Below are 72,089 nucleotides of genomic sequence, written 5' to 3'. Positions count from 1 at the left end.
TTTACAAATTTATCAGAAATTTCTTGACTTGAAATTGAAAGAAGCTCTTCTTTAATGTCTGATGATGTATGTTTGTATCGTCCATTTTCATTGTTCAGATGATGGATTGAAGATGCATCAGCACCACACACGCAAAATAATGAAATTACTTTACCATACCATGTCCGTTCATGGCCTTTTTTTGTTAACAACAAAAAACCAGACTAAATATATATAATTATTTAACAATATGTTGACAAATAACGGGCATGTGTTCGTATTTCCAATTTATCAGTTCCGATTCTTTTGGAAAATGTTTGCAATGGTTGGAAGCGAAAATAATTATTTTGGTTCACAAGAACTGGTATGTTATTATCTTAATCCATTACTAAAACAAATGTATTCCATTTCCTCATGCTATTAACATATCTTGTTTTATTTCATTCATAAAAGAGGTGCTACTATGTACCTTGACTGCGTTCTGATCTTCTTTTGCCTTATTTCCTTTAAGTTATTAAACGCAACTACTGAATGTACGTTCACATAGATATACAATCATTTTTTTTATATATAAAAAGGCCGTTAGTTTTCTCGTTTGAATTGTTTTACATTGTCTTTTATAGCTGACTATGCGGCATAGGCTTTGCTCATTGTTGAAGGCCGTACGGTGACCTCTATTTGTTAATGTCTGTATCTCTTGTGGACAGTTGTCTCATTGGCAATCATACACATCTTCTTTAATATTGTCTTTACCCTCATATCTTTATTTTAATTAATTTGTACTTTATCGGGAACGTGTTTAAGCCAAAATGTTCCAATACATTGCATAATTTTCTCAAAAATAAAAGACTACGAAACACAAATAAAGTCTACAAATCACCACATAGAAAACTGAAGACTGTGACACGGGAATCCTACTTAATAAGTTTGTTAAAAAAAAACGTTTTAATAACTTAAATCAAGTTTTAAATTTAGATTTTGAAAAAATGCTGCAATTATTAAAATATACTTAAAAAAAGTCCATATATATTTTCTGAAGATTCTATGTAAGAGTTTCGCACTTCCCTGTTTTAAGATTTATTTTGATCGACCGTGTAATCCAATATACATTTGTTAATCAGACACGGAACAACTTGTTGCAGCTTCATTGTGTTTTGTCTACAAATAACATTTCCTATTACGAGCGAGTTTTCATTTGATTTGATACATCATTCTGATGCATACTTTGCATGTTATCTGAGGAGTGTCATTAATTTTATAATGCCTTTCTGCTTTCTTGGATCAAGCACTTGAGACTCTTAATAATGTGTTATGCATTGAATTAATCTCCAAGAACTCTTCGGCGAATGAAGAGTAATGAAGTGGTTGCATACTTGTGAAGTCTTTACTCGATCATTGAATTCTCTAAAGGATGAAGTTATCATTTTCTTTTTTGGCCTGTGCATTATATTCTGACATTTCCTTTTTGGCCTGTGCATTATATTCTGACAAACGTTTTTACTTCTTTCCTTTTAAAAGTGTCCACATAGCCAGCCACTACACACACTGTTAAACGCATTACACTACGTCTATAAATTTTGTAAACGTTCTCGGTAACTATGAATCACTCATGGTGTAAATATTGATCAATCTCAGAATAACAGTTTTATCCGTGCGGAGCAGGATCTCTTTCCAGAGTACCTGAGACCTGCCACAGTTTATGGTGGAGTTCGTGTTGCTTTGTTTTTATTTTTCCATTTTTGTCTTTTGTGTACAATAGTTAGTGTGTTTTTTAGTCATGGAATTGTCAGTACTTGAAAGGTGTACTAATCCACCATTTTCTATATAAGAAAATGCCTGTATCAAGTCATGAATATGACACAGTTCTTATCAATTCGTTTGATGTGTTTAAGCTTTTGATTTTGCCATTTGGTAAGGGACTGTTCTTTCTGAATTTTCTTCGGTGTTCAGTATCTTTCGGAGCTGGTAAAATCAGTGAGGTTATTGATTCAGATAAGTAAGCCTAAAGGGTCAATGAGCACCAAATGTCCTTCCATCTTTAAAGACCCTCATGTCCCCACTGGGTACCAATTGAGCTGCTCGACTTGCAGATTTATTTTTATATTCCTATGAGGCAGAATTTATCCAAGGGCTTGTACAGAAAGGAGAAAAGAAATTAGCCCAAGTTTTAATTTCACCTACTGGTATATTGATGATGTGCCTTATGGAGTATATGTGTCTCAATTGATACGTTACTCTAGAGCTAGCTCAAAGTACGTTGATTTTTTTGAACGAGGAAAACTGCTTTCTTAAAAGTTGTTAAGAAAGGGCTATGAATCAATCAAATAAAGGTCATTACTCAAGTTTTATCGTCGGAATCATGAGCTGATTGGCAATTTTGACAAAAGTGTGTCAAAAATCATACCGGATATTCTTCCTCAGTCATAATAACCTTCCATCATTACCGAACTCAACAAAAAAATAACACGACGGGTGCCGTATACGGTGCAGGAAATGCTTACCCTTCCTGAGCTCCTGATTTCACTCCCGGTTTTTAGTGGAGTTCATGTTGTTTCTTAATTATTATTTATGACTGTTGATGTAAATGTCCTTTGATTTTGTGAGTCTTTGGTTTCTCCTTAGTTTTGGTTGTTCTTGTCTTAATGCAATGACAATTGAGCAATTATATACTCCCAGGTATACCTAATATTCAAGAATTCGACATGCACAGTCATCTCAGTACAAGAATCTATGACAAACGAGACGATTTTAATTTTGAAATGATCAATTCCCCTACACACACATCTTAGTAACAATATACCTACTCCACCTGCACATAGGATATATATTCCCAAACTTGTTCGGTACTCAAGAGCTTGCAGCTGCTACTAAGACTTTGTAAAATGTCAACAGTGTCTGAGCAGTAGGTTTATGAACTAGGGTGTGTCAAAGAACGTCTCATCCTTTTTCAAAAAAAGTTCATCTGATATAGAGACCTTGTTGGTAGATATTCCGTATCAACTTCCATATAACACCCGATGGTCTTGAAGTATATATCATGTCTTCTGACATTGTTCATCTTCTTCATAAATGTTATAGTATACTTTTGTTTGTCTTTTTTAATTATTTCATGTTACTGTTTAGTTTATTTTTGATTTTATCTATTTGACGTGGCTCTGCACTTATATACTCCGTCATTGTGGTATTCTCCTGTGGTAATCTTTGGTGTTCTTGTTGGGGTTTTATTTTTGTTGGCTTATGTGCTATATCTATATGCCTTTCTGTGTTTGTTTGTGTGTTTGTCTTTTGGTTAGGGACCGTCCGTTTTGAATAATCTACCAAAAAAAAGTTAAATCACTAAAATAACAAATCCTTGTGAGTATACTTTTTCGGTAGGCTTTTTAATTCATTTTGGCTTTGTTATAAACATAAGCATTTGTGTTAATTGCTCAACACCCCCTTTCCATACCACCAACACTAGCAAACAATCGGAAATCAAACTTCAGGAAAGCCCTTCACAAACGTCATCTATAATTTCACTATATCTATTTATTCAAACAAGAAATATTTTAAAATAAAGCATTTTATCACGAGACGAGAGTAACCGATTTTTTAAAGAAATATTTAGTACGAATGCGTAAAATAAGGGTGCATAAACAAGTCAGAATTCTATTTTCACTTCCTTTATCTTTACAATGCAGGTTGGTGGGGTTAATTATTAGAAATTATGTCCATGGATGTAATCTCCTGAAATGACAATGATTTCCGCAAATCATTTCCCCAGAAGCAAAAAGATAATTCTGGAACAAAATAGTTTGTCAAATGCGACTGCTAAATTATATATAATTTTTTTTTAATTCTCTATGGGTTTTTTATGAATGAAAGGAAGTGTAATGAAATACACCAATGAGGCACACATACCAAAAAACACCACTCTGCAAAGGGGGAGACATACAGTTTTTCACCACGGGTGCAATGAGAATACATCGAATAAAGACAACAACGAATAGAATAGAGAAACCAACAATTGTCAACTGGGAAAACAAAAAAAATATGAATCATGAACTAAAACGATAACCGTTGATGGTGCTCATGAGGTGTATGCAATGTCTGCGTCTAGTGGCACCCCTCATGCGAGTAATTAAACGTCGGATAATGAGAAAAACGACAAAACTACAGGATTGTTACTTTGTCATCTGTGACACATAAAGTCAATAACGGTTAACCAAAGCATAGTGGTACCCGTAAAAGCTTCCAAGAAAGTTTTCAAAATGACATTTTAAATCCAGTTAAGTTAGCAATTATCTTCTTATAGAGGAAATCACGATAGAAAATGAAGCTCTAAAATATTGTATAAACTGAAAGACATTTATGTAATACATATGCAGGTGCTGCTAATTTGATGCAATTATTATATAAGAATTGAAAGTTCGTGATAGGGAAATTGATAACTTTCTTTTGTCTTTAATTAAGTTCACCAATGTCAAATTATAGATATAGGTCAATATAGGAAGCAGACGTATTTCTGTATCGGCGGTATTCTCTTTCAAATTTAATGGGATAAAAGGTACATATAGGTCAATAAAAACGCTTCTGATGCACCTTATATAAAGTGTTATTTTAAAATGCTATCGTCTTAGTTTTCTATATCCAAATCATACTATGTCTGAGCAGATAACAAAGCATTTTTTTTAGAACGAATTGATAAGAGAGTAGACAAAAATAAATCAATATGTCCAATTTGTTAACAAGTAAAAAGAACATTAGCCATGACATCTTATTTTATAAATATTCCGTCATTATGTAAAACCAGATGAGTACTTCCTTGTTTTGTCAGTTTAACACGGTACATCACAAGAAGCTTTGACTCTTTGAGTTTAGTTCATGTGATATTTGAAAATACATGATTTTCTTTTTTTTAATTAAAAGGAATCTTTATGAAGTCAGTTTTAGAAAATATTTGTATTTGTAGGGTGTGTGTATCATAATCTATGTAAGCGGCTAAGAGTGAAATTATGCATGTCTTGAGGCTTAAATCCTATTTAACCTGTTGAAGGTTGATAAAGGTAGTTCAAGGTACACTGGTTTAGCGTACATGATGAAAGTAGCAAGAGGAACATGTGCCTAGCGTACCCAATAAAGGTAGTTCCAGGAACACGTGTCGTGCTTACATGATAAAAGGACACTTCCTTAACATACTCGATGAAGGAAAAATTTCAGGAACATGTGTTAAGCGTATCTGTTGAAGGATGTTTTAAAAACAAATTGTCATGCGTACTTCAAGGCTCATTTCTGGTGTGCTGTTAGATAAGTATGTCCCTATGCAGTCAACGATGACATCCTTACTTATCAGAAACTATTATCCTTGATCTGGTTTTTTTATTATGTTAGTTTTTGATTTGTTCATGTCCCATGTTCTAAATATGCATACATTTATTTGACTCCGAACGTTAAGAAACAATCAATCATTTAGCATGATATGAAATGCCATACAAGTTATAACACATATTTCTGATAGATTTCAACACATGTGCAATAAGATTTGGATCTTGGCTTCTTTCCAAAGTTAGTTTCTACATTTCATGACATAAACAGCAAAATAAGAAAACCGAACAATTCTTTATAATGGTAGGACAGCCTGAAATGTAAAAAAAAGGAAACACTTTTCTTTCATTGTCATTCCATTCGCTGTTATAATTACGTTATACCTTGCTGAAGCTGTACTAATAATGACCATTATAGACGAAATTACCAATACAAAGTCCGGTAAAATCACTAGTATTTCTAAATCAGCTAGACTTGGCGTCGCAAAGATGCCACCACAATGGAAAGGAAATTGGACGAAAGACATCGACAAAACACGCATTTTGGTCAGAAAAATCTACGCAGTACGTGTAACATATTAACGTCAATAGAATCAATCATGTTTTGAAATAAGTTATTGTACAATATAAATTTGAAATAGTTCCCAATAGAAAACGCAATGAAAGCTAGGACAATTACTTGTCATTCTAGACTTATATACTTTCTGCAATAACAATTTTAAAAGATGAAAAGCTAAGATAGCTTAATTTCGGTTCCTCTTCAATTGAATGCATAAAAAAATATCAGTTTTATACCTTTTACCGCTGCCAATATGTTATCGATAGTTTTAATAAATTTTAACTTTCAATTTGTTTTCAGCACCCTGGATTGATTCATAGCGGTAAGAAATAATTTGCCACCTGCACTTTTCCAAGCAAGCAATGAAAAAAATGCCAAAGAAATGTTGCTTTTTTACAGTAAGGAATGTTTTCAAAAATACAGTCACGTCCTGTCTAAATGATGACGTTTAATTCGATGCCTCGTGTTGGTGGTCTGTTTCTGGCCTAAATATCGTCCCCATCTACCTCGCTCTAATTCTCTGCCTGGTTTACCACTATGGCAGACCCTACCTGTTAAATATACCGTTCATTTTATGAAGAACTGGAACAAGTGATCAGTATGCCTGAGATTCTTATCGACAATATATTTGTTGAATTTGGAGGTAGATTTTTTTCAACAAATTCTTGGCATTCCTATGGAAACAAAATTTGCGCCTCTCCATAGTGACCTCTTCTTATTTTCATATGATTCGGCGTTCCTTTAGAAATTTTTCAAATACAAGAAAATTAAAGAAGCGAGGTTAATTAAGTTCACTTTCAGATATATTGATGATGTTCTTTCCATTAACAATCCGAACTTTTCCGATCGGGTTTCATTAATATATCCCTAAAAGTAGAAATTAAAGAAACAACATACACAGCTTCTTCTGCGCTATTTTTAGACTTACACCTCGAATTTGAAGTACACCGTCTTCTCAGTAACAGAATAATTGATATACGAGACGAAACCAATTTTGAACTGATCAATTTCCCCTACTTTAGTAACAACATACCAACTTCACCTGCATAAGATACATATTTCCCAATTTATTCGGCATTCAAGAGCTTGCAAATCCTACTCAGACTTTGTAAAACGTCACCAGTGTCTGCGCATAAAGATGATGAAACAGGAATATGTTAAAGAACGTCTCGTCTTTTATTCTAAAAAAGTTCATCCAAAGATACCAAAATAGTTATCAAAGGTACCAGGATTATAATTTAGTACGCCATACGCGCGTTTCGTCTACATAAGACTCATCAGTGACGCTCAAATCAAAAATATGTATAAACCCAAACAAGTACAGAGTTGAAGAGCATTGAGGATCCAAAATTCCAAAAAGTTGTGCCAAATACGGCTAAGGTAATCTTTGCCTGGGATAAGAAAATCCTTAGTTTTTCAAAAAGTTCAAATTTTTGTATACAGGAAATTTATAAAAATGAACACATTATTGATATTCATGTCAACACCAAAGTGTTGACTACTGGGCTGGTGATACCCTCGGGGGCGAAACGTCCACCAGCAGTGGCATCGACCCAGTGGTGTGAATAGTTATCAAAGGTACCAGGATTATAATTTAGTACGCCAGACGCGCGTTTCGTCTACATAAGACTCATCAGTGACGCTCAAAAAAAAATATTCATAAACCTAAACAAGTACAAAGTTGAAGAGCATTGAGGATCCAAAATTCCAAAAAGTTGTGCCAAATACGACTAAGGAAATCTTTGCCTGGGATAAGAAAATCCTTAGTTTTTCTCAAAAAGTTCAAATTTTTGTATACAGGAAATTTATAAAAATGAACACATTATTGATATTCATGTCAACACCGAAGTGTTGACTACTGGGCTGGTGATACCCTCGGGGACGAAACGTCCACCATCAGTGGCATCGACCCAGTGGTGTAAATAGTTATCAAAGGTACCAGGATTATAATTTAGTACGCCAGACGCGCGTTTCGTCCACATAAGACTCATCAGTTACGCTCAAATCAAAAATATTTATAAACCAAAAACTTGTTGATTAATATTCCGTATTAACTTCAAAAATAATACACGATGGTATTGAAGAATAGATTCTGCGTACTGACGTTGTTTATCATATCAATAAAGTGTTGTAGTGTTCTTTAATTTGTCTTTATTAATATTACTTTTACTGTGTTTTTGTGATATACATTTGACGTGGCTTTGTACTTTAACATCCTGCCATTATGTTATTGTTCTATTAAAAATTGTATATCTTGTCTTTCGTATTTCCTAATAATATGTCTATATACCCTTTTGTGTTCTTTTATACATAATGATTTTTGGAAAAAATTAACAATAAGCATATAGATAAGCGACAAGAAGGATAAGGTAAACTTTTGGTTTACATTCTGCAGAGGATATACATAAAAGAACTATATTAGATTATATTCTTTTCATACTTTGAACGGCAAAATGATGTTATATCTCTTCCTGTGTGACGTTTACATTCTATCGTCAAACGCACGATTCTACGTCAGACTTTATGTAAATATAACCATCCGATCCCAGTACTTTAACTCTTTCAATCTTTATTGGTGGATTAAGCATACATAAATAAAATACAAAATTAAGAAAGCAATGGACGAGGTTGTTAAATTTAATATATGCCTGTTTGTGCTTCTTTGTTAAACATTTGTTGATTTTTTTTTTTTTACCTATTACAGTGTTTGTCTTTGTTTTGTTGACGCATTGTTGTCAATGCAATGGAATTTAATGCGACTGTCATACAAGTGAGAAGATAAGCTAGCTTTAGAACCAGGTTCAATCCGGAATTTTCTACATACCTGTTCCCAGTCAGGAATATGACAGTTGTTATCCATTCTTTTGATTTGTTCAAGAGTATTTATCTAACAGGATATGGAACTGGTTGTCAATTACCAAACAATTAACAAGTAGTTTTCAACTGGTTTCCTCGAACACACGTAATTACAAAACCTGAAAGCAAATTCTGTATGAAAATGTAAGCTTTCAGAATTGTCAATGAAGCAGTAAATTTTATATGCCAAACGTTATTTCCTCCAAGATGTTCTCACGTGTAGATCTACAGACCAGAAATGTAATTTTGTCAACGTTTGTGTGAACAAGATCGCAGAGAACTAACAACTTAACTTATAAGTTCACAAATAATGGAATGGGTATATTGTTTTGGAATTTCGTTTGCGTTATTTTTACCAATGCTGTTTGAATGATCCTTTGAGCTTTAAAATAATATAATTGGTTTCATTTAAAATAGTCATTGCAGAAAGCTTTGATAATTTTATCTAACTGCACAGTCATGTAGTTTCGATGAAAGCAAAATTATTAGTAAGTTTAAATTTTAAGTTATATTTATTATGGTTTGACTTTTAGTTGTTAAACGTTGTATCAATAATTTCCTCAGACGGATATCTGTGTTTGATACATAAGATCTAAGCATTGTCCTAATAATTATTTCAGCTGCCAGGAAAGAATTTTTTACTTGTTCATTTTCATCAAAACATTGTGCACTCATTTTAATCAGCTGTTGTATTTTTATAAAACAATCTTAGGACGTCTGTGACTTAGAACGATTGTACTGTCGTCTGCAGAAGCAGCATTGTATCGTTTGAACTATTCTATGTAATAAAGATTGACGAGTCACTTACATAACCTTCATTTTCAGTTGAAATCTTTTGAGTTTCTGAACAAATGACTAGACATGTTGTCTGTAGATACAAAAGTGCATGTATTGTTGTCATACATTGTATATGGGTAATGATAAACAGTGGGGATCATTTGGTTTTCATAGTTAATATTAGCATAGCTTGTTAACAGAGGTTTTGCTGACTCTATCTTAACTTGACCTGCAACTTTTCCTGTTGTGTAATGTGTTTCAACTAGTCACGTGAATGTTCTTTAGATGTATGTATGACAGAAGAATAAAAACATTTCCATAAGGATAACAAAAATTAACACAAGTGTACATGATCTTATATTCAAGAACAACAGTTGACACGGTGCATTCATTCCTTAACTTTTATTGCCTAGACAGAACGCCGTTAAAATTGTTACAGATTTTTTTAAAGTAAGATTGAGAGTGCATATATGTTTTAAAATGTCTATCTATGAATTTTCCTAATTATAATATACCTTCTGTCTGTATGGACTCTTTTCATACATTTATAATGAAGAGGTTCTTTCAAAAACTGAAATTTATAAATACAGGTGTGGATAAAATAACCATTTCAGACATTTATAGCAACTATAACGTTCACAAATTGTTACCACTACATTGAAGGGATTAACATATCATCCCCATCTGAACTCATCGAAATAATATCTCGATTATTTTAGGTTATGTAATGTTGCAGACAAAACTTTACGACAAAAGAGATGATTTCAGCTTTCCAATTGTGAACTTTCCATTTCTTAGTAGCAACATTACAGCAGCACCTGCATACGGGGTATATATCTCTCAATTGATACCATATTCCCGTGCTTGCATTTCCTATCATGATTTTCTTGATAGAGGGTTACTGCTCACAAGGAAGCTATTAAATCAAGAGTTCAAAATGGTGAAGTTGAAATCATCCCTTCGTAAATTTTACGGACGCCATCACGAGTTGGTTGACCGTTATGGAATAACCATTTCATAAATGATATCGGATATGTTCCTCACGTCGTAACTACAATCCCCTTCCCTTTCATGAATTTGACCTACCGAATTAGACTATTTACCGGATTTGTAATCACATAAGCAACACCACGGGTGCCGCACGTGGAGTAGGATATGCTTACCCTTCCGGAGCACCTGAGATCACCCCTAGTTTTTGGTGGGGTTCGTGTTGTTTATTCTTTAGTTTTCTATGTTGTGTCATGTGTACTATTGTTTTTCTGTTTGTCTTTTTCATTTTTAGCAATGGCGTTGTCAGTTTGTTTTAGATTTATGAGTTTGACTGTCCCTTTGGTATCTTTCGTCCCTCTTGCATTTGTAAGATAAAAGTAATGTCATACGGGAAAATTCTAGATTCAAAAAATTGTGTTCTGAAAAATTCCTCAGAAAATGATGTTATAGTAAATGTGGGCTATTTGTGGGATATCTCTGAAACCTTAACCGTTGTTCAACCTATTCACATTTAGAATTGCTCTAAGACACGAACATATTTCATTGAAATATTCACAAAGGAAATCCTATAATTACTTTATATTGCATAATTTTACTGCAAAAAAAATTACGAGACCTAATAACGAATTTGTACTTTGAAGCTTTACATGAACCTCTACGTTTCCCATTTTTTTTTCAGAAAATACTCAACTTTACCAGACTTGTATTCGTGACTAAACATGTGTACTGTGAACAATACCAAATGCCAGTAACTGCATTCTTTTCATAGATACAAAGATTTGGTTTAGAAGGAGACATCTTACTACAAATAGGCTATCACATTTTAATGTTGACGCTGATGTTTTATATATAGTTCATAAATTAAGATACGATTCATATAAATGTACAAAAATGTTCTTTATGAATTCAATTCATTCTTAAAGTTTACAAATAAACTCATCATAGATACCAGGATTGTAATTTGGACACCAGGCGCATGTTTCGTCAACAAAAGTCTCATCAGTGAAAGATACCAAAGGGACATTTAAAACTCATTTCTCAGAAAAACTGACAACGTCATGGCATAAAAAACGACAAAGAGACAAAACAATCCACGAAACACTACATAAAAGAATATAGTCCGAGAAATATGAACTAGACAAAAAAAAAACAGTAGAGGATATCGGCTGCTCAGGAAAGGTTAACAGACCCTACTCCATATGTTATATTTGCTGTCTTACTCTTATAAAATACGTTGATAAACTGTATAAAATAAATAGGCATCAAATTAAGACAAAACAAATTTTTAAAACCATGATCACTCATAAAATTTTCTTACCATAAAATGAGTAATAATATATAATAACATGAATTGTTTTACAGATATAAACACTTGTATGGTCCTACATCCTGTCGATACTGATGTTTAGGTATTTTACATGTTCGTGTTTTTGATAACTCCTATAACGTCTTTACACTCAATCCATCGCGGTGTACTGATCGGCATTTAAGTTTGTGGCATCATGGTTTATTAATTAGTTGAAACTGGGCTTTGAAATAGCTTTAAGCTACTGCGAACACTTGTAGATCGATACTTTGTGTTTTTCATTATGTGTTTTTCATCATGTGATTTACATTATGTGTTTTTCTGCTATGTATGAAATGAGATTAACCAAACTCTTTCAAACTAAATTTTACAATTCGTTCTTTTATTGTGGTATTACAACCCTGTTTAGGTTATAAGAGGGTTTAGCGATCGCAAACAGGTTAATCCACGCCACTATCTTTATGTGCAGGTCCCAAGCGAGCTACCTGCAACCCAGGGGTTACCCATTAGGTCTATGAATAGTTTTGTCAGTGACACCACTCCCCTAGTTATATTCAAGGACGATCAACGCCATCACATTCTGTAGGTTATCATCCGTTATGGATTGAAATATTGTTTTTGTTTTCAGAAGCAAGCCATGATTTTATGAAGCGTAGTATAAAGAAAATTTATCTTTAGATTTATGTCTCGTTACCGTGTATTGGACTGCTTCTATTAATATCAATTTGAGTTTCTAAATTGGACAAATCACCAAGGCAATATGTAATAGGAATGTGTCGCATAAATTCTTTAACAACAAAAACCAAAGCCATAAAGTTACTGGTCATTACTGATATAGAAAATTGTAAACAAGTTAATAGTTGTTTTCTTTGTTTCATCGTTTGGTTTTGTGTATGTGTTATCACTAGCTTGAAACTTTCAGTAGCCACACTTTTATGTAAATTATAATAATCCTTTATATGTTTTGCTGTATGTTACTGGAAAGCTACCCAATTTTTTTTTTAAATCATTTCGTTATATATACCAAGGAATTATATATTTAAAAAGACAAATTCTAGCATATGGATAATTGCACTAGGTGTTATAAAATCATAAAGATGGATCGCTGTTTGAACAATTTTGAACAAATCCTCTTTGAAAATAAGAGGACTTGTTTAAAATTGTTCAAATAGAAGATCTCGTGTATTCACTGGTGACTGTCCGCCCTGATTTACACTCCTTGGTGGTTGAAGAAAGGTACAACAGTTCTTGGCAGCCATTGTGAATCCTTATTGTTTGGAAGCACAATAACATTTGTTACGTCACTGTTATTTCTATCTGTCACTGTTTTATCAGATAACTTGTGCTATCATGATCTTTGTATCTTATTAACTGTATTAGTTTCATTGTTGAATAGGTCACAACTATCTCCATTGTAATAAATAAATATAAACAGAATAACGAGCTTGATAATACAGAACAAGTCCTATAACGTTAATAGTAGTGCTTTCTTGTAATCTGATTACCATTGTTTCATACTTTAAGCTATATGAATTGCCTAGCACTTAAGAAAGTGTTAAATTTTAATTGTTGGAACGTTAAAGAATTGTTATGGGATTTATTTGATTTAATGAAAACAGATAGCATAAAGTTTAACCATTCATTTGTAACAATCAAGTTAAAACGCGAGCAAACATGATGTAATGTTTAACTACCTTCAATTATTCTTGTTTCTGATGATATTGAGTTGAAGAACATTTAATATAATTAAAAGTGCACTGTAATATCCATGAAGCATTGACTATCGGGATCACTTTCAACAGAAACTAAAATATATGAAATGAACTGCAAAATATTTCTAGTTAAGAAGTATGTAGAAATTTTGAAATGACAAAAAAATCTCTAATGAGACCCTTCGAAACAAAACAACATCGATGTAGGCGAGATAACCAGTATTTTAAAAAGCACCAATCTTACAGTTGCGAACATGCATTTGGACACTGGTCCATCTAATCACGTTTAACCAAAGATTTGCAATATCAGAAACATTACTTCATCCGGCCATAAATGACTATATATATGCATAATTTCGTATCTGTTACGGACGAATTTGTTTACATATTTGTGGTAAATTAATTGAAAACTATTAAAAAAAGACTGTAACTGTTAGTTCGGAAAGGACGGATAACTTTGATTCCATTGAAGCATTTGCAAATTATCTGAAAACTGGAAGATAAACAGAAACAGTAGAACTCCAACAGCCAACTTCTTTTCCACAAAATTGAAACGGCTGTTGTTTTGTCTAACATCAAACCTATTACCTGTCATCTGTAAAAATTTCGATGACTACTGCGTATATGATACGATGTTAACTAAGACTAATCAACATATAAAAGATTTCTGTTAGTAGCGATTCTTTTGTTTTGAATGCTGTGGGGAAAACTGACTAATGAATCTATCGAGATTTCGCAGACTACCATTTCTTCACTTCCTAACATCTACTTATTGTCTGATTGTTTTTAATTTTTAATTTGTCTTACAAATATCTGTTGAGAAAACGTTAACAAAGAAAATTATGTCTTTACAAAACTCGGTAACTTTTGTGTAAAGACAATCACTGCTTTGAGGGACATAGTTGTCTCAGTAAAACACAATTACAAGGTAATCAAATCGATTGTGTTAAAACTGTTCACAAAAATAATAAGGTTATTACTGTGTAATTTAATTGTACTTAAAAACCCACTAACATCGTATGCAATCAATTGGTCAATATTAAAGACACAATAACTGTAAGACTTTATATTAAAAGAAATAGGAGGCGTATATATGTACCGTTCGTTGAAATATATCAGGAATTGTTCCGTAGTACAATGACTTGGACAAGGAAAAACGCTGATGTATATTCACGAAAAAACATTCAAAATGACAACTTGTCAACTAATACCACAACTTTTCAAAATTTGTGGTATTTAAAGCTCCACAGCTACGTGTTTGATTTAACCTAATAATTTTGTTTTAATCGGGTCTGAAGTATGAATCTGACGATCCTTATGCAGACCCAACAATGATTACTATAGTAAAGCAATATGCTTACCACTGGTGTTCACCCGTAGAACCCTCACCTAAGTAGGGCGTCCATTTGACTTTGTGGGATGTATCAAATACGCCACCACGTCCGGTCAGAATGTCTCGTGTACAGTGGGTGATACGCTCTTTGCACGTTAAGAACCCTTGCAACAACTGTGTGAGGGGTGGTTATTTAGCCTTTTGCAAAGGCTACATTATGTCCCTATCCAACTTACCCCTATTAGCCCGACATTTGAAATTTCCCTAACTGTATTCTGTATAGCGTCTATTGTAAGATCTTTATATTGTATTTATTGTTAACTTGTTCTCTTCCTGGAAATACATGAACTATTTGCCACTGGACGTTAAGCAACCAACAATCAATAATCTTGTGTAAACATATATGTGCATATAACGCGCGTCTGATATAATAACTAAAAACAACCATGGTATTTAATTAATACAAGTTTTTAAATATATTTGTCTAGCGATCCTAAAACAAATTTAGACATTTTCTCATACATTGTTAAAATGTAGATGACGCAGTCATTTCAACCATAAATTGTCATGATTGGTCAATCGTTGCTAAAACAAACAAATATGTTAGTACCCTGGGTCTTTTGTTCAGTCATCCTTGTTTACCGTCTTATTTCCGTGTTAACACATATCATTACATTTGATACTTGAAATGCATTTAAATTTCATCATCGAAAACTTTAGTTTTAAACAAGCAAGTGTTACAAAGTATAGTTTTATGACCAAAATAAAAATAGAGATTATTGAAAAAATAGTTGTTCGTTACTAATATTAACAATTTAAACAAAAAGCCGGAAACTATAAAATCATATTACATAAGGTATATTTATTCCCAGTGATGCTCATTTGCCCTAGGACTTAACGACTTATAAATACGTATGTTTACGGTTATCAGATCATTATAAGTTATCTACTAAAGAGAGGTAAGATGTAAACACGAAGTATTGATAAAATTTAAATATTTTGTTTTTTATATATTCACATTAAATAATTGTTCATCTATATGATTTTTGTCCTTCATTAACGGTGCACTAAATACTAAATCTAATAATTTTACTTTATGAATGTATTTATTTTAGCGTATCCACCTGATTCGACATTGAATATATATTTTAAGTGAGAGAATTTCAATTTTTAAATTTCATATACATTTTTCTTCATAAGTGTTCGATATTAATAAACACTTGATTTTTTTCTTACAAATAACATTTGTTTTTTATTCGTAATACATCTTGTGATTTGTTTTTTGTATTTACAACTTTTTCACAATGTAAGTTTACAGTACCTCTTAAGTCCGGAATGCTTACATTCGGTCTAAGTGATTTGGAAAGATGTTTTTAGAGCACTTGCCAGACTAACAAATACTATTGTACTGAGATCACCCCTAGTTTTTGGTGGGGTTCGTGTTGTTTATTCTTTAGTTTTCTATGTTGTGTAATGTGTACTATTGTTTTTCTGTTTGTCTTTTTCATTTTTAGCCATGGCTTTGTCAGTTTGTTTTAGATTTATGAGTTTGACTGTCCCTTTGGTATCTTTCGTCCCTCCTTTAACGTAATTGAGATGATGAAGCAGTTTGTTTTCAACTTATGAGTTTGTTAGTCCTTATTTGTACCTTTTACACTTATGTTATATGAGAATTGATGATACAGTTTTTCATATTTTCAAATATACATAGTAATAAGCTTCAAAGTCAAATGGCAGAACATAATGTATTCACCACAGGGTTTCAACACGAAACAATATTAGTATGATAATGTATGCTGTGACAATATATTTTTTATAGATGTTTTAGCAGTGTTTCACAACCTTCATATCTTGCAAGAATAGATGCGACACGAGTTCATACAAATTTTGAAATTCTAAGGCTTTTCTAACTAAGGCATATATTACCTTAGCTGTATTTAGGAATTTTGGTCCTAAAATGCTCTTCAAGTTCGTACTTTATTTGGTCTTTTTAACTTTTTGGATTCGAGCGTCACTGGTGAGTCTTTTGTAGACGGAACGCGAGTCTGGCGTAAATACGAAATTCAGTCCTGGTATCTATGATGAGTTTATTTATGCACATACAACTCTTAATGTTTTAAGAACAGAATTGTTAGGTGTTTTTTTTTTTGTTAGGTGCAAAACTATTTGAAAATTGAAATTTTTAATAAAAAGAGGGATAAAATATACTTTGGTACATTAATTTCTTTTTTTTAAATCCAAATTTGGTAAAAACTGCTGGTGTAAAAAGACTTTTCAAACTAGTCGAAACCTCAGATGTAGCCCTTTTCTATCTGTAATACATTTTTTAAGATTTAAAGAAAGAAACATTACAAAATAATTTCTTAAATTAAATTTCAAACTTTAATCATATAAGGAAGTACACCACTAATTAATGGTCCCATTGCTTTCTATGTTAAATTCCTCAACTTCGAGTGATCACAGCTCTTTTATCTTAAGTTCAAATAAAGTGACAATCATTGCATGTCAAAGCAACACCTTCTGGTGTCCTGTACTGAAAAAATCAACATACCTTACATGGCATATAAGAAAGAACTGGTTCCCCGAACTTCGGATGTACCAAAACAGGTACTTCCGATCTGACAAAAAGGCAAAATGTACCCTCCTTTTTAAATTTCATGCCATTTTTTTATTATTCAAATTTATCAGTCAAAAATTGTTCTACAATGATCACCAGTCATGGAGCTTTAATTTGATACCAAAATTAATAAAATACTCTAAACATTTTGAAAGTTATGTCCATGCGTAGGAACTATTTTGTGTTAAATATGTACTACTTTCTGGTATGTGCTTTCTGGCCGGGCCCGAATTAGTGGTGTTACACCATAATGTAGATGTGTCGTTTAAAGATGTTGATACTATATCTACAGGTACACTAGAATCAATTCATTTTCAGACTTTTCAAAAGTTGTGTTTACCTTCAAATATTTAGTTCGTGCAAGGGGCGTTTATATTTATAAAAAAATCATTCAACTTACTGGCACTCTTGTATGCATTGATCATATAGCAATTTAAAAACAAATTTCATTTTGAGATTAAGATAAATATTTTATCATGGTAACTGTAACATACATAAATTTGGAATGTGTCGCGTCAATTCATGTTAATTCAGTCATTTGAGGTATGTCGTCTAATTCTACGTATTCAAAAGATAGCATCTTCATATGCTGAAATATTTTTTTTATTTTATAAATATAAACGGAGTATACAATTTTGGACGTTTCTGTAAAACAAAATTAAAAGTATTCCATAATCAATAACGATTAATCGAATTATGACTACTGAACAGCGGCATACTACTGTTGCCCTTTTTATAAATACGATCAAGAATGTTTAATAAGTCAATGAAACGCATGTCTTAAGATTTCGTGCAATATAAAAGACAAACCTCAAATTTATCATTTTTCACTAAAATCAAATTTGATTTTTCCTAAATACGACAGATTTCCTTACAAGGATATTACTGTTTAATGAAACTGATAGATATTAAAGATAATCAATGCACTGTCAGATATTAAATTTCATAATTTTTTATTTATCCATTGTGTTCACAACCTGATTCAAATGCGTGACTACATGTACCACACCCACTCCGTAACTTATACAATTCACAAATGTGTACATTGAATTAATATGCTTTCTCCTTTCATTTGGACATACACGTGAATATGCTGACTTTGTTCAAATAGCGATACAGGTTGGATAAACAACGAATATTAGTCATTTTAGTACGTCATTATTTATACTATGGTATGGAATATTAATTTATATAATATTTCAAAATACATATTTAATTATTACTATTATGTCTTATTTTCATTGCCGTTTCAATTTATTTATGATTTGCATACGCATATTTTCAGCTACTTAAGGAAAAAACAGAACTATGTTTAAAGTCAGAATAGTGCTGTGGTCAGCAATGTTACTTTGTACAAACAGTATGAGCAAAGAGTCAAAGAGATGGTTGTCTAAAAACAAACATGTGTTTAAAAAGATGGCATTTACCGAAAATCAAATAATGAATTTTAAGAATAGCGAAAATAATTATTCTGCAGCACACATCAAGCCAGAAGCAGTAAAAGTATTCTGGACTAAATATACCCAACCACCAGTGTGTTTAAAGCGATCAAAACGTTGGTTTGACAACATTCGTGTTAAAAGATCTGAATGTTCGGCATGTTGTTCAACGTGAGTAAATCTTAATCGATTGTTTATAAAAAAAAATGTTAAGAAATTATCATGTCTGTTCTACAACATATAGAATGAGTCAGGACTACAGGATATGGAATAAGTCTGTACTTCATCATAGGAAATAAATCTGTACTACAGCATATGGAATAAGTATGTACTTCATCAAGGGAACAAGTCTGTACTTCATCAAGGGAACAAATATGAACTACAGCAAATTGAATTTTGTAATGTCGGTAAACTTAATTTAGTTACTTTCTAATGTAGACTCGTCGTATTTTTTCTCATTAATGCTTTAACAATTGCTTTCTGATTATTTTTACTTAAAGTTAGAACCTTTGTGATAATCAATCACATATAGCGTCAACTGAAGAAATAAATATGACTAATTTTCAAATAAGAAAATTTACGTAGTGTTAATATATTTAATTTTCATTGTAGTGTCTTATTGACTCTTATTTTCCTTTAATCAGTATGTATATCTAACTTTAATAACCTATTCATAAGTATAGAATACCGTGTAATGTTATATTCTCACTTTTACTACAGTGCGTTTTCTGCAGTGGCTCCATTGAAAGTGGATTACAACAGCAAGGAATATGAAGTATATCACCCAATGGGTGGATGGCAATTTTTGTTCGTTGGAGATTGTCCGTAAGTAACACAATCAAACTAAGATCACCGTAATGTTTCGTGTAATCAGGAATTGACGTTTTACTTTATGTTGTTATGTACAAGACGTTTTCCAATTCAAGTTAGAGAATCTATCATTTTGAAATTTAAATGAAACGTACCCAAACAAATATTGTCGATCAATGCAATGGTTCGTTTTTCTCTTTTGACTGTTTTGCTCACAAACTATGCCACCCCTGTATAGAACTAATTTGGAAAATACACTTAATTGTTAATTTTACTTTTTTTATCCTTGGCACCATCTTACGGTGTTTATATAACTTATTCGAGTGTTTATATAACTTATTTGCGTGTTTTCGCTTAGTCTTTTAGAATAACTACGGATAGAGGCTTCACTTCGATGTCCACTGGCTCGCATTATGTGCCTAGCTTCGTCCATTGCAGTAATGGAAGTTGCGCGTATAGAGTATTCCGTGTACCTTCTAGAAAGTTTAGCCTTGTCAGAATTTTCTTGCATCATTACTGCTAAACTGTCCCCCCCCCCCCCCAAAGGAGCTTTACAATACCATGTTGTGTCAGTTAAATTTAAATGATAATACTGGACACAGAGGATCACCTACTCTTGAGAACATTCTGGCTTCACCGACGGTATCATTAGGGGAAGCTTCAACACGATGATTTTTATTATATTCATCTATTTCTTGATACACATACTCTCTTCCACTTAAATCTGTAATAGCAAATGGTTTTTTTTCATAGATCTCAGGTTTTCATTGCCTCTCCTGCACAAATAGAATATTATGTCAAACCATACCTTCTTTTGTAATCCATAAGGTTTTTGTCGTATTTATTGCAATACTATTAGTGTAATAAAGCTTTTGCAGGTCCTCTTTAGAAATGGGGGTTTGTGGTCAGTAGGGGCATACCCTTTTTTCTTTAAGTTAACAACAACAGCCTTGAAGACATCCTTTGAATTATTAAGAAACTAAGGCTCCAATTCCCTCAGGCAAAGTTGGCTCTAGATGCATTTGGCTATTTATTTTAGGTGTTTTTTATATATAGCTCTTCAACGGTTTCGGTACTTATACATCTTTGGATTTCAAATGTTTGGCTTTGAGCGTTCCTGATGAAGGTAAATCCAGAAAAGCGCTTCGGACGCAAGAAATTAATAACGTGTTGTTTTCAATATTTAACCTGTGAATTGAACATCTTTTGTAATGTCTCTGGAACAATGTTCTTTCAAATATTGTCAAGCCGTACCTTTATTTAGTGATGGTAGACTTTTTAAAATAAATTCATCTATACCAGGACTAAATTTTGTATATACGCCAGACGCGCGTTTCGTCTACAAAAGACTCATTAATAATGCTCGAATCCAAAAAAGTTAAAAAGGCCAAATAAAGTACGAAGTTGAATAGCATTGAGTGATTCCCGTCAGTTTTTCGCAACGAAGCAAAAAACAATCTCAGTTTTTCATTCAATTTTGGTTTATCAAATGTTTCAAATTCATTGTCTTCCCCGAGGAAACCACAGAAACTCTTAAGACTATGTGGTATGCATCTTTTTGTTGACTTTGAGTCTTTTAATTCAAGTAAATCGGGTATATCATCCTCTGACACTTCAGCAAACATCGCCTGTTGGTTTTATTTAAAATCGGTGTCATTTAGGATCTTACAGTATTTGATTATCTTCGTTACTTTCAAGCGCACATGTGACAGTTATACATGCTGGTAACCATTTGAAGAAACCAATTGAGGCTCTGCATGAGAGGGTAACATTAAAAAAAAATCGTCACCCGCTTAGCTATTTGATAGAGTAAATTAACACCTTCGTATAAGCCAATCAAAATCTGGCATTTTTACATGAAGCATAATAAATCATTTTATTCCCCAGTTATAGTTTACTTTCTAATATTGTTTTAACATTTCACTCCTTATTTTATTATACCCCCGCTTTGAAAAAAGGGGGGTATACTGTTTTACCTCTGTCTGTCAGTCTGTCCGTCAGTCAGTCCGTCCCATGAAACTTTCGTCGCATTTTTCTCAGGAACTACAATACAAGGATTTCTGAAATTTGGTTTCCGGATTTTTACAAGTCAGCTATACCGTGTGATGCGTTTTCAGATTCATCACTCGACAACTTCCTGTTTACCGAACACTTGCATATTTTTACACTATTTATATTATCTACTTGCGGCGGGGGTATCATCAGTCAGCAGTAGCTCACAGTTTCACTTGTTGATTTTGTATTAACATTGTGTCATAGATAAAATTTAGTCGTCTAGTGTATGTTCACTAGAATGTATTCATTTCTTTTGATTAAGTTAAGCCATTTCAATTAATATTCTCTTTTATAATCTTGATTTATTTGCCACAAAGTCCTCTTTTTCTATTAAATGCAATGAATAGTAAAAAAATAATGCTTTGCATCAAGTTTCCCCTTGGAACATGTACAAAATGGTCTATCTCTATTATTTATTATATCTGTAGTTTTGATACAATTGAAGTTTGAAAAGTTCGTACAAAAATGGCTACAGAAGGGTATATAAACCTTAAAGCACATAGTAACGTTATAAAAACAAAAGAAATACAAAGAGTCGCATATACAAAACAAACCACCGAAAAATGAAGTCCAATACAAACACATTGACGAGATGTTTAAGTACCGAGCCACGTCAAACAGATATCACATAAAACCATTGAACAGTAAAAGTAATATTAATAATAGAACAAAGACAAATGAAAGAACAATAAAACATGTTGGTAATATGATACACATTATCAGTACGCAATCGACTGAGAGAAAATAAATCCGGATTACAAACTTAAATTGAGGAAATGCATTAACCACCAAAGGAACATCAGGAGCAGTGAAGTGCAAAAAAGCTAACGCCAACACACATAGAAACGAACAATCTGAAAACAACTGCCATACCGAGTCAGGATCCTGTAACTCAGTGGTTTACGTTTGTTGCTGTGTTAAATATTTGTTTTTCGTTCAATATTTTACTTAAATAAGGCTGTGATTTTTATCGTTTAAATATTTTTAATTTGTCATTTCGGGGACTTTTCTTTTAACAGACTATGTGGTATGGGTTTAACTCAGTTTTGAAGACCGTACGATGACCTATAGCCGTTAATTTCTGTGTCACTTGGTATCCTGCTCCGCTCGCACTTTGTTCAGTGAATCGTTAACTTAGGATTAAACCCTGATATGACATATGTTCAATGGTTTACACAATTAAGCCTGTACCAAGTCAGGAATATGGCAGTTGTTGTCTATTCGTATGATGTGTTTGAACTTTTAGTTTTGCCATTTGATAAAGTACTTTCCGGTTTGAATTTTCCTCAGAGTTCGGTATTTATTTGATTTTACTTTTTAGTTGATGTTACCACAAATTTGATATGATATAAATATAAGGAGATGTGGTATTATAATCAATGAGACTTTCAACTAAAAAGATCAATTCAAAGGAATGTAAGCAGTTATAGGCAGTCTTGTGGCCTTTTAACAATGAGAACAACCCCATACTGAATAGTCGACTCTAAAAGGCTCCGATATGAAACAATGTCATTAAGAAAACGTGATATAAGAAGGTGTGGTATGAGTGCCGAAGAGACAACTCTGCATCGAAGTCATAATATGCAAAAGTAAAACCATTATAGGTCTAAGTACGATCTTCAACACAGAGCCTTGTCTCACACCGATTAGAAAATTATAAAGCCCCCCGTCAGCTGACAGTGTTTTGTCTATCAGCTCAGAGACGGTATTTTATCATGACACCAACGTTCTTTTTTTATTTACTCCGTCTTTAAATGGAATTTAGAATTAAATTATAAGGAATGACTTATATTTTTTCTCTCTATTCAAAACAACATGTTATTTCTTCATAGACAGTAAAAAATATAACAGTCATTCCGTAAATAAAAAAAAACAATAACATATAACGCACAGTTAACAAATAAAAATCGCTTTAGGAATAACAAAATATGAATTAAAAGACATTTTCATAACAGCAAATGTTATAAGTTTAGTTGTTTATTTGAAACAATAGTTACCATAAATCCATATCTTTTTATTTTTTTCCTTGTAGCAGACAAACCCTAGCTAAAACACAATAAGCCAACCTTGATTGAAATGATTAAATGATATATAGAAACCGGCATAAACATTTGATGTCGTCTGATACGTGATTTAGTCAAGACATGGCTTTTCCAAATACTATGAATATAGAGATTTCAGAACACATTTGTCAAAAATAAGAAGGACAACCCTTGAAATTATGATTTTCAGTGGTATCTGTTATATTTTCAGAGCAAGTGCCAGTTGTACTTCGGGAACCTGTCAGAAGGAGGACGATTACCACACATGGATTCTTGTGGTTGATGAGGACATGTTATATATCCCTCAACTTAGATTCATTCCCATAAGTTATCCACGATACTGTAAATGTGTGAACAGTTCTTAAAAGAAAAATAAAGCATAGACTTTTTAATTTTATTTTTTCATTTTGGAATAGCTTTAAAGCCCCACACCTATAGGCGAAGGGAGCATTATGTTTTGCCCTGGACACCCCGCCCCTCTTCATGTCCATTTGTTGGTTCAACTTTGCGTCCATCCATTCTTTCGTCCTTCTGTCTCTAATTTTTTTCACATATTATCAGCAAGCTTGACTGGGGTTCTCAGACACATCCTTCTTTTATTTCAATTTGTTTTCTAACGCGAAACCACTTCAGATTGCCAAACTAAATCAAATGAATTGTATGATTTGAATGCGTTCAAATAACTAGTTAGTAAAAGACAATTATTGACAATACGGGTATCTGCGTTAAAATAATAAATTCAAGCTAATCCGATCACATACATCATCAACGATACCAGGGTAATAATTTGATATGCCAGACGGGCATTTCGTCTGTATAAGACTTATGGGGGCTCTGTGCAAACCAGTTGTCAATCAAAACCCAATACAAAGTTTTAGGACAGTCAAAATCCCAAACTTAGGCGTGATACGAAAAGACTGATATTTCTCAACATTTTATAAACGATTTACAGAAAATGAATAATATCAATAATATTTCATGTCAACACAGTAGTTAGTGATGACAATTAGGCTGGTGGTGCTATATGAGATGAAACGTGGTATCCCAGACGCGCGGCTTTATAAGGCTCATCATGAACAGAACATGATATTGTACATAGAATCGTATTCGTAACAGTGTGGCTGTGGACATTGATTGGTGCACTTTAATTTCCCATTGACTGGGACAGATTAGGTGAATGTTCGTCTATAACGCCCATAGATCACGACGTCCTTAGTATAGACATTTAAACCAAAGGTTCTCAACGCCTAAATAAAATAATTCGAATTTGTGTTTTGAAAAAAGAATGACTTACTGGCTTTAAAAATTGCAGTGCATATTTTGATTGATTATCTTTTTCGGACGTCAACGATATTTAACAATTGCGATTGTCGAATAATGTCATCTTTTAACTTTTTTATCTGGTCAGAAAATTTATTTTAGAACGAATGCATAATCCACTTTCAAAAGTTGTGCGAATACATAACATATAGACAAAATATACTTCTGCCCTGTCTTTTTCGTACTTGAAAGTTATTGGATAGTAAGAAAGCTATTTGGATTAAACCTTGTAAAATTTGCATGCATTTACGGTATTGTATTGGTAAAACTGTTCTGCTATACTGCTACTACTTTGTGAAAAACACTTGGCAACAGAAACGCATTCATCTTATTAATATTCAAATCGACCCAATTTACATAGAAATGGACGACTTCGTGCATTTTGTGATCGCAAATAAAATATTTTCCGGACCATACGCGTATGGTCCAAATACTCATACGGCCCAAACAGATACATGATATTTTCTGTGCGTTATAGGTTGTCTATTCATTTTTTTCTTTCTTTTGAAGATGGATTGGACGTCTTTCTGTGAGTGATTATTTGTTTTAAATACTTTAAACTTACTTGCAAATAATTTAAAACCAAGACTGGAATTAAATGTCTAAACAAACCATGATTTTTAAACATACATCACATCCATTTAAAAGGCTTAAATTCGCCAGGTCTTTCATTTCAACTTAGTGAGTTGACAAAAGTAATATTGCGGACCATTTTCTAATTTGTATGCGGTATCCTTATTGTTTTTCTCTCGCTTAACTTTCGTGTTTGTTTTTACATGCCAAGACCTCTTGGAGCTTTCATTCTATAATAAAATTAACGGTACTAATTTTCTTGCACCAGATGCGCATTTCGACAATACATGTCTCTTCAGTGATGCTCGTGGCCAAAATATTTGAAATCCAAAGCTTATATAAAAGATGAAGAGCTATAATCCAAAAGGTCCAAAAAGTATAGCCAAATCCATGAAAGGAATCAGAGCTTTGCATGAGGGAGATACATTCCTTAATTTATAATAATTTTAATATTTTATAACAGCAAATTTTAATAACACAAACATCCGTATTTTCATGCCAGTACCGAAGTACTGGCTACTGGGATGGTGATACCCTCGGGGACTAATAGTCGACCAGCAGAGGCATCGACCCAGTGGTAGTAATAAAATTAACGGTACTAATTTTCTTGCACCAGATGCGCATTTCGACAATACATGTCTCTTCAGTGATGCTCGTGGCCAAAATATTTGAAATCCAAAGCTTATATAAAAGATGAAGAGCTATAATCCAAAAGGTCCAAAAAGTAAAGCCAAATCCATGAAAGGAATCAGAGCTTTGCATGAGGGAGATACATTCCAGTGTGTATTTTGCTAACGCCTGTTGTTCACTGGAAAGAATTTGTATGATTGTCTATCACACCACACATTCTTTTTTTGTACATGCAGTTATATCTATGATAAGAATGAGAATTGAATTGTCATAGAGACAACAACCCAACCAAAGAGCAAAACAAGCCCAAGACAACATGTATTCGTATCAAGGGAATTGCTATAAAAATATCTATTTCAGGTTAATAGTATAAGACCATACTCAAGTTGAAAATAGATCTTGTCGTCAACTTTTGCAACCAGCTTCTATGTTTCTATAATGCACCGTTCATCTTTTTTTGGCCTCAACCTTTCCATTGGACAGACAATTTTGTTTTCGACTATTTTTAAAAGATGCATCTATTTACAAAATCATACAGGACGCATTTGTTCCTCCTGTCCCAAGTGTTGGACTTAAGAGCCAAGGTAAATTGACAAATATCTGAATGAACGGATCGATTTATGGTTTATAACAACAACAACAAAAAAATGATTTTTTTTGTCATCTGGAACTCTTCACAAAAGCCCAGATGGTTAGCATTAAATAAATAGAATGTCACTCTTAAATGATTTTGTTCCCTTAATCAATAAGATATTTTGTGAAATAACGCAGGTCCCCATTACTTAGAAGTTTGGTTTTTTTTTACATGAATAAACTTTTTTTATCGTTATTTATTGATATCAGCTCTGAACATTATCATTCTTTAAAGTGAAACTGTAGTATTAAGTGATGGTAAAAAAAATATTTAAAACAAATTGCTTAAATGATTTGTGAAAAGAAAGTTTCATTTTATGTACCAAAATGTGTTAACAAGTGATTATTTAAATCCCCACTTGAAGGCCTCTGATAGACTGGGTGAGCATAAAATCATCGCCAACGACAAACAAGTTATAGTATAAATACTAACAAACGTTTTACCGTCGACCACACTGATATAAATTTAATTCTATGACAGCTAGATTTAAAATCAATAGAATTTTTTATTTGTGGTTCCTTGGTTGTTTCTCTCAATTTTGTTAACAAAGAAACTGAAACAATCAGAGCTTTTTTCTGTAATTTTATTTTTATTTATTTTTTCAATTTACTAGACATATTTTTTTCAGTTTGTAGTATCATAAAAACTTATTTCTACATTGAATATTATTGATAGCCGAGTAAATTGAATTACTCGAACGCTTTATTTATTTTACTTTAAATAGTATATTGTTGTTTTATTTGTGAAAATAAGTTTCGTGTTGATTGTTTAAATTTCAAACTTTTCTTTTAAGAGTTATTCGGCTTTAAACATCACACACTCTTTACGCCTATTCTAATTTCCTACATAAACATTTAAAAAAAAAAACGTCTGACATACTCTTACTATTCTATTCCCACAACAACACAATGTTGCAGTAGTTTAATGCCAGTCACTGTCCCATTATACCGTGCATTTTCTTTTTATACATTAAAGATTCTGGAAAGAGTCAATGGAGTTGAAAAAATATTTAGGAGATTTATTCATTTACTATTACATAAATAATATCTTCAAAATAATTTAAGGTTAAAGAAAACAAATATTCAGTATTCAATGAATATGTTAAAAACTATATAAAAAAAATAACGAAAAGGTACATATTATGTGAAGTGTGAATATCAGCGGTAAAATAAAATCTGAGGTCACCAAAAACTATCACCACTTTCTATTAGCATACAAGATTTTGGTCAGTCTGTAAAATTATCTAGTGAGCTAGAACAAATATTCAACTTCCATTCTTAGTGGTCTTTTTTAAAGTAGTTGGATTCAAATGCTCAATATTTTTGGGTCTCGACAGCACTAGTCTATTCCAGGAACACTGCAATATCAAAGGTCCTAAACTTATGCCGGCGAATTGCAGAGCCAACATTAGAGCGAAATATTTTACATGGTCCATGCAAAAAAAGAGCATCGTTCACAGGCATGATATCCGAATGCCTGGCATTTCCCTCTATATTGTCCGATCACGTAGCGTGCGATGTAATAGGTAAACTCTTAACCTTTTAAGTAAACGTTTCTTATTGAATAAATGCAAGAATTGATTTTATAAAATTTGCCTTCCCATGTTTCAACGTAAAGAATACAAGTATTTGTGCCTGCCTGGATCATTGAACAATTACAAATTATTATTGTAAAACCATTGTTTATTTGTCCATCAAAACATTGATTTATCAAGAATTACTCGTTTACCAGATATTGTTCATACTGCACTTGTCGTTTAGTCTTTTAGATATATTTTTTATACTTTTTATTCAGAATAAAAACAATTTTAATTTATATATTTAGATATCGTTCCCAAGTTTGTTTTTACATTTCTAAAACATTATTTTTCCTCGGGGTAAAGGTACAAATATATGCATATGCCTGGAGACATATTTATCTATAGCGCATTATGGTATAAACAACAACTGTAAAATTATTATAATATTAGTATACTTTCAGGTCATCTTTACATTAGTATGATTACTGAGAATGGTTAAAATAAACTTGATATAAGTGTAATGATTTTATAGGGATACGTGTATGCAGTATATTGCCGAAAATATCACAAACCTAGGGCTTCAGTCACTGGTTATCTTATATGACGCTCATTAAATGGGAACGTCCGATCAGGATAACATCTAAACTATGACTGCCCAATAATCCATGGGGAATCCCGGAATTCCTTTGTACAGTGTATGATGTAGTATTGTAAATAGATAACGACAAAGCCTAGTACTGTACATTAGTTCCGAATAAACTGCTGGTATAATACCATTTTCTTAACATTCCTCCCTCTTTCGTTGAAATGAACCCGTTCTGTAGAATAAAGTTATATGTATTCCTTTTACATCTTAACACTAAATGGTACAAACGGTTTGAAGTTTAAAAGCAGGAAAATAAATCCTTAATTTGAAATACAGTTGTCCGAAAATTGAAGTAGATACAAGTAACCACATCTTCCTATATCTATATAACGTTGGAATGTAACGAAATGATCACAATAAACTATATACAATAACTATGTTTAAAATGATTACTATATACAAAATATCCGCCATGACTTAAATGATGCTCTAGACATCTGTAACGTTCTTGGTCGTAATATTGGCTATTTCGTCAACACTACACAAGAAAATGTTTGCCAATTTTTCACAGATCACAGATCAACGGTGAGCCAAAATCCTCAAACACAGAATATAGATATGGTACAATGCAATATCCTTCAATTCCATGTTACACACCAGAAACCTAAATTTTGGATATGTTTGGTCATTTAGGATGAAAGGTGAAATGTCAAATTTGCAGTTTGGAAATGACGTTTTCCATTTCCGATACATGACTTCATCTCCATTGAATAAGAGCCTGTGTAATTTAAAGTGTATCGGCAGCAACCGAACAAGTGTATTCAAACGATTCTCACCAGTACGTTCATCTCCTCTGCAATGAATAGCCAACGGCCAATCTCTTTTAACTGCAATTACAATCTGTTTTTCAAAAAACTTGATCTACATCCCATTTCCTCCCACTATTATCTAAACCACACTCACCAACAGCAACAACTCTTTTCGCTTTTAACATCCATTCTATATCAGGAATCCATTCATTCAATTTCGATGCGTTTTCAATCTCCACAATTCGTGGGTGAATGCCGAATGTTAGTTTAATCCTGTTATCCTTCCTTATTTTGGATCTTAAATCACTAGATGACCAGTTACTGGGATAACAGTAATTGCTGATAAGAAGGGAAATTTTATAGTCTTTGTAGCTCCAAGTCCAGAAAAAGTGAGGTAATGAAATGGTGCCTACTTTTTTTTATAGCAGGTACAAATGAAAATGAAAGACTGTAAAATGTAATATCTCCTTTACCTCAACTGGTCTTAAAGCTTAAAAGTTTTCTCTACGGAAATGATGTTCTCGCCCATTTCTGTTTGTTGGATCAACGAAGCCAATGTAACAAGAACGGTATACTGTATGGAGGTTGAACTATAATACTTTTACTTCCAAATTCAAATACATAGTTATTCGTGGCATTAAATATGGATAACAGTTAAAATCTTTTTCCTAAAAAATGGGCTTTGATTGCTTTATTAACTAAATTACAGAGAACTTATAGCGTATCACACTCGAGTTCTTTAGAAACAACATCCAACAAACCATTCATAAGGTTAACCCAACGTTTATATTTGTCTTACTAATTTTTTATATTTGTATTTTCAATGGCATTCTGCAATATAAGAATCTTAAACACTGCATTTTGCAAGCAGTTTGCGCGGCAACAAACCAAGGTATGTGGGTTCTTAACACATGTCTGCTGACATAAGTAAAAATTCCAGCACACGTCGGACACTTTCTTCCCTTACTGTATCTTTTTGTACTTGCACGAATATACAGTAGATCATTTTTGGTAGTTCATTCTCAAAAGGTCCATAATCTGGCTCAAAATCATCATCTTCATGCATACTGCAGGAATAAGTAAAAACATTGAGATGAGACATACACGATAAATATAGAAAATATAATATATAGAGTTTCTTTATAAGCAAAAATTGCGCACACATTAATACAGGTAGTAAAGTTATAACATAATACACTTTGGTTAAAAATTTCTTTTCTAGGTAACAACAATTAAAAACAAATTATATTACAATATTATACATAAATAATGATTATTTACAACTACATGATTAATTTTCGACATAATCTGATAAGTGAGCAGGTTTTTTCCTTTGCCTCATACTACTTAACATATCTGATTCAATAGCAGATGCGTCCAATTCATGAACACAAAGATCCCTATTGATATTCTGGAATAATCCAAGGAAATCTAAGAAGGCATCCAAGAAGATGTTACGTGGAAAGCAGAAGAAAATGCCATACGAAATTAAGAAGATGGCAACAATGATTGAAAAATTAAAAACAAGGTTTTCAAATGCTGAGAAAGACAAAGCACTAATAAAAGCAGAGTATGAACACAGGATTGCAGCTTTAAACAAGGATTTCACAGTTAAGATGAAAAACAGAGAACACTATTACGAACAACAGTATGATAACCTTGCCAAGAGACATAAGGAAGAAATGGAAAAATTGATTAACAATTAAACGAAAGAGAGCGGAAATTAAATCAATCTATAGAAGAAAGAGACGAACAGATGAAAAAATACAGATAACTATGACGACGGAGACAGATTATAAAACGAAGTTACATGAGATGATTGAAAAATGGTCATTACCAAAATAGAAGCCTAGCATTAAAATAGCCGAAACTAAAGTTGAAACTAGTTGGAAAACCAAAACCAATACACACACAGGACATGGCAGTAAAATACAAAATTATCCATTACCACCTAAGATGAGCACATATGATGGTAGGAGTTACTTGCGACCGTGCCTTGCTCAATCCCATCATATTGACAATGGATATTACTGGACGAATCAAGACTGACTTGACAAGCTTATTGAATGTTTGAGAGACAGAGCTGTGTAGTTTTTGTCACAATGCCAAAGTCATTCCAGGAAGGATATCAAGCTGTTTGTAAAAAGATGGAAGACAGATTTGAAAGAAAGGACTTACCTCATGTTATAAGGAGACAGCTGCAAGACCTTCGTCAATTGTCAGAGGAACCTCTTGATGAGTATGCAGAAAGAACACAGGATCTTGCAACTGATGGGTTTCCAGGAGCACCTAGTGATTTTAATTAGATAGTTGCCACTGATGCTTTTCTGAAAGGCTGCACGAACAAAAAGGCAGCTTTAACCGCAATGGATAAGGATCCTGATAGTTTGGAAAAGGCGCTTAAGTATGTGAAGAGGGCTGTTACCAATCAGAAAATTGTTTTAGGAAATGAAAATCTTGAGGTTAAAAGGGTGACATTCCACGAAACAGAAACAAATGTGTATGACTCACATGGGGTTATGAATCTACAACAAGTGTACAGAAAAGGAGCAAGTGATACTGATGTAATTAGTAGATTTGAGTCAAGACTTAAAAAGACAGAAGAAGATGTTCAAGACACAAAGTCAAGCATCAAACTCAGGTACTGGACATCTTGAAAAGAGGTAATTCAACCAATAAATTCGGACAATCACAAAGATTATCAAGTCCAGGAATAAGTCCTATAAGAGATAACAAATGCTTTAACTGTGATGAAGAATGACCTTTTATTGAACAATGTGAGAAACCAAAGAGCAGATCGCCACAAAGATCTGGAAACAGGTCAAGGTCACACTCGCCAAATGTAAACAGGGAATCTTTAAACTCCAACAGGTTGAAGCAGTAGGCCGACCTTCAGCCCATCCAGGTGATACTGGAAGGCCGCCAACTCTCTCTTTAGACAAACAAACTGACGTCAATTTATATAAGACAAATAAGTTGAAATAACTCAGACTCAGACGCCAGAACATTATATATTCCTGTAGTGGTGAACAGCAAGAAATATTTCGGAGTAATAGACACAGCAGCCCAGGTGTCGGTTATAAGCAAGACATTCTTTGACCAGTAAACTGACAAACCCAACATCAAAGGTAACATCGTACTTAAAGGTGCTGGAGCTTGTTCAGAGATAAAAGCAGGAATAGCCAAAAATGTAAACTTGAATATGGGCAGATCCACAGTAAAATGGGATATGGTTGAAACTGAAATAACAGATAATCTCGTTCTAGGTATAGATTTTCTTTAGAGCCAAACAGCAGTTATTGATTTAACTGACTATTCTATCAAACTTAAAGATGAAAAAATTCCATCCTTCTTGAATTCAATCAGACAGGACCAACAAATGAAAATACACAGAATAAAGAAAAAGAAGACCACCTGGTTCAAGTAAAGTCGCCATTGCTCAGTTAAATGAGAACCGATGAATGATATCGTAATTCAACCAACCTATTTCATGAAAGCCCTGTTGGTTTTAAATATGCTCTGTATGGGTAAAAAACAAGTTCCTGTAATGCTAAGAAATCCAACAGAGCAATAAAAAACTCTGAAAAGGGATGATTTTTAGATGGGTATAATATTAGAGATTAATGCTGTAATGGAGGAAACAGAGGTAAAATAGATTAGAGTTGAATAAAATAGATATTATCAAAAACAGTCATTTGACCTAAACCAGCTAAGAGACAAACTAACAACAAATTTAAAAGAACTACTCAACTGGTCACTAGCAAATTTGAATAACCAACAGTCATTGCAGCTAGCCACATTATTAGTGAAATTCCAAGATATTTTCGCTAAAGATGACCTGGATATTGCACTTTTCAATGGAGATATCCAATATAAGATTGATACTTGAAGTTCCAATCTTATTAAACAGAAAATGCGAAGATGAACAACCCTGGGATTAAAGGAAGAAGAAGAAGAACATTTATATGAATTGTTAGATAAAGGAATTATAGAACCATCTACACATTGAAAAGAACCGTTTTCATGTCAACGCTTGAAATGCCCTGAGGGTATTATTAGGTGAATTTTGACGAAATAGACGTACTCAAGACAGCGTTTGTAAACTGAAATAGACCTATTTACTAACAAACGCTGTCTTGTGTCTGGTCTTTTTCGTTCCAAATAGATTATCAAAAACTATCCACAAGTAGTGTGTTTATAAGGTTATTTTGTCTTATTCTCAATGTGTATGCAAATCTGTGTATTTATAAATGTGTTACAAAAAGGGGGATGGGAATTTTATCACACAGAAAGTCTGAATCACAATATAAACATGAAACAAATATATCACTCGCGCAAATGTCAATGGTACTGATAAATCGGCACTCCATGATACAATCGAGGGAGGGAAAAAACCAAAGATTTTCCTCTCGTTAAAAACAAAATAAAATATGAAATTCGGCGAGACTAAACGTCACCGATAAACCGCAGAGGAAATCAGTGGAATCGTGCCGACTTCTGACACCACTGTGAAGATTTTATAGGGATACGTGTTTGAAGTATATTACCTAAAATATCACAATTCTAGGCTTGAGTCACTGGTTATCTTATAGGTCGCTCATCAAATGGGGACGTCCGATCAGAATAACATCTAAACTATGACTGCCCAATAATCTATGGGGGATCCCAGAATTCCTTTGTATGACGTAGTAGTGTAAATGAATAACGATAAAGCCACATACATTTAGTTCCGAATAAACTGCTGGTATAATACCATATTCTTAATATTAGTTAAACTAGGGTCAATGTTAAATCTGGTATAAGTTGAACTAGGATCAACATGTTTGCGGTTGGCGGTATTTATACTCTAGCAGATTGGTTTCTTTGAAAAACTATATATATATATTACACGTTGCATTGCGACTAGCTAAATACAGGATTTAAAAGCAACATCCGAAATGTATTTCCAATAATTTGAAAAAAGCACCTAAATAGAAAAACAATGCTATTTTGTCTGAGCTATTACAGGAATTAAAATATAAAAGACTGCCTTTTTACTTCAATGTTTTTTTTCTCAAAATTTAAACAACTTTATACATTTTGTGGTTTTTTTATTATAATTTTTCCGGGGTTGGGGTGTACAGATTGCATTCTTCAGAGTAAATGGGACCAGTGATTACTCATGTTTTTCATGCAATAAGTAAGGAAATATACTTTTTTTTAATAAATCATATGTATCATATCAATGATTGGTTCATATTTGCTTATCTTACGTCCAATGGTAAATATTTCATATTTTGTAAGGACGAGAATGCATAAACTATAAATCTGATGTCAATTTTTAGTAACAAAAACAAATTTTTAATTACCGTTAGTGTATACACAATTATGTACTTAAAAAATCTCCACAGCTATATGAAAAAAATAGATGTCTTTCAAAGTGTCAAGATGGAAAAATTAAACATTTTGCACCGACATAAACTTGACAGCAAATTTACCCACAGGTGTTTAATTCAATTTTAATGAATTATATATTAGGCATTTTATAGTATCGTAATAAATTTGCCATGGGATGTTCTGTTCATAATGATGAACAATTTAAATTTTAAAGTGTAATTTAAAGTCACATGAAAACAGTTCGAATATGTTTTATATACATTGCACTTAAACAACTTAGTTTTTCTATAATACAAGTGTGCATAGCCTTTATTGTAAATCAAAATCTTTTATCTTATCAAAATCTTCAGAAATGTATTCGCTATATTATTGTCTTTCCGAATTCTTATTCGTCAATATCTTTTCCGTATGCATTAATCATATTACGAAGCCTCTCTTTAAAAACTTATAAACGCAAGTGAGAGGAAAAACCATGTGTAAAAAATTAACATCCATAGAAAGGTAAAAAGTGTTTATTGATTCTTAAAGATCAATTTAATTCACCAAATCACTATTATGGCAAAGTTAGACTTACAAATAGAAACACCTGGAAAATATATATATATATAAACCATCGCTCCACCAACTCGCGTAGTTTTAACGTCCTCAGCGATTTCAGTGGATTGCTTGTTTATCACAATCTAGTAAACCTCGGCAACAAACCCGACAATTAAAAATTTTGCGATCCACAATACAGACTGGAATATTGTTTGTCGATTTAACATTATGAGCTCGTAATAAATGTTACATAAACAACTGTACTTATAGGACTTATTTTATATATCGGTATATTCATGCATTTGTTTAATAATTTTCTTAACCTTATAGCTGCAAAAAAAGGAAGTAAAGTATCAAACGAATTAAAAAATGAGAATATCAAATGTAAAGAAACTGCAGCCGATTTCTTTTTCTTAGACGTCCGATACCCTATCAATCTCATTGAGCATTTATAAGAATGTGTCAGGAAAAATATGTATTATCGTCCGGTAGAATGGGGACGTAACATATGACAAGTACAATATAGGCTATCAAAAGACAATTTACCCAACCCAAATGTACAGAACAATCCAAGACAACCAATACCTTACTATCAATACATAATTACCTATAAAATCGTTTTTTCAGTTTCTAGTATTTTGAAATTATCATCACTGCATTAAAATGTTAAAATTGTAACTTATTTTTAGAAAAATAAACAAATGTGTACCTAACATAGAATATAATTAAAAAAAAAACTTGAAAAAATGCGCAGCATTGTACTTAAAGGACATTTTTTAAATGAACAAACTGAAAGTGATTTGAAATGTAAGTAGATACATAATTTAACAGTACTAATAAAATTGGTACATTAAAACTACTGAACCAGTACCGACAAATTCAGTCCGGAAACAGTAATGACATAATCAGTACTGAAACAGTACTGAAACGTTATTGAATTCATAGAATTAGTACATGTATGTAGTTATTGTATAGTAATGAACAATACCGAATTATTAGAAAGTATAACATTATTTAAGTTTTTAGTCTTTCCTAACAGTACTGATATACAAGAGAGAAATATCCCAAAAACGTGGGTAAATTATTGGTAGTGTACCATGTCGTCACGACTACTTATGCTGCTTTTGGAGTTCCTAAGATTATCACAATACATGTTCTTAATTTGTAGCTACTTAATTCGAACATCGATAAACTTCTGTCCAACATACTTACGTTTTCCAGTGTCAATACACATATACACCATTCATCCTGGTAGTTCACTTTACCGAACTGAACTTTGCGATTTATTGATAATTTTGGTGTTGTCTTAATTATGTATTAAAGATTTTCTTCTGGATGTTAAACACACAAAATACGAGAGATCATGTTGGTCAAGTGTTTTTCATTTGTTACTTAATTAATGGTGATGTAAGTGACAGTCACTATTGAATGACTTTTTCGATAGAATTTTCGAAATATTTCGAGAAATAGATATTCACAACTACAGAGACCTAAAAAGTAACCTTCTTAATATAAATTAGATAAAAATTGTAAGTTAGCAGTTTTGAACTTAATATATTCAATGTTTCAGGATTTATAAAACATAATTGTTTTAAACTTTAACTTAATAGTATAATATTTATTTTAACATTAAAATAATTCATGTTTAAAATTTGATTGACGATAACAATTTTATTGCACAAAATGCACGTTTGGACAATTATTTATGTCTCTTGCGTGATGATCGAGGCCAATATTTGAAAATCTTAAACCATATACTTGTATGCAAAGGTTAATGTGCTGATAATATCCAAAAGGACCATAAAGTATGGTCAAATCCGTACTTACAATCAGAGATTTGCAAGAGGGGATTTAATTCCTAATTAAAAAAAATTTTCAAACTTTTATAACTGCAAATATTTTAATCAAGCATTATACCAAAGTAATGTCTTTTGTGCTGGTGATGCTTTTGGACACTAACAGTCCACCAGCAGAGGTTTCGACAAAGGAGTACTTATTATCAATAATATTAACGGTATCAATCGTATTGCACCAGATGTGCAGTCCGATAATCAATCTCACAGAAATACTCAAGGCTATTAATTGGAAATCAAAAACCATACAAAATTGTATATAAAAGGCAAATAACATTTCGTCCTATATTGTTGTTTTTTGTTTTGTCAGGAGGCATTTACACGATATCTACACATCTATCCCTTACGTAAAGTTGAATAGAAAACAGGACATTCACACCGACCGCATGTTGATAAATAATAATAAAAGGAAACAAACTAAACGGAACGGAACGAATCCGACTGATTTTATTGGACCCTGGCCATCACGACAAACGTCATTTCTCATGTGGACAAACCTTATTTACGCTTTTCGTCACTAAAAATTTGAAACATTCCTACGTAAATCCAATCTTTAATTCCGTTTTTAATAGATGTGACATAATAGTTGCTGTCAATAATGAATGAAATTTTCTGGTCATAGTAACCAAGGCAAAAATATTTCATATATAGAATAATCATTTAACCGTCACTGTCTTACTAGACAGATTAAATTTTAACGGTAAGATATTTTACTACATTTGTATTATAAAAATTACATAACTACTTCTTATAATATGTTCCCATGTCCCGCATTGAATGATCGGGCGTTCGATATTAGCCTTTATGTCCGTCCAACCTTTAAATTCGCAACTTAAATCAAACAAATGACTGAATAACATTGAAACCTTATAAAGATCTATTTAATATATAATGGCATTGTGTTCATCGTATTTTGATTTTTCATTCAAAAATTTTTAGAGTTAAGATTTCCGAAGCAAAAGATATCCATACTTTCATGGGATTTAAGCATCTTTGATCGTCAGTTTATATTGAACAAATTACTGTATTCCAATTAAGTTTTCGCTAGAAACGTTCATTATGCTAGTGTGAGAATATACTTTTATACTTTTTATTTCGATTCATTTTTAGGTTTGGTTTTTCTTTTGCAAATCACGAACTTAGATATAGGTTAACATATAGTGTAGAAAAAATTCATCCAAGATATAAGGCTTCAATTTTTACGCCAGATGCTCATTCAGTCTACAAAAGACTCGTCAGTGTACAGTTCACAGGGCTATCCAACACCAAACACCTCAGTACAATCAAAGAACACATGATCAAGATATCCAAACTTGGTACAGTCACAAAATGATGTTTGGCTTTTCTACCTCAGGCATAGATTTCCTTAGCTGAATTTGGCAAAACATTTATTATTTCTGGTCTGCGATGCTCTTTCACTTTGTACTTTATGGCCTTTTTAACTTATTTTATTCGAGTGTCACTGGTGAGTCTTTTGCAGATTTGGATATATCATATAGGTTAACATATAGTGTAGAAAAAAAACATCAAAGATATAAGGCCTGAAGATTTTTTTACGCCAGGCGCTCGTTTCGTCTACAACAGACTCATCAGTGTAGCGTACAGGGGTATGTATTTCACTAGAACACCACGGGTTTACTCAAGTTCAGATATATGACCATTCCTTGCCCTCTTCCATTCAGTAGTAAACTCAGGATAAAGGAGTGTCCGTTAGGCTTAACAAGGTATATGAACATCAAGTCGAAATAGGAACGTTTACGTGTAGAGTGAGCGGGGCGAATGTGATAACTACCTAAGAATAATTTGTTTTTCATGACATTTTTTTATTTTCTTTGTTTTTTAGGCATTTTTTTACCCTATTTTATTTCTTTTTTTCGTGTTTAAAGATTTTGAATTATCAATTCGGTGTCTTCTGTCGTTTTTTTCTCCTTTTTTGAGCATATAACTTTCAAAAAAGTTGTAAATTTCTTTATAAAATTTTAGACAATCAATGCTAATTTTTTTTTGTTATTAATGAGGCATGTAATATAAAGTTTAGGAAGCTTTGCAAATCCATTGAATTTCAGTAGCATAAACTAACTGAAATTATTTAAGTTCATATGGGGAAACTGCACCAATAAATATAAAACTAGAACAGGTAAGGATAATCAATTGTCTTTGAAAAAGTTTGGGTTTATAATCCGCTGAACCATAAAATAAATTTGTTCAGGTAAACTAGTTCTACTCTGCCTAATAATCCAACATCCGGTTTTGATGTATTGTGTATGATGGCTTTTTAAGTCTTGGCGGTTTCATATTTCTCAATTTAATATTTCAATAAAAGGAAAGTTGTGAGAGAACTTTAGTACAAATAAATATACAGGATTTATTTGCTGACAATTTAATGTGTTTCGTAGTCAAATATCCTCTTAAAATACTGCTTATCCCAAATTCACCTGTAACTGGTCTACTTTTGTACGTGCTAATGCATGAAGTAGGGATTGTGTGCATTTTTTTAACAACAACTATTATTATTCATTACTCATCAGTACATAAATATTTATTTTGCTGAATTTATTTTTAATTTATTACTTCTTTTATTTAAAGGTTTCAGTTCGTCACATTACTGATTCAAAATGTATTTGCTACAAGTGGCAGTCTGTTTCGTTATTATCGGAAACGTAAGCCTAGTTACTACTGCAACAGTAAGATGGTTTAACCAGAATAGACATGTATTTCAAAATATGATATACAGCGAGAGGCAAATTATGAAACTCAAGTATAGTACTGATAAGATGTATAGCTATAATTATTATTATCCACTTGGAAAAATAACGAAATCCAAAACTTTCTGGACAAAGATATCAAAAGCACCGTCGTGCTCCGTGGAATTGCCATGGTGGTTAAATAACACACGACCTAAAAGAGCTCAGTGTTCAACTTGCTGTCCAACGTAAGTATTGTAACATTTGTTCTTTTTAGGAGGGAATTTATACCTAATTATGTGTAAATATATAAATACTTGAATTAAAAATATGAACACGAAATTGGCGAACATGCATGTACGATACCAATTTTCCAGCTTTGGATCACGAAGACGCGGTTAAGTTGATTTTAAATGAATCATTTATATTTATTTTTGAAAGTCGGATGCATGCGATACAAAAAAAAAAATATTTAACAAACATGTTAGGTTCTATCAGCACTAGCATGTAATTACTGCTAGTAACTACTACAACATGAACTCGCATGTATGTAGAGAAACACGGATAGATTAAGAGCATACGATACAGTTTTGAACCCGTATTTACAGTTTGATGAAAGAAAAAAAAATGTCTGGATCCGCCACTGCAAGCCTTTAGTTGTAAAGGTCTATATCATTTGGTCTCTGGTGGAGACTTGTCTCATTGGCAATCATACCACATATTCGTAGTATATATGTGAATATGTGACTCGGTTATTGAGTAGGCAGATAGGAGGCAATTTAGCAGAATTAAAAAATAACTTGATTAGTTTGATAATTTTTCTCTTCATTAATGAAAATCTTTTCACTGTTCTTAAAAACAAATATGTTTAAAACGTTCTATATATTTTCTTTCTTACCAATCCACCAACCCACTTGTTTGTTTTCAAACGCTTATAGGTCAATTTATCGACCATATAGATTGAGCAACGCTCGAAGTAATGTGTGGGTGGTATACTATCAATGAAATTGTAGAAATTAACGAATATTCACGCTATAGACGGTCGGAATGAGTACATAGTCTAATTTTAAAATAGGTTTGTGAAATTATTTGAATTATACAATTATGTTGGTATCATTTTTTTAGTTTTTGTTTGAGGACTATTCAACTTTCGGAAGTAGTCAAATTGAATACTCATCATTTATTTGAGGAATAACTGTAATATTTTTCTGTCTATTCGAAATAACATAAAAATGTGGTGCACAATGAATAACCCGCGTAGCGTAATATTTTATAGTTTGCACCACATTTTTTATGTCATTTTGAATAGACAGAAAAAATGTTACAGTTATTTCCTATAATTTAATTCTAAATTCCATTTTAAATCGGAGTAAACCATGAACAAACGTTGATAACGTCACGGTCACATGACAAAATATGTCTATGGGCTGATAAACAACACGACGGCAGCCAATCAGAAGACGCGTTACATCCAAAATAAAATTATTAGTCGAGATTAGTACTTTCAATTGACATAAATTTATTTTATTTCAGTAAATTTTCGGCAACAGCTCCGGTAAAAATAGAATACAAAGGTAAATCGTATGACGTTCATAAGCCAGCAGATGGATGGCAGATCTTGTTTCTAGGAAAATGTCCGTAAGTTACTTTAACTATTTTTACTTATGATAACGAATACCTTTCTAGATTTATATTCAATTCTATTTTATAAGCAGATACGTGTATAGTTGTTAGAACAAAGCATGCGTATTGAATATTACTTTTCAATTTGCTTTTTTTTTTTAAGTTGTATCTACTCTTGCATTCAAAATATTCTTCAGAGTGTTTTCTGTGAAATGAAGAGACAAACGTTTTAGATAACTGATTATTATTTTCAATTTAAACTCAAGTTTGAAAACTTAAGCTTTTATCTCGTTAATGAATTATAGTTTTGTAAATAGATGGATATTATAGGTCTAGTACTGAAATTCATTTTCCAGAGCAGTACTATTGTTGACTATGTCACACCTTAATTCATTTTCTGGTGGTTTAATTCCAAACATTTACAAAACATGTATCAATATCATTTTTGAAACAAATTGCTTCAAAATAATGATGTATATTATTGGAATAACTATATATTTTTTTACAATATTAGTATTTGATTAAACATTATTTTTAATTTGAGTATGACTTAAATGCTCTTATATCATAATAATATTACGAATCACCTTTCTGCAATCAATTCTGTGAATGAAACACAGAAGAAATTTGGCACCACTTTATAAGAACATTTCACATCACATGATAATATAAGCCAACTTCATTACATAGGCATGTACAAGATTTATCCATGCAGAATTAGAAGCTATTAACCTTTTGACATTTTATGGAATTCTTAGTCTAGTTTTATATAACATTTCATTCTAATACATATATATTTTGATAAATTTCAATATCCGATTTGGTCATTCATGGTTTTATCGAAATGATATAGACCACCATTCCTTTCTTCTTTCATCTCTATATACGCTGGTCAAGTTAAGTATACTAGTATTCACATAACTTTATCTTATTTTCTACTTTTCAGTGCTAGGGCTACCTGTAACTTCGGCCAATGTCAACCAGAACATGATTACCATACGTGGATCCTTATACAAGATCCAGAAATAAACACTGAACCAAAGATAAGATTTGTTCCTGTGTCTTATCCTAGGTTTTGTAAATGTGTAAATAGTTCATGATAAAATTTAGAGAAAATCGTGTATATGACTGATCAATTGTATTGTGATTTTTGAGTTGTCTTTCGTAGAAGCATCAATGTACTACGTGAATAATTTTTCTATCGTATTCCTATTGTGCACTTGTACCAGTGTTTTTTTTATTACTTTATATGTTTTATGTTTGTTTCTGCAATAACATGTACCTCCACCACTTATTTCCATTACATATCAGCACACTTGTTTCTGTGTTGGTATGAATCAGCGCTAATGGCAAATCTAAAAAAACATCCGTTTAATTTCAATTCAATTAATATATTTAGGGAAATTCTTGGATTAATGTTTTGTTGTAAAACGACGCTTTTTAACTTGTGATTTATTAAGTAAGGAATTTTACCATACATTACTGATTATTTTCAATACATTCTTTCATAACTTCAGATTTAGTGTTGAAGTTTGGCTGTACCTGTAAAATTTTGATAACTAACGCGATATCACCTCAATTTACGGTATTGATGTTTATAACTGAAAGAAAATGTGTCTTAATACAATTTATTTTAACACCATAGTTATATCTTTGAATATTGTTTTTATAAGTACTAAACCTAATTTTCTTCCTATAAATAAGAACATTGTAAATAAATATTTATTGATATAAATTCATGCAAACCTGCTACATGCTGTCGATATTGTGTACTTATGTGTTGGTTTTGCAAACTTTTTTGCTTGTCCATACTGCTTATTCATCTTTACACTTTATCCATTGGAAGACTCAAGTGCACTGCTTGACATTTAATATGGGGGACATGATTTATTTTTAAGTTGTTATTGGCTTTCAATAAGTTTTTATTTACTGAGAGTACATTTATATCGGTCTTTTTAGTCTTTTTCCATGGAGTTCATAATATTTATTCGTGTCAATCTGATTAGTTGAGTTATGTCCAATTGCTTTCACAGTGATTTTTTTTCTTATGTTGTGCTGTTACACCACTATCCAATATTAGGAGAGGGTGTAACGCTTATGAACATATTTCACCCCTCCACATTATATATATGTCTGTCCCAGTTAAGGAGTTTGTACAAAGTAAAATAACAAAAATACCGAACTCTGAAGTAAATTCAAAACCAAACGTCCCCAATCCAATGGCACAATCAATAGAAAGTTACGGATTGAACCTAGGTTTTCTTTAAATTGCCTATGGTTGCTATCTACTACATGTGTTATATCACAGAGTTGATCCTTTTCCAATGTTAACGTTATTGTTCCTTCATTCAGTTTTGTTATCCACAGATGGATATTTTAAAATGTAGGGTTCGTATATCTTTATCATTATCGTATACAAAGAAGTTGGAGATTTGGCACTGCTTAAATATATGAAATAATTTGATTTTAAATATATAAAACATTTTGATTTTAAATATATAAAACATTTTGATTTTAAATTTATCGATTAATGATTCCAAATGTAAACCTTCAGTTTCATGAATATATGGTTTTGGATTTGATTGTCATTTTTAGTCTCAGTTTTTATTAAAAAAAAAAAAGAAAAGAAAAAAAAAGAAAGCTAACAGAATCTTTTATTTTTGTCAATTTATTTTAAGAAACTAACACTGGAGGTTTCATTTCTTTGCTGAAAAAAATAAATATATACATAAATTTCATAATTAGATAAATAAATATATATACAATCCAAGTCATGTATAATTGTTTTTATTCTATCAACTTTTACCATATTTAATTTGCTACTTTTTTTTATCTAAGTACAAACCTAAAACTGCAATGTCTACCGTTTGTGATTTGGTTTATAAATATGGGAATTGGAAAAAATCGTAAGAGGTTTCCAAATGACAAAAAAAGGTTATAATTTTAAATAAGAGGTTATGATATAGAAATAAATGCACAATTCTATACGATTTATCACAGCATTTATTTTTCTGAATAACAGATATATGATATGCTCCAAAAAAAAATCGCAAAAATCCAACTGAAATTATTGACATCACACGGAGAAACTATTTCTTACTTAAAAATATACTGGAAAATTAGTTACTTCCAAGAGATACAAAAAAACTAGTTTTTAATTTTGTATTTTTACTGAAAGAATGCTTGTCCAAACGTTTATACGTATGCTTAACTAAAACTTGAGAGTTATTCAAAGCTGCAGAAGATTTAAAAAGAAAACACATTTAAACTTGTTTTACTTGCATCATTTTAAATACAAGACATTGATCAAACCGTTTATAGTCCAATGCCAAGCAAATTTGTATACGAGACAATAAGTAAGTATAGTAAACTGTACATTTATTTTAATTTGTAGTACATGTATGAACTGGAAGACAACATAGCGATTGTTTTCTGCATTTTTGCAGAAAACAAATTGAATTTATGTTAGCGGATGCGTACCTCATTGTTCACCAGCAAAAAAAGGTCCTCGGCTTGAAAATGCAATTTTTCCATTAAAATAAATTGTAAGAACCCTTAGTAGGACAGATGGCAACTGCAAATTAACTCATTCCAGATACCAAGATGAGTATTGCTTACGACAGACGCGAGATCGTCTACAGAAGACTCACCAGTAATTAAAAGAATTAAAAAAAATATGTATAAAAGGACAAAACAAAGACCGATGCTGAAGAGCTGTATGGACCCCGGAAAAGTTTTTGCCAAATACCTACCCCTGAAATTGTTTGCCTTTCGTTAAAATCGCCTGTTGCTGTTTGGGGATCTGTAAGAAAAGTAACTAATATAAAGATGCGGGACAGAATATACTTTTAAACTTAGTCATTTATTTTAAGGGCAATAAATAAATTGTCGCAATACGCATGTACAGAAAGTATAAAATTCTAAAATCATGTTAAAAAGGGGACAGGACGATTTATAATTGCTATCAATTAACAACTATCATAAACATGTCCGTCCGTTATTTGTTTTCTCTTTTTAGCCATCGACATTTAAGGGGGGGGGGGGGGGGGGCTCGAGGGTTTTTTTTTGTTTTTTTTTTTTTATATAAATGAACTTTTTCATATACTTAAAAGAAAACTAAATTAAAAAATGGGGTCACCGTTCATTTAAGCTCACATTCTGCTTTCGAAAGAAGCATACATTTTTGAAAGTTACTCTTTTTCTTATCTAATATAGGATTTCTCTATATTTTTCTATAAATGAACTGTGTCATATACTTAATAGAAAAATTAATTAAAAAATGGGGTCACCGTTCATTTAAGCTCACAATCTGCCTTCGAAAGAAGCAAACATTTTTGTAAAGTTACTCTTTTTCTGTTGGCCTAATAGGAGAAATAGAGGCAATATTGAAATAAAAAAAGAACATAATTACAGAAATCGCTCAACTTTTACGATAGTTTAGTTTAAGTGCAGCTTATTTGAAAAAAATAATACATTAAAGAAACCTTAGTGAGCACGCTCACATACTCCACGTCCCCACTTTGTCATTTGAGAAATTGAATAAGTGTAAGAAAAAAAATTGTACAAGATAAAATATTGAATTATTATTTCCTGTCAATATGCACATCTACATAGTTTGTACTTATTGTCTACAAAATTTTATGAAATTCTGTTGTGTGGTTTCAAAGGAGTTGAGATGACAAACGGTTGCAGAAGTACATTGAAGCACATAAGTTCAAAGGAGCGTAACTCCTAGAAAAAAAATTAACCGTAATTTCCTGTCGATATGCACATCTACATAGTATATTCTTATTATCTTAAAAGGTTTCATGAAATTCTGTTGTGTGGTTTCATCAATTTTGTACCAAAAAAAGGCAAGTTTTCACCAAAGGGAGATAATTTGGAGCTTTCTCAATGAAATTTACATTTTAAAAGTCATCTGGGGTCAAAACGTATTGATTTGTATGGATGATTTTTGTACCATATGGTAGTGATAAATAAGAATTGTCATGAAAAAAAAATTGTGTACCCTCAAGCCTCCTTAAAAGGGGTCGTTAAGACAAAAGAAATACAAATAAATTAAAAATTCCCGTAAAGGCCTCATAGCTACCAAATTTTAGGGAGTAGATATATGTGTTATCCCTGAAGAATCAAAGTTATTACAACAACCCATAAGTCCTCCCTCGTGAATACTAATCATTTTGAATAACGAAATCCAAAGAAATAATTCTGAAATACCCACTTACGTCCGGACTTTAAGGAGAAATACAATCATCATCGCATTAAAGATTTTTAATTACAGACCAAAATCGTCATCTACAATTGTCACTTTCGTTAACACATAAATACTAATAACAAAAAGTATGAAAATACCCTCAAATATGACGGATAACTTTTTGTGTTATGGAGATGGGACATTTTGAAAATACACGATTATTAAAAAAAATCCTTGGAATTAATAGTTAAGATATTAATCAGCGTTCGAGTAATTGATTATGACGTCAAAACGCTTTACAAAGGAGTAGGTCCGGTAACTTCAGTTCCATCTGACGAAAGATTTTGACCACTTTGTAAACACTTAAGTGTGTATTTCATATGAATCAATTAATTTATTTGAAAGATTTTAACTTATTTAGTCATTTAAAACGATCCGATTCAAGCTCAAATATGAAAAATCTACCAAAATTGCGAAAAAAAGTCACTTTTCAGATGGTTTTTGTCAAAAACGAAAGTGGTCGCATCCGTGTTCATCCTCAATCTTTATATATGTTATGTATTATCATCAAATACAACTTCCATTTCAATATTTTGGATGAACACGAATGCGGCCACTTTCGTTTTACACGGAAACCGTCTAAAATTTAACTAAAATGCTGGAATTGTGAATAATGGTGCTAGTTCCCAATATATGTGCATTGTATTTTCAAAAACGGCCCATATTTCTGTAGCAGAACCATTCTACTGTGTGATAAATAACTAAAAGTTAACATTTTAACAATTTTGTAAAACTGCTATATTTTGGGGCCAAAAAGGGGTCTAACTGGACCTTCTCCTTTAAAGTGTTGAAAAAAAATTTGTTTTAAATATCTTGAAATATTTCTTAAAAATACGAGACATTAAATGTATATATTGCGTGACCTCATTTTGGGCATTTAGTTTTTTTATTGACTATCAAATCGGCTTCCCTTACCATTATCTCACATATTCACCGATGACAGATATGTAATAATGTCTGCCTGACAAACATTTTGTTGTTTCAAACCACAAATATATGTGTTTAAGCATTGTACATCACCAAACCTAATAAGTCCATATTTTTTTCAATTTTGAAATTATTTTGATATGGTGGTGGTGGTGCAACTAACTCAACCAAATATGTTTACCTGGTGATGGTGTTAATGGGAATGCTTGTGCAGGTGTTTCACGGTTAGACGTCGTTGTTATAGGGTATTCCCGGTTAGGATCTGGCGTTTCAATGTTTTGCTGTGTTGGGGCTGGCGTTTCGATGTTTTGCTGAGTTGGGGCTGGTGTTTCGATGTTTGGTTGTGTCGGCGCTGGTGTTTCGATGTTTGGCTGAGTTGGGGCTGGTGTTTCGATGTTTGGTTGAGTTGGCGCTGGGGTTTCGATGAATGGTTCCGTCGTTGTCACTGAAAACAATTAAAAAAATAAAGTACAATTTTGATTTATATCAATAACAAAGATGATAGTACAAGAGTTGTCATATGACATATTTTAACTTAACACGTTGAAATTCAGAGGACGTTTTGAAAGGGTTTAAGTCTTATTCAAAAAGAGGGACGAAAGACACCAAAGGGACAGTCAAACTCGTAAATCCAAAACAAATTGACAACGCCATGTCTAAAAATGAAAAAGACAAACAGAAAAACAATAGTACACACGACACAACATAGAAAACTAAAGAATAAACAACACGAACCCCACCAAAACTTGGGGTGATCTCAGGTGCTCCGGAAGGGTAAGCAGATCCTGCTCCACATGCGGCACCCGTCGTGTTGCTTATGTGATTACAAATCCGGTAAATAGTCTAGTTCGGTAGGTCAAATTCATGAAAGGGAAGGGGATTGTAGTTACGACGCAAGGAACATATCCGATATCATTTGTGAAAGGGTTATTCCATAACGGTCAAAGTATTCGAATTTTATTCTATAAATGGTTTGCCCAAATTTTACAAGTAAAAGACATGTTATATGTAAAGTCAACAGTAGTATGTCGCTGTTCGAAATTCACAAGTCGATTGAGAAAGAAACAAATCCAGATTACAAACTAAAACTAAGGAAAGACATCAAATTTAAGATGAGAACTACGAAACAACGGAAACACAACACTAAAAAGTATATGTCTTGAAATATAAGACTGCATATAATGCAAAATCAAACTTAATGTATGCAACCTTCCAATACCCTTCACCATTACTTTCTTAATGACTTTTGCATCATTAATATACAAATAAATTACCAGTTGTTGGCGTTGTTGTAGCAACTGTAGTCGTAGATAATGTAGTTGTCGGCAAAGTTGTTTTTAATGCTGAAAAAATGAAATTGAATGTTTTAACACGAAGATAAATAAGAGTATATTTTTCAAATATTTTCGTTAAGATAATTCTGCTACATATTTCATTATAGCCAAGGTATATGCACCATAATATTATGCAGTTTTAACTCTCTCTATCGTGGAATTATCCAAAACTTGTTCCTTTAAACTCTTCAAGGAGACGCAGATGTGCAATTCATTAAATGCGGCTGTCTTTGCCTATGTCTCGATAGCAAAGACATGCAAATGTATTATATATTAAATTAGCCTATCCATCTATATTCTGTATAATCAAACGGATATATCATGGATATATCATGGTCAGTAGAGTACTTGCAGTACCAGTCCCGAGAAGAAATTTTATTCTATCGACTTGTCTTTTTCTCAAATACCCCTCCTGAACACGATACACATGTATATCTGTCTATCCTATACAGTTCCTACATATTAATCGACATTCATCCTGAATACTTTTAAAAAATATATTTCTTTTGAAAAAAATAGAAAAGTGGACTCTCAAGTCGACTGACATAAGTTTTATGTCGTTTAATCTGATGACAATGTTATAGCCACAATATGTTCCCAGCTAGTTCCGTTTGTTTTCTGCCTTTTGGTCAGGTTGTTGTCTCTTTGACACATTTCTTGTTTTCATTCTCAACATTTCATAAACATCATTTTTTAATTATTTTATAATTTATCATAGAACTAAATTCTCAATCTTACCATCGCATGTAGCACTTTTCACTTCTTGTTGAATCTGTTGTAAAGTGATAAAATCTTGAGTATTAAACACATGTTTAGAGTCGGTGGCTATTACATTCAACTCGTTCTTATCTATGCCGCTACCAACTCCAATGGCTATTACAATAGCGTTCTCCTGTTTCAGTAGTGATGCCTGTGCTGCAGTAAGATTTTTGTTTGTTGACGCTCCATCTGTAAGGACTATTATAAAGTGTTTTGAAGAGTTTCGTGCTCCGTGCGAAGGGAGGAGATGTTGCTGTCTAATCATCTGTAATGCATCACCAGTAGCTGTGGTACCTGTTACATATGTGGCCTTTTGAATAGCATCAAGGGTAGATTGTTTGTCTCCGTATTGATTAAGGAAGAACTCATTATGAGCCGTTGATCCGAATGTGACCAATCCGAACTGGACATTGTTTGGGCCGACTGGTAGATCATTTACAAAACGAGACATGAAATTCAGCTCATTTTGAAAGTCTACACTAGATTCACTGGATGAAGCATCCAGCGCAAATATAATATCGGCACGTTGTACAAATCCACATGCTGTAATAAATAAGATATGCCTGTAGATAAATTGAAGATGTGCCAAAGATAAGAAAAAAGTCATTATGTTACATGCTATGAACAACGGTATACTACTGTTGCCTTTATGAATATCTTTCAGAAATGTTTGGATATGATCAAAAGATGAGCCCATTTAAATAAAGCCTTTTTTTTAATTACAACTTGATTTTCAAAACGAAAATGCTCAAGCAAACATAGGCAACAATCATAATTAGTTATATCCTTGAAAAAATCAAATTATGAAGAAATGTGTACATTTCTTTGATTATTTCTGAGTCTTGCACTTAACATAGAAACTTTAACTATTATCCTAATTAAATTGAACTCTCCCTGCTCATGTTTGAAAAAGAACTAAAAGAACTACTATTATCTCTTATTGATATATTTTTTTTACACAATAAGTTGATTGTAATTTTAGTGAGAATAATTAGTTATTTTGTAAAACACCTATTAATGTCACGAATTTTATAACTGCTTATAATTCTGGCGTATTACAAAATATCTTTAATTATAAAAATGTTTGAAATATGTACTCGTTATGTATACCATAGAAGCAGTGCACTTTTCTGGTTACATCACTTCTATTTATATATATTTGAAGTCTAATGCAGGTCTGACTGAGTAATTTGATTTTCTGTAAGAAGATAGATAACTTTCATTCCCTTACGTATACCTTATATATTCTTATTCACTCGTTCATGCAACAGAAAATATAGATTAAAATGTAGCCTGTGTTTTCTCTATCATGTGGAGCAGAATCTGCTTACCCTTCCGCATCCCTCGTGTACAACTCTAATACCTTGTACTGATAAGGATATTACTCTTTGATTGTTCTTTTTGGTATTCAACTCTTTTAGTTATATTAACTCATATTAGTTTCTTGGAATTTCATACATTTTTTTCATCAACATCACGGAACAGATAATAGTTGACGAAGTGCATATCTGGTACAGTAAAATGTGTTGTACCGTTAATGATATAAAACAGAAAAATAGGATGACATTGTATTTTCGTTTTCAAAATCATAGATAACGTACTTACATTGACAGGCAGCAAATGCTATTTCTGACTTGATAGCAGTCAAAGAATTAAATCCAGCTACTGTGAACATATGCGAGGAATCCGACGCAATATCGAGTAACTCATTTCGGTCGACGGAGGATCCAATTCCAATAGAAATGACTTTGACACCAGGCATTGTTTTCAGTTTATTTGCTTCTGTGACTGTATTTGTGTGTGAATATGATTTACCATCAGTGAGAACAACAACAATCTTCTGAACATTCGGTCGACCACCATGAGTGAAGGCTGTTGTACGAGCATACTTCAATGCATCGTCGGTATACGTCAGTCCCCCATCATAATACACGCTGGTAATTGCAGCCACCAGTTGAGTTGTGCTTTTGTATTGGTCAAGTCGTATACGTTCATGGACAGAAGTAGAAAATGTAGCGACTCCTATTTGTATATTGGCAGGTCCGATTACATACTGTTTGGCAAAGTCTTTTACAAAATCTAGTTGCTTTTTAAAGTTGGTTGGTGTAACACTTCCAGATGAATCCAGAAGAAAGTAAATATCTGCTGGTTGAGATCCACACTCTGTAATAAATTTCATAAGTGATCAGTCCAAATACAAACCTGAATAGCATATACTAAAATGTGACACGACGAATTGGAACAAAACAGAAAAGTGCTTATACACTTACAATGCAGAGCAGGAAATCAAATTTGTGGAAAATAAATATATAGGAGTGTTTATTTGCATTTAACAGCTTAATTTTACATTTATATGACAAACCAAGAAAATAATTATAGTGACAAAAAATGGAATCAAAATCAAGTTAGATCATAAAACATTTATTCATTTCAAAATAAAACACCGAGATATTTCTAAAACATATGACGTGCCTGCAAGTTTATCAATGTAGGTTAACGTAAATATGGGAATCTTTTATAGAACTAAAAAGGGGGTTGGTTTTTTTTTGGCATTTTCCCTTAAGTAAATTGACTTGATTCCATTGTCTCATCACTACTTCTTTCATAAGTAAAACAAAAAGTTGAAACACCCAAATTAAATATAAACAAACCTGGATCAACCGTTGGTGGGGGTGTTGGCACTGTAAAAGAAAATTAAAATGTTTGTTCATCAATCAAAACAACGAAAATTAAAAGAACACATTAATATCATAAAATATAACAGAAACCGCGACAGCAATGGTCAAAAGTCATATTTAATGCTTTATCTAAATTTTGAAAATGCAGTTTCAACGGTTTCGTGGTTTTTTTGGGTTTTTTTTTTATAAATGTTTTCACGGGTTTAATTTACTCGGGACTGATAAAAGCTTGAAACATTCAGTATCACAAAAAGTCAGAAATATAACTTGTGTCGAAGACTGTTTTATCCTCATTTTGTCTTTAACTATTTGTATTGTTGTGCTGCTGTTTCATTGACATTTACGTCATATCTCCTCTTTTGTGACATTGCAAAATGCATTTTACATATGAATTACGATTTTTCTTTATTGGCAAACACTATATCAATAGAAAGCGATCGGGTCACTTTCCCTTGTAATTGATTCACTTTTAGGGTTTAAACGTAAAAGTTGAAAGAAAAACCTTATGAAACTAACACTAATGTGAGTAAATGCAGGGGAAATTAGCAATACTTCTTTTATAATTAACTTGTAAGGGGCAGTGTTTTCCATAATTATTCTATTAGAAACTTACATGCACACGCTGCTTGATTTAATTCGTATTGTATACCATTCAAAGCATCAAAACCAGACACTTGATACACGTGATGTGGACTGTCAGCGATGGTTTGAAGCTCATGGGTATTAACGTTGCTGCCAATACCTATAGCAAATACTGTTGCTCCTGTATCGTGCAGTTGTTTTGCTTGAGATGTAGTGGCACTTGGACTAGAGGATTGTCCGTCAGTGAGAACAACCACGATTTGATTAGCTTTAGCTCTCTGGCCATGACTAGAACCGTGTACAAAGAAAAGTCTGGCATACTGTAATCCTTTGTCTGTATGGGTTGACCCACTGTTGTAGGGAATTGAATTCAGTCTGTTAAGTACCGACGCCTGGTCATGGTAAGTGTTAAAATAAAACTGATTAGATGCGTAAGTACTGAAGGTTACTAATCCAATCTGAACGTTATTTGGTCCTATCTGGTATCGCTTTACAAAATCTTTGACGAAATCCACTTGTTTTTGGAAGTTGGCACTGCCTTCACTGCTAGATGCATCTAGGACGAACACCACATCTGCCGTTGCTGCACCACACACTATTAATATACCAAATATTTATCATTCATAGTAAGTAACCGATAATAAGTTTGTAGTAGATAAATTATCCATCTTACCTTATACAAAAAGAACCCCAAAAATATTATTGTTTGCAAACAACCCTAGTTTATTTACTTTTATTTTATGATTTTTTGTGGATATGTAATAAACTAGTTCATGGACATTATTACAAGTGACTAGCACTGATAAAAAACGTTATGTGTATATATACTTACGGCCTAACGGAGTTTCATCTGTAATATAAAAAAAATGGAGGTCATACAACAGCTGTCTTGAGTTTAATGTTTACCATGATAACGGAAACTGGCTTTATCATGATTTAGAGTAATTTCTCGTAATTTGATTGGCTGATATTGTCCTTATAATTTTCAGTACAATTTTTATCAAGTCAATATAAGTTATCTACGTTCATATCCGTAGATACGGATATTTTAACACCCTGAAGTACCCATGTACACCATGAGACGTAGGCCGTGTTCACACCAAACGCCGTGTACAGTAAACATGTTTACATTTGGTTTAATGAACTGTACACTAGTTTCACATAAGATTTGTCCACATCTATACACCTTGTTTAGTTACCTGTACATAAGATTTGTTCACACTTGTAAACTATATGTCATTTAAATGTTCATTACGTAGAAACCGAATTCAAACTTTCAAACAACTTTTCTAGCAGTAAGGGAACGACCATTTGACTTTAAAAAAAGGGGGGATGGATTTTTCCACAATTTGATTAAAAAAATCGGGTCAAACAGATGATTAGAATGAAAAAAAATTCGGACTCAGACCCCCCCCCCCCCCCCCCCCCCCTTTGTTTTTAAAGTAAAGTGTTTGCTCCTTTAAGAAAGTAATTTTGGATGATTTGCAGTAGTTTAAAGATGTCTCGACTTCGAATTAAAAAAAGGCTGCATCAGCTTGCTTATAGACAGAGAAAAAGAATAGCGATTTTAAGGATCAGTACATTTCTATCTTTTCTGTTTGTTTGAAATGATATTTTTTTCTACAAGTTTCTTTGGCAAAAGAAGAGGGTGATATTTTTTTTTATTTCTAATTGTATTTTAACGGATCTGAGATTCTACACAAACAAGCAAGTAACCTCACCCTTTTTCAGTAATGCATTAATGAGTGAATCGTTGTTTGAATAAATACCAGTGGCAAATATTTCTGTCAAGTGTGTACGTCCAGTCGATATGGGTAGACCTTTTCTAATAAATTATGTGTTCGGCAAAGATGATGGATGAGTCTTGATAAGGGGCTAATAAGGCTACGTAAAGTGTTTTATAGCAAATAAATATATCAAGTTTAGACAAATATTTCAAGCTGTAAAGAACTTTATTAATAAGTGTTATAAGTATCAATTTTATATAAAAATCGTTTCTTTTTTACGTATAAATGGAAAAATTACAATTCGGAATGCCTAGTTTTGTGTACACTGAACCTACACAAGGCCTACATCGACTATCGACTGCATGTAGGCAAAACATGATTTAAACTACATGTAAACATTGAGTTTTATCAATGGGAACGTAATTATATTTAGTTTATGTGTGAGTTACACTAACATAACACCGAGTTTAGGTCAATGTGAACACGGCCTAAGTCGAAGGGTGTTAAAACATCCATATCTACGGATAAGAACGTAGATAACGAATTTATCCCCGGTCTTAGTTCGAATCGGGCGAGTTTTATGAAAATTCGGGTACAAAGTGTAAAGTGAAAACATATCTAAAAAAGTTTTATTGAAATTTAGAAATATTACACATTTTAAACGAGTTGTAGGTGAATTTTATTGACCCGATAAATTCTTGTATTAGGACAATTGCACACTGTGTAACTAATAGTATAAGGTTACTTCTATTCCTGCTATATAATACGTTTTATTCGTTAGGTTGAAAATGTTCCTTATGTTTTATTGCCATTTATTTTCTGTTGAGGAACATCCAACTATCTAAATTTCTGTCACCCGTGCATCAAATTTTGTCGCGTAAAATAATACAAAACTTCAATATGTTTTAAATTATAAAACAAATATTTTGTTACAATCTCAGAAGAAAATTCATTTTGTGGAAATGAAAGGTTGTGATTTTGGATTATATTCAAGATTTGTGCTATCAGTATACTCTATTTTATTTCCCTGTACTTTAAACATAAAATATAAGCCCATTTTGACAGTTTTTAAGCTTGTTTCAAATTACGCGACATATGAAAAACTTAAGGAAATTTCATACACTTAATTTGACTAATATATCACAAATTATTGTCATTAAATTGTGTTCTTAAAGTTCATTCTGTCTGATTCTTTTGTGATTCCTACTGTAGTACATTGTCTGCTTAATCTTGGTGTATGTTGAGAATTTAGATGTACTATTCCAATAAACATTCATGGGAAGTCTTAGACGTTAGGGATGGAGAATTTCAAATATTCAAAATAAACACAGAATCAATGCAAACTATCTTCCAAAATATATAAAAAAAAGAACATTACCTTTACAAGTCTGTTTTTCAAGTTCTAATGCTATATCTTTCAAAGCGCTGAAGTTTGCAACCGTAAATGCGTGTCCTGGATCGGTGGCAATGGTTACGAGTTCGTCTTTATTGACTGAACTTCCGATTCCAATAGATATAACTTTAATGTCAGTTTTGTGGAGATTGCTTGCCTGAATTGCGGTGTCTGGTGGGGACTGAGACTGACCATCGGTCAAAACTATAAGAACCTTAGGAATACCATCTCGTGCCCCATGTGCTTTCGTAAAACTACTGTTTTTAGCAAAACTTAAGGCTTCTGCTGTATTCGTTCCTCCTTGGGTGTATGGAACGTTTTGAAGAGCATTTAAAACATCAGTCAGATTGGAATAAGTGTTGAGCCAAAACTGGTTGTGTGGATTACTCGAAAAAGTAGCTAGTCCTATCTGCACTGCATCTGGGCCAATAAAAAATCTGGAGCTGAAATTTGAAACAAATTGGAGCTGTGTTTCAAAATTTGTTGATCCTTCACTCGCAGACGAATCCAGTAGAAAAACAATATCGACCTTTACTCCACGGCATTCTGAAAGTAATATATTAATGTATAATTATACAATGTATACCAATATATTTTGTCTCACTGTCCAACTTTTCTTATTTTTTGTAATTTTGTGTTTTGTTTTGTTATTAAGGTCAAATTAACATTTATTACATTATTGCAAAAGATAACGATAGATGTAAAGATCGATAACATAAAGTTACATATTCATATACACCATATGTATTATTTTACCATTTGTTTTACAAGCTGTCTTTTCTAAACTGGTCTGTAGAGTTGCTAAAGCATCAAAGTTGGCGACTTGAAATACATGGTTATTATCAGTAGCTATCTGTGTCAGTTCATTGGTGTTTGCCCCGCTTCCTACTCCAATGGCAATTACTTCCGGTCCAGCCTTATGTAAATTCTTTGCCGCTTGTAATGTTTGTGGTGGGTAGGTTGATTGGCCATCAGTAAGGAAGATCACAATTTGCGCTGCATCTTGTCTTCCGCCATTGGCTATTGAAAAGCTGTCGTTCGTTACTTGGTTTAATGCTAGATGAGTATTAGTTGTTCCCGTGTGGAATTTAATTTTAGATATAGCGGATATAACAGAAGTTTTTGTGGAATACTGGTTTAATTTGAATTCCTTGTAGACTTGGTCAGAAAATGAAAGGACGGAAAATTGCGTATTTGTTGGTCCAACAGTGAACTGTCTCACCGTATTTTTCACAAAGTCCAACTGCTTTTGGAAGTCGATTGTTCCAATACTACTGCTTGCATCGAGTACAAATACGATATCTGCCTTCTTCTTTGAACAAACTGAAAGAAATACAGGAATCTTTATAATAGCAAATTTTGAATTGAATAACAATGTATGTTATATTGGGTATATTTACTAATGTCCATACTTTGTTGCTAGATGCATGTCTTAGTATGTAAAGAAAACTGGATATGCCTGACTAACTCAATGTTTTTTAAATAAATTTTCGTCTTCATTTCGTTCAAATTCTTTAGGGAATTTCGATCACAAACAAATGTGTTCATTCTCAAATTAAAAAACAGAAAAACGTCAAAACGAAAAAAAATACATATCTCAAAGGAACAATACTCCCATATGAAGTTTTATTTTAAATCATAAACATGCAATACATATATATGGAAAAACAAGTAGGAATACTCGTAATTTCTTGAGTGTGATTTGTTAATAAACCCTTTCGTTATACCTTATAGAAAATGTTCAGAGAACACAACATGTTGAAAAAGGAACATTATTGTAATGAAATCACTTTTTGGCAAACAATTATAAAAATGAGTTGTAAATGAGAGTTTACAAAGTAAGTACGCCAATGTGTTTTTGTCCTGAGTATGCTCAAAATATTTTCTACTGGACGTTAAAGGCAACAATCAATGTGTGGTAATTTTCTTATATCAAACTATAAACATCCTCATGTAATCAATCAATTCAAACACTTACAATGTACAATATGTATTGAAAATAAGCCAAACGATATACATACAAAAGATAGCTTATCGATTTTACAATGACTAAAGACAATATCCACAAAGACAGTTGCAAACATAAGAAATACATGCCTCTTTTATGGACCAAACGAAATCAAGCGAGAGAAGAAGATGTGGTACTATAATTGTCAATAAGACAACTCTCCGTCAGAGATCAAATGAAATAGAAGTCAACAATTATAGGTTTTTATGGTAATGGTCAAATTATTATTTAGGCCGTTTGTCAACTTTCATCTTTTTGTAAACGAATAACAAAAAAGATAAACAAAATAAGCACTTTACCTAATGATGGTGGTTGGCATGCAGCTTGTTGAATTTGTGTCTCTATAGTCCTTAGTGCATCAAAACTTGCCACCTTAAAAGCATGTTGTTTGTCACTAGCGATTGTTTCTAGTTCTTGTGATCCTATCCCGCTTCCAATTCCTACAGAAATCACTTGTGCTCCTGCTAAATGTAGATCTTCTGCTGCAGTTTTTGTTTTTGCTGGATCTGTTGACTGGCCATCTGTCAAAACTATAACGACTTTTTCAGCATCTGGTCGTCCGCCATTGGAAGGAAGAAATGAGTTCTGTCTGACAAAATCTAATGCTAAATGTGTGTTTGTTGTTCCCTGTTGATATGTGATTTTGGAAATTGCATTTCTAAGGCTATAACTGCTTATATATTCATTTAACCAAAATTCATTTTTAACACTGGACGCAAATGTAACGACACTAAATTGATTTCTACTGGAACCTACAGAAAACCTGCCGACAAAATCTCGAACAAAGTTTAGCTGTTTCTGGAAATTTGTGCTACCTTCACTACTTGAAGCGTCAAGAACAAATACTATATCTGCCTTAGATGGACAATCTGTAAAATATAAATATTGGAACATAGTATGTAATAAAACAACTTCAGTGTTATCAAAAGCAAAGCAACTATCATTATTTCAACAACTTAAAATAAATAAGATACCAAAAATATTCAGACTGATGCAGTCAAAAGAACTCTTTGTGAAAAGTAGAAATACAAAAACTTACAAAATATCACTTATCATCATTATATAAATGAATATATGCGCGCAAATTGGATTGAAAGATATATGCAACAAAATTGAGAATGGTAATGGGGAATGTGTCAAAAAGACAACAAACCGACCAAAGAGCAGACAACAGCGGTACTCGCCTAAAATGGTATTGTTTTTCAAGCACTCGGTCTACATGTACCTTTGAAAAAAAATACTATTTCTGATAGGTTAAACCACTGCTTACTTATAACTAAATGCATATTGAAGAAACATTGTTAAAAGTGGTATTTTTTTATTATTTTTGTTTTCTTACTTATTTCATGTTTAAAGAAAATTGCATTTTTAACGTTCAACTGTTTCAAATGTTCAGTTAAAATTTTAATAAATTGTTTTTAATTCCGCATAAGATTTTTGAATGTGTGTTCAAAATGCATGATATCTGACTATGCGGTATGGGCTTTGCTTATTGTTGAAGGCCGCACGGTGACCTATAGTTGTTTTAATGACTGTGTCATTTTGGTCTTTTGTGGATAGTTGTCTCATTGGCAATCATACCACATCTTCTTTTTATATGATATATGGTTCGTTAATTAATAATAACATAAAAAGCGTGCAGTGTATAAAAAAGAAAAGAAAGTACTATTTAAATCCATAAGCCATGACAGAAAGACACAAAATAACATGGTCCAAATACAATTCAGATGATTCCATAGCTATGCCTATCTCTTTCTATTATTGAAACAGAAAGATGTATTTTTTATTTTCCGCCAATGATCAACAATCAAAATGCATTGTTCCTTCAGAAACACTTACTTGACGTTGAGAATTGTCCATAGCCATCTATAATGAACAGAGAGAGAAAAATAACCAAAACTGGTGCGATATACATGACACCAATCCAATGTGAATTCCTATGAGATAGTGAGAACTATACAGGAAGATCTGACCACTGATAAGAACATTCATAACCTTTCAATAGGAAATTCGAAAATTATAGTCTCGTTAATTCCTTGTTTGAGTTTCCTTTTTTCTTCTTCAATTCATTGTTGTTTTTTTATGTGTTATTTATTCAATTCTGATCTGCACCAAAAATCTACGTGTCTTCAATCCCATTTTGGAGACATTTGAAGTTATAGGAGATATTTGGAAATTTGTAATGGAACGAAAAGAAATTTAGATGTATATGGCGATATACAACATGATAGTTATTGTGCATTTGGGTTATGTTTGAAGGTATAAACAATAATAGTTTACCTATCTATGAAGATTTGGGATTTTAGGCAAAGTGTTTACAATATAACACCATTTCAATAAAATATATACATTATCCATTTTTATTCTCATGCACCGATTCTTTAAGATGTAAGTTTGCAATGAAACCATTGAAATGCATTAGATTATATATGTTCTTATATATGCAGTACAGAGATACCAAGATGGTAATAAAATATTCAAAATACGAGAGGTCTTTTTGTTAGCTTAACATAGGCCAACTCTGTATATGGAACATTTGATAAAAGAAATTGTCCTGAATAAGGGGTCTGTAAGTAAGTCAGTCTACAAATTGGCACGAATCTATCAGTACGGATAAGAAATGTGTAGTTCTATATTACATCACAATATCGGGCATGACCACAAGTATCTTGTTTACGTGGTATAGCTATGCATGTATACGAAAGGTGTACATTTGTAATGTGTCTATGGAATACTAATCATTGAACTTTTTTAAAGGTCGATATGGCTATGATACAACCCACTCCGTATCATTATAATTATCTTTGTCAGATTTTTTCTATGAAAAAAGAAACAATTATATTTCATGCTCAATAAAACATTGGGAGGTTTAAATGTCTGTTCAAGATTAATACAAGAAGAGTTTAGTTACAGCACAAGTTGTAACAGCTGTATCTACCAAAATGTATAAATATGGACTTGACAATCTTCTATGTTTTACCGGCACTGAATAACATTAACTTATAGATGTTGTCATGTTCTTTAAAAAAAATGGTGTTTTTAGTAACTAGTATCAAACTTGTCGTACATATCGTAAGGGAAAGAAAATTAATTGTATCAGTGTAATCAAAATATCCTCACGATCGCAATCATAGAAGGTAAATTATAATCTACATGTTAAATCATATTTATGACGTGAAAAGTTCAACAATAAAATATCAGTCCATAAAGTGGAAGACATGTGGTACAAATGAGCATATTTAAATTAAGTTGAACATCGCCAGATCTAAACTTAACTGTCCCAAGACTCTACACGTTATTTAATCTATTAAAATATCTTTTTTGTTCTTTTCAAATGTTGGTGTATAGGGCGGATCTAAAAACTAATCCGTTTATTTTTATTTTTTAAAAACAAGGGATATTCAAAACGTCTAAATCGAAAAGAAACCGACGTCATGACTAAAAACCGAAAGACGACGGGAAGACGAATACAACATTTTTGAATCTTCGCTAATTATCATATTTAGCTATTGCATATTCAACGGCATATTGTTCTATTTTTTTCTTTTTATGTACCTGTTTGGTCATATACTCCAAACCTTTCTGCGTATTTATACATTCCAGGATTTCAACCTTTCGAAATTTTGGGTTCTCAATGTTTTCAACGTCGTGCTCTATTTTGATGTGAACGTCAATGGTGAGTCTTTCGAAGACGAAATGAGCATCTGGCGTACATGCACAATGAGGTAAGTCTTTTCTCGAAAAAGGGGGTCCTATAATCCTTAAAGGTATACTAAACATTTATCTGAAAATACTAGTGTCTTTTCAACTCTCACACCAGTTACAAAATTAAAGAATAATGAAAAAAACAATTCTTTCTTACTGGGTGAATAATGGATAACTTTAATTTCATAGTACGTTCGTTTATATCATCTATTCAATCATCGTGGTCGGCTAAATCGAATATTCATTTGGCATTCTATAAGAGATGATACTAATGAAGAAAATTCAAATTCAAATTCAGATATATAACTTAGTAGTTGAGCATGATCTCTTATGGAGGTGTAAACATGTAACCCTGTTGTTCTCTTCCGGGCGGTCGCGGTGTCGTATTTATACATGAACATCCATTACAGCCAAATAACTACTCTCGTTGATATGGGTACTCCTGTCGGATTGAATAAATCCATGCAACTATACTTTTACACGACAGACGACTCTGTATCGGTTCATCATCTTAGTAATGTTGTTTTTGTTTTTTTCATTGAAGCAAAACTTTACGGTAAGGTGAATTTAATAATGAATTTATAACTGCATGCTATTTTCATAGTGTTTCTATAATTTGAAACAAGCAGGAATTTAACATAACATTGATTGATTAATGTTGACTCGGTATTTTGATTTCATGGACATTTATTTTTAAAATCAATGGCACCTCGTTATCACTTCTTATAAATACGATGAAAGGAATGTTTAGGTGAAACGATCAAAGTAGCTGAAATGGTTTTTTTAAGTCATAATATTCCAAATGGAGCTTGATTGACTAGTATGATATCCAGCATGTATGAAATGGTAGCATTACACTTTTCCTTAATCATAAAGATTTGTCCTGACTAGACTACTTTTTGAGAAATATTTTATTTGTGATATACCGATTGGAAAGCAATGTGCCTAATATAAGGAGTCGGAATCTAAGCTCTAAAATTACAAAAAAAATCTACAAAGTCGATAGAACCCTGAGACTAACGACGAGAATTTCGACTGCCGCTTAAAACAAAAGATGCGTATAATAAAAGGCAACATACTACCTACAAACCTGCTCTCTACACAAGGTGTCCAGTTTTACATCCCATTTAAATGATTGTTTTATAAACCTGAAATTATGAAGATGTGCAACTAAAGGTCACCGTACTGACCGTATGGCTGTTTCCAAAACGTTTCATCTTCCTGGGCTGTGCAATGTCTGTCTCTAACGTATTTTTTTTTCTCATAGTACGATCTTACTTATTGGTATTTACCGATATCATATTACCCTTCATTTTTTGGCTGATCTAGAGTTGTATTATACATTTGTGTATGATAGTATGGTATGACTGTCATAGATGTTTTGTCTTGTTTCCAATATGAAATTACGCTTTTGGTAATCGGTTCCTTTGTTAATCGCAATATTATCAATAACAACTCTTATGTGCTTACAACTCTTTTTTTTTTTGGTTTCTCATGATGCTAGCTTCTTTTGATGAATAGTGTTGATATGGTTTCGTTTACATATGTATTTCAGTACGATAAACATCCAGTACACAATAAAATATATTGGCATATAATATAACTATAAAACCACACATGATAAAATATCATAGTGAAGCCAAAGCGAGTTCATATTCAAAATAACACCAATAAATCTTTGAAGGGAATGTCTATGTAATATTTATTAGATTGACAGCGCGGAGTGGTGGTGTTATTTATTGAGAGACTGTAGGGTTCACGACAGTCAATATTTCATTGCTTTTACTAATAGGGAATCCAATTAATTAATAAAAGTGTAAAACAAATACGTTTGTTTTCACATAGAGCAAAAAAAAATAATTCATATTTAATTACTACCCAATGGTAATGCGCATTACAAATAAAGCAAAAAATGAACTATGCAAGTGGGAGTTTTCACACGATTTAAACGCTTGATCAAAATAATAATTTTATTGTAAAGTACTTGTATCATGTTTGGGAATATGAAAATCAACCTACACCAAAAGAGATATCATGGACTATTAATCAATGAGACGATGATCCTACGACACAAAAATCAAAAACCCATTAGGGGTCAGCATAATGTTTGCAATAAATAAAAACTGGCAATCAAAACAAAATTTCTGCATAATAAGTGTAAAATTATGTATCATGTATTCTTTTTCCGATGCTATCAACATTCAATTAAGCAACATTTTGCATTTTGAAGACATACTATTCAAAAGAATATATATCTTGAAACTATATTAAAACTGTATCACACAAAGCACAACAAAAGATTGTCTAAAAAACAAAAAATATACCGAGCTTTTCTCTTGTTTTGAATTAATATATTCTATTTTTTCCTACAAAGTACAAATATTGTCTTTATTCTTAAATTCAAAATTTCAAAATTTAAACGCATATCTTATTTTTACCTATCAGTTGTTCTTTTTTTTTCTGAAAGAAAGAACATGTGCCAGGACTTGTCTATGTAAATAGTCGATTGCAGGATAAGGATAAACTATTTTCTAAAATGCCACGTACACAGCGATGCGTACCGATAGTTCAGTTACTTTTACATGAATGTTATCTGTAATCAATTGCAGAGAAGTCCGACAAAAATATTGCGAGGGAGTTTATTGGACTAGTGGAATGAACAATATGTGTATTCTCAAAACAGTTTCAAAAGAACCTAGAAAATAGATCATGTTCACAAAGAAAATTATTTAAAAAAACTGTTGACCTTTCTATACTTTATCCATGAAAAATTCAAAACCAGTTTAAAAAAGATTCTATGCAAGGTCTTCTATTATAAAAAAAAAAAGGCAATCAGATATACAAATATAACCCGTAGTAGTGCATTGATACAAAAAAAAATCTTAGTTTGTAATGAAAATGATTCATGCCGATCATACTACGTCGAACAGTATGTTTGAGTTACTAATTGTGAAGAACTTTGTTGGTTTCGGTGATCGAATTGTCAATAATGAATTGGCATTCCTAAGGGAACTCCTTCATAACTTAATTTGATCTTATTGCAATAATTAAGCCATAGGAATGGACATACATTATTATATTCAGTCAAACCCTTACATATACAATTCACACATATGATGACAGCAAACATATCAATAATGAAACATTAATATCATGAAGCAAATGAAGGGGTCGCTCACTTGTAAAAACAAAAGAAAACAACGTTGCAATATCAACCTGTAAGTTCATTGACCAGAGATATTGTTTTGTTTGATATAATCGGCATACTATATGAGATTATGGATTGCATTTTTAAAAAGAGAACCGCCGAATATCACTGATTGGTACTTCATGTATTTTATAACGGTAAGCATTTTAGAACTGCATTGGGGCCTTAACCAAGTTTGAATATGTGTAAATTATCTAGAACCTTCGTTATAATCTTCGTGTGTCTTAATGGTTAGTAACTGTTTTTCGTTGAATTACATAATCGTTTTTATTCATTTGATAAAAAAAACGTGGCGTTCGCTTTGTATGTGCCTGTCCCAAGTCAGGAGCCTGTAATTCAGTGGTTGTCGTTTGTTTATGTGTTACATATTTGTTTTTAGATCATTTTTTTTTACATAAATAAGGCTGTTAGTTTTCTCGTTTGAATTGTTTTACATTGTTTTATCGGGCCTTTTATAGCTGACTATGCGGTATGGGCTTTGCTCATTGTTGAAGGCCGTACGGTGACCTATAGTTGTAAATGTTTGTGTCATTTTGGTCTTTTGTGGATAGTTGTCTCATTGGCAATCATACTACATCTTCTTTTTTATATTTTTACCACCGTTTACAAGACATTTTTGAAACATATGACTTCTAAACATTTACATTATATTGCCCTGGTATTATTCTAGCAGCTTCAATGAGACTATTTACCGGATTTGTTATGACAAAAGAAACACGACGGATGCCACATAAACCTTCCTGAGCACCTGATATCATCCCTAGTTTTGGGTGGGGTTCGTTCTTTAAATTAGTTTTCTATGTTGTGTCATGTGTTCTACTGTTTGTCTGTTTGTCTTCTTTCGTTTTTATTTTTATTTTCGATTTATGAGTTTGACTGTCTCTCTGGTATCTTTCGTCCCCCTTTCAAGTTGGTGTTGTCCCTTATAGTTCAAACTTGCATTTTAACAGCAGTTCTATCTTTGCATTCTAATTCCAATTTTGAATTAAAATTGATACAAAATATTCAAATGCCTTAACGTTAATTTTAGTTTTATCTTTTTCTAATACTATTATATATGGCTAGTCCAGTTTCCATCAGAGAGCGACATCTAAATGCTTGTGATAATCAACAATTTCAACATTTTCAGTAATGGATAATCACAATTTACATTGCATGTATATTTTGTAAAAATCTATAAAGTTGATTAGCAAACAACAATCGCGATGCATTTCAACATTAAACTTTAAATCCCAATTAAATACAACATTCATGCCCGCATTTGTTTTTCATGACAACGACACAAAAACGCATTTGATATCAAAGGAAAAGCTTGATATTACTCGTAATTTCATAGTTATGGAACAAAAATGTAGTTATATGAATTGAATGCATCTGTTTAAAATTGATATTAGCAATGAAATGTTTAAGTCACATGCATTTTCCAACAAGTAGATATAGGAAGATGTGGTGTGAGTGCCAATGAGACAATGCTTCATCCATATAACAATTTGTAAAATTATACGTCTGACGTCAGACACGCGAATCAATGAATGTGTTTGTAGATAGATGTTTTTGAGTTCTGTTAAATTGTTCCTTTTAAAATTGTTACACGATGATGACTGCTGTACCCATATTTTGACTATTTTATTTATAATGTCTGTTTAGTTCATGCTTCATTGTAAATATAACGGAATTTGATGAGACTGTCATCAAAGTGAGAGGGTAAGAGCTATAAAACCAGGTTTAATCCATCATTTTCTACATTGAAAAATGCCTGTACCAAGTCAGGAATATGACAGTTCTTATCCATTTGTTTTTGATGTAATTTGTTGTTTGATTTTTGCAATGTGATTTATGAACTTTCCGAATTGATTTTCCTCTAAGTTCAGTATTTTTGTGATTTTACTTTTTTCCATTATTGTATCTTGTTGATTTTTACCTTAGGAATACCTTATGCTGTAACAAGAAATTTTAATATTATATTAAAAAAAATAATGCTTCTTTTATATTTTATCAATGTTGTAAAGGCATCAAATGGAACGCAAATATTTGCACGATTAGCCCTATCAAAACCCTATAAAATTATAAAATGAAGCATTACACTCTTAAATAAAACTAGAGGCTCTAAAGAGCCTGTGTCGCTCACCTTGGTATATGTGAATATTCAACAAAGGACACAGATGGATTCGTGACAAAATTGTGTTTTGGTGATGGTGATGTGTTTGTAGATCTAACTTTACTGAACATTCTTGCTGCGTACATATATACCCATCTATAATGATTGGCCCAGTAGTTTCAGTTGAAAGTGTTAGTAAAAATTTACAAATTTTATGAAAATTGTTAAAAATTGACTATCAATTCGTCTGAAATTTTCAGGGCAGATATATCTTGACCTGATAAACAATTTAACTCATGCCAGTTTTGCTCTTAATGCTTTTGTTTTTGAGTTATAAGCAAAAAACTGCATTTTACCCCTATGTTCTATTTTTAGCCATGGCGGCCATCTTGGTTGGTTGACCGGGTCACCTGACACAATTTTAAAACTAGATACCCCAATGATGATTGTAGCCAAATTTGGTTTAATTTGGCCCAGTAGTTTCAGAGGAGAAGATTTTTGTAAAAGATTACTAAGATTTATGAAAAATGGTTGAAAATTGACTATAAAGGGCAATAACTCCTAAAGGGGTCATTTGACCATTTCGGTCATGTTGACTTATTTGTAAATCTTATTTTGCTGAACATTATTGCAGTTTACAGTTTATCTCTATCTATAATATTATTCAAGATAATAACCAAAAACAGCAAAATTTCCTTAAAATTACCAATTAAGGGGTAGCAACCCAACAACAAGTTGTTCGATTCATCTGAAATTTTCAGGGCAGATAGATCTTGACCTGATAAACAATTTTACCCCATGTCAGAATTGCTCTAAATGCTTTGTTTTTTGAGTTATAAGCCAAAAACTTAATTTTACCCCTATGTTCTATTTTTAGCCATGGCGGCCATCTTGGTTGGTTGACCGGGTCACCGGACACAATTTTTAAACTAGATACCCCAATGATGATTGTGGCCAAGTTTGGTTTAATTTGGCCTGGTAGTTTCAGAGGAGAAGATTTTTGTAAAAGTTAACGCCGGACGCAGGACGACGACGACGACGGACGACGACGACGGACGCCGGACGCAAAGTGATGAGAAAAGCTCACTTGGCCCTTTGGGCCAGGTGAGCTAAAAATGTGTTCTTCGTATTCAAACATTTGGTTTTCTGTTGGATAAAATATACTATAGCCACTTGTTGGACTATTTGTTTAAGCTGAAAACATCGTTGCTAATAATAAAAAAAAATAAACAGTTTCTACATAATATGAAAGAGGGTTATCTTCAAATAAACGAGCTAGGAAATAGATATTATTTATATTTATCAAAGTTGTACACATATAGATGCTAGTTTGTTATGTTTGGTAAGGAACATGTTTTTATGCTATTTAAAGAAAGGTCTGTTTGATTGGATATATAAAGTATGCGGGAAGAATTTCATGCAAGGGTGTTTTGATAGTAGTTAAAAACATTCGAGTCATTGCAGTCAAGTGCTCTAGATGATTTTTTTTCGAAATAAATAATTATAAAAATTATTGTTTTGCCGGTTGATAGTCCAAGAGGAGTCGCAAACATTGATGTTTCAGTGCTAGTTAGAGACAGACATTTTTCATAATTCTCATTGATATAAAATGAGTTACATGTACTTATTACCTGAATAAAAATGCACTGGACTTTTGCAAGTGGCTACTACCATGTAAGAGGTTTTTTTATTACATTGATAAATTTTTTATTTTCGGTTGAGTTTTAACCTTTACTTCATTGAGCATGGACCATAGCGACAACATTATTTATAGACTGAAGTTAAAACTACATAACATATAGTCTGATCCATAAAATTGGAGGAATATCCTTTTACTAGAAAATTAACTTAGAATCCTTTTTTTTCTGACTTGCTGACAGTCTTTCCAAACATTGAAGTTTGATGAATAGAAATCACGTCTTTTGTCATTGTTACTCTTATATAATCCACATCTCATTCTAAGGAATGATAGAATACAAAAAAAACGTGCGCAAGTTCATTTCTTTGACATTAAGTCGTTTACCTGCTATTTGAATGTTCAATCTGGGCGATTTTGTTGGTCTTGTCATACTTAATATAGAGCTACCCATTTCTCCTTGGAGTAATTTTAACGACTTTTGATATAGAACATGTTTGAATTCTACCAAATGTTATTTCGTATATTATTGAGATGTCATTCTAGAAAAAAAGCCTTGCTTAAATCATTGCAGAGAAGATCCCACTAGTTTATGAAAAGCTACGACTTAGCTAACATTACACCCTAAGTAAGCGTAACTTCAAGAATATTAATACAATGCTGCAATAGAATCTGAAAGAAATAGTGATTTACCCAATATTTTTCTTGTTAGAAGTTATAATTTTCTACAATTTGACACCATTTGTGTGCCATTAAGACTCTCATCATCATCGTTTGCTGTTTACGAGTAATTTCTTTACAATAAAATCTTTCTGGTTAGTTAGCTATTTCAGATTTTTTTTGAAATTCGTCCTCAAAATACTGCATAAAATATAAGATTTGTCACTTGGGAAACCAACAGTGAAATTCACGTCATTGCGTGTCGAGTTTAACATAATATCCACTTAAGATTCTAAATTTTCGGAAATGTGATATTAGATTTTAAAGTTACTAATTGAACAGATCAATGATAAAAATCGTAATATCAAGCTAAGTGCACTGTCAGATAAAGTTAAATTTGCTATTTTTTACATCTTTCCGGTTCAACATCATTGATCAACATTATAAAAGCTAATACTTTCATTGTTATGCAGATTTCTAACAGGGTGTCAGGAAGATGCCATTGTATATCCAAAGCAAGTGTGCAAATTGTTTTTCTTAGTCGCTGCATAATGCTGGATGGTGACACAGGTTATAAGCAAGTTTACCAGCAAATAAACAAAGAGTGTATTGAACAGAGCATATTTTATCGGATTCTAGTCTCCCAGAAATCAAAATACTTATAACCATTTGCATTCCTATCTTACTGAGTAACCATACGATGGAAAACTAATGCTATGAAAAACTGTTAGAAAACTAAACCGTTTTGATAGATATTTGTAACTTTTGACAGCATTATTTTTGTTATAAAGATACCGCTAATTCAAAACTTTCTAGTTCAACCCACCATTTTTGTTTTAAAATGTCCTGTACCAAGTTAGGAATGTAACAGTTGTTATCAAATAGCTCGTTTCTATATCATTTATTTTAAACATTATTCCTGAAATATATTGAAAGATGCTAACATGATGGGTTTTTTAAATGAAGTTCTTAAAAAAATCGTTTTGAAGTATTTACCTTATATACAGCGCTTATGTTCATTAACATTTTTTTTCAAATAAGCACTAATATGATTGGTATAGAAAGATCGGTATAAGTGCCAATGAGACTACTCTCCATCCATGATACAATTTATAAAAATAAACTTTTAAAACGGTCTAATCTATATAAAAACGAAAAACGAGAAACACGTATGAACTACATAAACAGACGACAACCAGTGTACATCAGATTCCTGACTTAGTACAGATGCAAACATTTGCAGCGGTTTTAAACGTTTTACAATGCTTGCCCCGGACTACTCAATTATCTCATGTGTCCCACTTGTCGTAGAAACAGTCCCGTCCTCTTTTCTTTGATTGGGAAATCACCTAATGCAAAATGTCTATTACCATTACTAAGATCTCTGTGAGCAACACAATGGATGTTTTAGTGGAACATAATCCCATTACCAACTTTTTTTGAATGGTGTGTGTTCCTTAATCTTTTGTTTTCTATGTAGTTTTATTTTGTTGATTGTTTTGGATTTAATTTTTCGTTGACATTGAGTTGTCTTCTTTTTCAGTAATCTGTAGTATTTTATTGCGTGTTGGTATATTATCTCATTTATTTTTTCATTCTTCTTATTGTGCATAATTACGACTTTTTCTCATACCATTTTTAAAATGATTTTCTTTGATTTCGCGCTACTATGTATACATTATGTTGCTGTTGTGTACTGAATTGCCAAGATAGAGTTAAATGATTCTTCGTTTAGCCCATGTTCGTGATTTTTCAGTTTTGTGATTTTTGAATGGATGAAAAGTAGTGATGAAAATGAGAAAACGACATTCAACTTTTCAATGGCGGTGTCATTTTAGAAGATAGAAATAAGAAAACATGGTATGTGTGCCAATGAGACAACTCTCCATCAAAGTCCTAATTTATAAAAGTAAATCATTATAGGTCAAAGTTCGGTATTCAACACGGAGCCTTGACTTACAGCGAACAGCAAGCCATTCAAATGAAGAAAAACAACGGTCTAATCTATAAACAAAACGAGGAACCCTTTATTATGAATCATATCAACAAACGACATCTACTGAACATTCGATTTCTGACTTTTAAGACAGGTACAAACAAATGGAGCTGGTTTAAACATTTTTATATCCTAATTAAATCATCATGTCATCTTTTCTTCTCAATTGCTTACCATTTGAGTTTTATTTTCATATTAACAA

At 32.3% G+C, this 72,089-nt stretch overlaps 3 protein-coding genes across 6 annotated transcripts; 2 read left to right on the top strand and 1 right to left on the bottom strand.

The window, feature by feature from the left end:
• The first annotated feature begins 15,559 nt into the window (after window positions 1-15,559).
• LOC134709601 (uncharacterized) lies at window positions 15,560-24,170 on the top strand. 3 transcript variants are annotated; one of them, XM_063569758.1, is made up of 4 exons: window positions 15,560-15,774; window positions 18,718-19,042; window positions 19,592-19,696; window positions 23,990-24,170. In XM_063569758.1, exons 2-4 carry the CDS (start codon window positions 18,741-18,743, stop codon window positions 24,141-24,143), a joined length of 561 nt encoding a protein of 186 aa, XP_063425828.1. In that variant the 5' UTR covers window positions 15,560-15,774; window positions 18,718-18,740; the 3' UTR covers window positions 24,144-24,170. The 3 variants fall into 3 exon arrangements, with proteins under 3 accessions (XP_063425828.1, XP_063425830.1, XP_063425829.1); XM_063569760.1 differs by lacking the exon at window positions 15,560-15,774 and adding an exon at window positions 18,476-18,582; XM_063569759.1 differs by lacking the exon at window positions 15,560-15,774 and adding an exon at window positions 18,499-18,604.
• Window positions 24,171-40,225: 16,055 nt separating this feature from the next.
• Window positions 40,226-43,307, top strand: LOC134709600 (uncharacterized). The gene is made up of 3 exons (XM_063569757.1): window positions 40,226-40,547; window positions 41,833-41,937; window positions 42,869-43,307. The coding sequence occupies exons 1-3, from the start codon at window positions 40,231-40,233 to the stop codon at window positions 43,020-43,022; spliced, it is 576 nt and encodes a 191-aa protein (XP_063425827.1). The 5' UTR covers window positions 40,226-40,230; the 3' UTR covers window positions 43,023-43,307.
• A 1,267-nt stretch (window positions 43,308-44,574) lies between these two features.
• LOC134712001 (collagen alpha-4(VI) chain-like) lies at window positions 44,575-60,536 on the bottom strand. 2 transcript variants are annotated; one of them, XM_063573081.1, is made up of 13 exons: window positions 60,424-60,536; window positions 58,884-59,453; window positions 57,333-57,899; window positions 56,562-57,122; window positions 54,289-54,306; window positions 53,488-54,051; window positions 52,848-52,877; window positions 51,802-52,359; window positions 50,176-50,739; window positions 49,378-49,446; window positions 48,285-48,548; window positions 45,675-45,724; window positions 44,575-44,629 (listed from the first exon to the last, which is right to left on the bottom strand). In XM_063573081.1, exons 1-13 carry the CDS (start codon window positions 60,497-60,499, stop codon window positions 44,591-44,593), a joined length of 3,930 nt encoding a protein of 1,309 aa, XP_063429151.1. In that variant the 5' UTR covers window positions 60,500-60,536; the 3' UTR covers window positions 44,575-44,590. The 2 variants fall into 2 exon arrangements, with proteins under 2 accessions (XP_063429151.1, XP_063429152.1); XM_063573082.1 differs by lacking the exon at window positions 45,675-45,724.
• Between the last annotated feature and the right edge of the window lie 11,553 nt (window positions 60,537-72,089).

Source organism: Mytilus trossulus, chromosome 3, assembly GCF_036588685.1.
Source record: "Mytilus trossulus isolate FHL-02 chromosome 3, PNRI_Mtr1.1.1.hap1, whole genome shotgun sequence".
In the NCBI taxonomy this organism is placed as follows: Eukaryota; Metazoa; Mollusca; class Bivalvia; order Mytilida; family Mytilidae; genus Mytilus; species Mytilus trossulus.
This window is presented reverse-complemented; position numbering and strand designations above follow the sequence as displayed.

Excerpts from the sequence above, each read along its gene's own strand:
- LOC134709601 (XM_063569758.1), top strand. The coding sequence starts at position 18,741 with ATGTTTAAAGTCAGAATAGTGCTGTGGTCAGCAATGTTACTTTGTACA. Across the intron at positions 19,043-19,591 it reads TGTTCGGCATGTTGTTCAAC|TGCGTTTTCTGCAGTGGCTC; the intron begins GTGAGTAAATCT and ends CTTTTACTACAG. Across the intron at positions 19,697-23,989 it reads TTGTTCGTTGGAGATTGTCC|AGCAAGTGCCAGTTGTACTT; the intron begins GTAAGTAACACA and ends TTATATTTTCAG.
- LOC134709600 (XM_063569757.1), top strand. The coding sequence starts at position 40,231 with ATGTATTTGCTACAAGTGGCAGTCTGTTTCGTTATTATCGGAAACGTA. Across the intron at positions 40,548-41,832 it reads TGTTCAACTTGCTGTCCAAC|TAAATTTTCGGCAACAGCTC; the intron begins GTAAGTATTGTA and ends ATTTTATTTCAG. Across the intron at positions 41,938-42,868 it reads TTGTTTCTAGGAAAATGTCC|TGCTAGGGCTACCTGTAACT; the intron begins GTAAGTTACTTT and ends TCTACTTTTCAG.
- LOC134712001 (XM_063573081.1), bottom strand. The coding sequence starts at position 60,499 with ATGTATATCGCACCAGTTTTGGTTATTTTTCTCTCTCTGTTCATTATA. Across the intron at positions 49,447-50,175 it reads GAAAAGTGCTACATGCGATG|CATTAAAAACAACTTTGCCG; the intron begins GTAAGATTGAGA and ends TCATTTTTTCAG. Across the intron at positions 44,630-45,674 it reads AAAGGCAAACAATTTCAGGG|CAAAGAAATGAAACCTCCAG; the intron begins GTAGGTATTTGG and ends TATTTTTTTCAG.